We start from the raw sequence: 72,089 nt of genomic DNA, 5'->3' as shown, positions 1-72,089 counted from the left end.
TCAGCAAAATGAAAACAAGTCACAACATAATACCATTACACATGCTCTAGAATCACTGAAACTTTTTTCAGGCTGACAAAATCAAGTACTGGTAATGGTATGGCGTGAATTGAAGTCTCACACATAGGTGAAGGTGTGAGAGGACGCTGTCACTTTGAAAAGCTTTTCCGTAGCTTCTTATGAAAGTGAGCATATACTTGGTATATAACGCACAATTACACTTTTATTTGCTCAAGAAATCTTGAGACTTACATCCATAAAAAAAGACTAATACATAAATATCATTCCTAATAGACCCAAACTGGAAAGGATCTGAATGTCTATCAACAGAATGATCGATAAATGAATTATGTCATAAAACAGTATTCAACAATTAAACAAACCAAAAAGCGCCACAGAAAACAATTGGCACATACAACAGAATGGATGAATGGAAAAAAAAAACAAGATTAAAAACGTCTTGCTCTTAGTTAAGAAATTCAGACAAAAAGAGTCATATGGTATGATTTCATTTTTACTTACGTAAGTAAGAAGAAAGAAATAAAACCTAATTTATGGTTATAAATATCATGACTTTAATTGCTCGGGTGGCACTGTGGATTGATTAGAAGGAGGCTTGAGGAATCTTTTTGGGGGGTGTTAAAAATGTTTGAGATGTTAATTGAAATAATGGTTACACGGGGGACACTCTGACCAAATCTTATACAACATACACTTTAGATCTGTGCATTCCCTATGAGAAGCAAATATAAACAACAAGAAAAATCCAGGGCTTCACTTCAGCAGCCAGAGCCTCACCCTCTGATAAGACTGTTGAAATATAGTACAATCCTGGTAGCCACTCTCATTAGCAAAGGCAGTGACTATTTCCTCCCAAACAAAACCATCTGAGATCTGAAATTTATTTTAATAAATTTGTGTGTATGTGTGTATGTGTTTGGTAACCTAATGTACTAGGTACAAGCTGCTATAATAAACTGAGGATGTTCAATGACTTAATAAAAGTATATTTCTTGCCTTAAATACAATAATCATTTCCACTCAAAGAGAGGTTGACAAGTAATTTCTTTACAAGTCAAAGATTCTGCCAAAATAAGTTTGTCTCTTTTTCTTCTCTACGCATAACTATAGTCTTTCTAAGAACTTAACTAAATAAGAAATCCAGGCAGTGGCTGGTTAACCAATAATAAGAGGTTACCTGAAAATTATTACATTTCCTGATATGTTTCTTTTCAGCGTGAGTCACACATACTGGGAAAATTGACACGAATATATATTGATTGAGAGGGCTATGATTTTTATAAGACTTAACTAACTGTGGTATAGGAGTGAAATAAATATATGGCTAAGATATTAAAACTTCTGGTTATATTTCAATAGGAACATAATCATAGCTAGATAACAAATATACTTCATTTTATCCATGGCTGAATTCAGTTCCTTCTAATATGCCCTCCAGACAGAGGAAATGTGAAAGGCTTTGACTTTTTCTGTTCTCTTATTTTTTTTTTAAGTTTTCAAAAAGCTCTTCTCTGTACTGTTGCTAAGAGGAAAAAGAAACTGTTGCCAAGTAACAAGAAAATAGTGTCCAGCATGTATGTGCATCTCCTCAGTTGCATATCAAATGCAAAACCTGCTGCTGCTCTCAAGGACGTGGTGTGGGTGAGATCATTCAGAGCACTGCCACAGGAGGTCCCACCCCCCTGACCTGATGAACAGAGATATTCAGATAGATGGATATATAATTTTATATAGTCCACTTTGAGGAACAAGTACATTACTAATGCAATTGCACTTTTCATTTTCTTGAAGCTCTTTGCTTAACCATGAGCAAATAATTTGAAGGAAGATTATCTTGCTTGTTTCATTTCTTCTTCCTGATCAAAAATAGATGTCATATCTGACCTGCTTAACAAAACTTCCTCTTTGTTCATGAGCAATAGGTAGATGTATGTGTGCGCTCGGTCACTCAGTTGTGTCTGCCTTTTTGTGGTCCCATGGACTGTAGCCCACCAGGCTCCTCTGTCCATGGAATTTTCCAGGCAAGAATACTGGAGTGGGTTGTCATTTCCTTCTCCAGGGGATCTTCCCTACCCAGGGATCAAACTCACATCTCTTGGGTCTCCTTCACTGGCAAGCAGATTCTTTACCACAAGAGCCATCCAGGAAGCCCCAACAGGTTTAAATAGGTTACATATATAGGTTTATTATGATTCACTTTGACATAATACCAGAGAGCCACTCTGTGATTTGAGAAAGTTACAAATACATGTTCAAGATACTGACTCATCCAAAAAGTATCACATTCCACAAAACATTAAGTGAACATTCATTCTAATAATAGCTATTTACTTGCTATGCCCCTTCCTAAGAAAATTTACAATCCATCTTTTTTTTTTTCCTTTTTTTTTTTGCATTTGTACCATATGTTCACATCATATCCAAAACTAACTGGGTCAATAACATGCCTAATGAGAATCAGTTTGCTAGATGAGTTAAACAAATTAAACATCTTCTCTTGAAAATGCATATTAGAAGACACAGTTGGATGGTGACTTGCACTAGGATCATATAACCTTCGGGCCATGTTAAGTTATATTCAGGGAGAACAAACTCAGTAGCAAGAAGATAAAGGTAAAGAAGAAAAGAAAATGAGTCTGCATCATACCTGTGATCAAAAGAGGCAAAAAATAAGCAACCCATGTGAGAAGTAAGCATTGACTTTAAAAATATTAGATTTTATTAACATTGGCTGGTTTTATTTTGTAGTTATTCCTTTAAAAATGTGCCCTCTTAGATCCCTTTCCTTTGCCTCAGAAAGATGCCTTGGTCACTGTCCATCGCTAAAATTTAATTCAGTCTGGTGTAATATTCCAGTCACACACCTGATTCAAAGAATTTACTCCCCGCACTGCCCACTCCCATTCACTCCTCCTAGTTACTTGCTATTTCAACAGCTTGTGGGTGGAAAGACATGAGAAAAGGTGCCCATACCTAAGTCAGCAAGGTTATCTCTGGTTATAAATATCCCTGGACCTTTTGGTTTAGTCTGATTCTATCTGATTCCAGATGCTCCGGAGGAGATAAATGTGATCTTTAAGAATGAGCATCACCCTGATCCTAGACCCCTGCACTGTGGATCATCCTCTAGGACACAGGCAGCTTTGTCTGTGATCCTGCTTGAAGTCCTGTGACTGGTCCTCTTTTGAAATGTTAGACATCTCATTGTTCTGCTTGGCAGCTGTCTGTCTTCTGCTACTTAATTAATTCTCTTTCTCCTTCACCAAAACACCCAGTAATTGCTGAAATTTGCTCTCTTATCAACCGAGGATCAAAGACAACAAAGATGGAATAGAGGTTACTCTTTCTTCTTCCATATCTGCTTCATCATGCTTTCCCCAAGTCATAGTAGTATGGGATTCTCCAGATGATCCCTAGCCTGCCAAAAGCTGTGGACAATAAATGCACAACACCCCAAATATAAAGGATACAAGTTAAGGTCTTCAAGAGTTTCCTGATTATTCTCTTCTCTCATTATAACAACAAGTGGTCTTCAAGTTCTGCAATTTGACCAACAACACTTCACGGAATGAGAAGCCTGATTCTATTTCTTAGATGTATTCTCAATCTCTTCTAGAGATTCTCTTCAACCATCTCTCATACTTGGCTATTTATCAGTAAATAGCTCTTACTTTCTCTATTCTGTATTTGAGAAGAAGGGGGAGATCCAAGAGGGATACTTAGGAGCCTCTTAGCATTTTCAGTGGCACTCTGCCCACATAGGCCCACTCTGGCTTAATACCCAACATTCAAAAAACTAGATTATGGCATCCGGTCCCATCACTTCATGGCAAACAGAAGAGGGAAAAGTGGAAACAGTGACAGATGTTATTTTCTTGGGCTGCAAAATCACCATGGACAATGACTGCAGTCACGAAATTAAAAGACGCTTGCTCCTTGAAAGGAAAGCTATGACAAACCTAGACAGTGTATTAGAAAGCAGAGACATTATTTTGCTGACAAAGGCCCATACAGTTAAAGCTATGGTTTTTCCAGTAGTCATGTATGGATGTGAGAGTTGGACCATAAAGAAGTCTGAGCCAAAGAACTGATGCATTCAAATTGTAGTGCTGGAGAAGATTCTTGAGTCCCTTGGACAGCAAGGAGATCAAACCAGTCAATCCTAAAGGAAATCAACCCTGAATATTCAATGGAAGGACTGCTGTTGAAGTTGAAACTCCAATACTTTGGCCACCTGATGCAAAGAGCCAACTCACTGGTAAAGACCCTTGCTGGAAAAGATTGAGGGCAGGAGGAGAAGTGGGCGACAGGGGATGAGTTGGTTGGATGGCATCACTGCCTCAATGGACACGAGTTTGAGCAAAAACCAGGAGATGGTGAAGGACGGGGAAGCCTGGCGTGCTGCAGTCCATGGGGTCTCAAAGAGTCAGACAGGGCTTAGCGACTAAGCAACAAACACCTACATGTACCACCAAGACAGTAGGACACTTCCATCTCCCCTCAAGTCTCTCTTTACTCTTCAGGGTGACAGTGGTGGAATAATCATTGGCAAGCTTTGGGGAAAGACATCTGGCCACCATTATGCCATTATGGGTTCCTCACGTAATTCTCTTTAGAATATAAAGCACTAGAAGCCTGTTTTAAGCTTAATTTACAATTAGCTTTAGTTGCAATCTCAGAACATTAGAAAGTGTCTCATTCTATGTAATTTACACTGACTCTACAGTTTAAGCTGTTTTTCTCATGAGAACTGTCTATATTTCCTGTTCTTGCTTTCTATGAGACACAGTATTAAGATAAACCAGCTACTTTACCAATTTTTCAGAACTTTTGTTCTTATGCTCAAACATTACCCAATGGAGACAATGAGCTCCTTCCATAAAAGTCTCTGGCGGAGGGTGATGAGAGGATACATTATCAAGAAACTTAGAATCTGCTTGAAAGACAAAACTTACACACATAAAAATTACAGTAGACCATATTATTTCAGGGAATATCAGAGGAATTGTCAGAGACAATCATCACTCACGGAAGCTGCTGGTTCATGGCTAGCAACCATGCCGTTATCTTACAGAATCGGTAATTGGAAAACACAAGCACATTTTCATTTAGAAAAAAAAAAAGACAGCTTCCCTCTTCAGTTTGAGAGTTTTGAATGAGATTTTTAGACAAGTATCTTTATAAGAAAAAGAAATATACTTTATAAACTTATAAATCATAGTAGGGCCCAGGATAAAATCTTTTAAATGACAGAAGGTAAATTTTAAAACTTTTATAAACACGTATGCATGTGAGTATATGTAGTGTGTGTGTATATATATATATATATATATACACATATACTTACAAACATACATGTATATGTATGTATATATTCACAAGAATACATGTGTGTGTGTATATATATATATCTCAATATGTGTGTGTATATGTATACATTGTATGTACACACATAAATTCTGAAAAAAAGTAAAGTTGGGCTCATAACTATGAAATTCATTTCACTGACCATTACATTTTAATGTGTCAAAAAACATATTTAAAAAAATTTGGAACAAATTCGATAATTATTTTAAAAATAAACTGTAAGGTGTACTTTATAGTCAAACTTATTTTGGAACTTAACTATCTTAAGTTTTAGAGGCTAGACTCCCACACTTATTTGGGAGCTGTCTCAGTCTGCTCAGGTTGCTATAACAGAAATATCACAGGCTGCGTGGTCCAAAGGCCAAACATTTCTCAGTCTAGAGGCTGAGAAGGCCGAGGTCAGGGCACTTGCAAGCGCAGAGCCGACAGCGAGCTTCACTTCCTAAACGGCTGTCTTCTCCCTGCGTCCTCACACGGCGGCCAAGACGAGGGTCTGGGTCTCTTCTGTAAACGGCAGGCGCTGGTAAGTCCAAAACCTAATGAGGCAAATTCCCTCAGGCCCTAGCAGGCCCTCTGGAGTAACGACATTATGCCCGAGACTCGCTTGGGCCCTGCCCCGGGAGGCTCTCTGTAAGCGCTGCGCCGTGGCTCTTGGGGTACGGACCCTGCACCCCGCTTGGCTCCGGGCACCTCCCTTCTCTGAGAGCGAGGTGGGGGCAGCCATGCCCCCGAGCCTGTGCGCCCTGTCATCGGCAGAGACCGCCCCACGCGGATGCTGACAAAGTCGCAGCCTGGGCAGGGGCCGTGGTCCATACCGGGGCCCGCCAGAGCCAAGCCTGGGGCGGCGGCGGAGCAGCCCTGAAGCGCAGGGAGGGGGCATGGGCAGCTGGGGGGTGTCCGAGCGGGACACGCCTGGGTCCCCCGGATGCCCAGAGCCCTCCTGTGAGATCGCTCTGTCCTCTGCGCCCTAGAACTCTAGGCCTGTGACACAGAGGCAACTCTGATGACCTCCAAATCACCTTTAGCGGCGTTCTTCCACTGTCCTGGAGAACAGCTCCTGGCTTCTGTTGAGATAGCTGATCCACACCAATCTTATCAAATGGTTACCTGGCCACACTCATTAGCTTTCTCATGTTTTATAACACGGATTAGCTGAAAGTTTCTAAATCCTCAAGTTCTGCTTCCTTTTTTTGCTTAACAATTCTGTTTTTTTTCTCTCTGATCATGTTTTACTATATGCAGTCAGCTACAGTCAAGGCTCACCTTCAAAAATTTGCTTAGAAACAGCTTTAGCTAAATATCCAATTTCATCAATTGCAAGGTCTAACTTCTAAAAAAAAACCCTAGGAAAGGAACAGAATTCAGTCAAGTTCTTTGCTACTTTGTAACAAGGATAGATTTTCCTTCAGGTTCCAATAACATGTTCCTCATTTCAAACAGAGATATCACCAAAATGACCTTTAACCATCATATTTCTACCAAATCATGTTCTGGATTACTAAAAAGTTCTCTAAGAAAATTGAGGCTTTCTTTCCAACTCTACTCTTTTCTTTCTAAGCTCTCATCAAAATTGCCATTAATGGTTGATTCACAGCAAATGTTTGCTGTTTTCTGTTTTTTTCCTAGCATGTATCTCAAAGCTCTTCCAGTCTTTCCCCAATACCCAGTTCCAGAGCCTCTTCCATGGTATTTGCTACAATAATATCCTTACTTTTTGTCTTAGCTTCTGTCTTAGTTCATTCAGGCTGCTGTAACAAAAAAATAAATATACAAACAGACAAAAAACATAGACAGACTAAGGGGTGGAGTAGGAATACCCTGAATTCAACTTCTCCCACAGGACCACCAAAGTCACAACCACTCACGCAGAAAAAACGGTCTCTGAGTAAAACTTAAAGGCTAGCAGAAAAGTTTATTTTTTCATAACTAAAGATAAAAAGAAGGAGCCACAACAAGATGTTTAAGAGGGGCAGAGGCACAGTACAGTAAGGAGTCACACCCTTGGGCCAGCAACCCACAAATGGGAGGATAGTCCCAATCACAGAGGTCCTCCCAAAAGAAGCAAGGGGTCTGAGTGCCGCATCAGGCCCCCCATCCTGGGGGTGTTACACCAGGGAGATGAGTCACTGGAATTCATCTGGCTTGGAAACTAGTAGGGCTGATGTTTGAGAGAGCCAGCCAGACTATAGAAAACAGAGACTCACTCTGCTCCACATGCAAAATCTCACACGTTCCCAGTCTCAGTGTGGAGGCAGTTAGCTGGAAAGAATCCTGGGTCAGATCCACTGGCTGATCTTGGAAAGACTCGCAGAGAGTTAGGAGGCAACTGGTTATTCTGCCTAGGGACAAGGACATTGGCAGCAGCTGTTTTTAAGAGCCTGTTCATCCATGGGGACACTAGTACTAACAAGCATCATTTGGGATCCAAACTCTAGCCTATTGTTGCTGGGGGCTTAACCACCCACCAGCAGACTGGCACCATCCTAAGGCCTCTGGCCCACAGAGCCAGCCACGAGGACCTGGTCCCACCATTCAAGAGATGGACTCCGGGCCTGTGGCTCTTTGGCACCCCCGCATCTATGCAATCAGGTTCACGGGCACCTAGCCCCAAGATCCAGCAGCCCTGCAGCCGCCGCACAAGCCACAAGCCTCCACTCATCACATCGGGAGAAAGGCTTGCAAGCACCAAAGATCCGGCACAGCCAAAAGTAGATGGATACATAAATACATAAAAATTATTTTAAGAAAGGAATATGCGGCCAGTGGGTTGTTGTTCAGCGACCAAGTTGTGTCCGACCCTTTATGATCCCATGGACTGTAGCACTCCAGGCTTCCCTGTCCTTCACCATCTCCTGGAGTTTGCTCAGATTCATGTCCATTGAGTTGGTGATGCTACCAGGTAAGGCTATAATTCAGACTTGAAGGATAAATACAAAGTTTTACAGACAAGTTAAAGATAAAAGAGTTCAGCACCACTAAATCAGCTCTACAAGAAATGTTAAAGGGAATCTTCCCAGCAGAAAAAAAAAGGCCACAAATAGAAATGTGAAAATTTTGAAGAAAACTTTTCACTGGTAAAGGTGAATATGCAGTGGATCAACCACTTGTAAAGTTAGTAGAAAGGTTAAAAGATACAAAAGTAGTAAAATAATCTATATCCACAATAAGTAGTAATGAGATATACAAAATTTAAAAAAATGTAATATACAATGTCAAAACATTAAACATGGATAGGGAGAGTAAAAATGCAGGGTTGTTGGAATATTTTTGAACTTAAGCTTTATCTATTGATCTACCTATCTCTCTAGTTTCTTATATATGACACTCTTGGCAACCATAAACCAAAAATCTGTAGTAGATACACAAACAAAGAAAGTGAAAGAAATCCAAATGTAGCACTAAAAATAATCAATATATCACAAAGGAAAAGAGCAAAAGAAGAGAGGAACAAAAAGAACTACAAAAGCAATGAGACTCAAAAACACTCAACAGAATGGCAATAAATGTATACCTAGCAATAACTGCTTTAAATGTAAAGGAACCAAATGTTCCCTTCAAAGATAAAAAACATACTGCTTGCAAGAGATACACTTCAAATCTAAAGACACATGTAGACTAAAAGTGAAGGAATGGGAAAAGATATTTCACACAAAAAAAGCCAAAACAATATCATGAGTAGCAATATTTATATTGGATAAAGTGAACTTTAAAACAAAGACTCTTTAAAACAAGCAACGAAGAATGCTATATAAGGTTGATGGGATCAATCTACCATGAAGATATAACAATTGTGCACCCAAAACCTAAGAGTATGAAATTCATAAAGTGAATTTTAACAAAATAAAAGAGAAAAACTGACAGTAATAGGGTAATAATAGGGGACTTTAACACTACACTTACAATGGGCATATTTTCTAGACAGAAAATCAATAAGGAAAACTGGCCTTAAATGATATGTTAATCAAATGCATTCAATCCAAATAAAACAGAATTCACATCTTTCTTCAAGTGCACACAGAATACTCTCCAGGCAAGATCATTAGGTAACCCACAAAGAAAATATCAGTAAATTTAGGAAGACTGAAACCACATCAAGCATCTTTTTTGACTACAATGGTATGAGATTATAAATCAACTACAAGAAACAATTACCAAAAACACATGAGATCTAAACAACATGCTAAGCAATCAATAGGTTACTAAAAAATAAAAAAGGAAATTATAAAATATCTGGACACAAATTAAAATGAATAAATAATCCAAAATCTATAGGATGCATCAAAACAGTTATAAGAGAAGTTTCATGAATCACAAGCCTACCTTATGAACAAGAAAAAATCTCAAGTGAACAATCTAACTTTACACCTAAAGGAACTAGAAAAAGAAGAACAAACAAAACATAACGTTATAATAATAAGTGAAACAAAGAAATGGTTCTTTGAAAAGATAAATACAATTGACAAAACTCTTAACAAGACTTATCAAGAAAAAAACAGGACTCATATTTTAAAAACTCAGATATGTAAAAGAAGTAGTTACAATCCACCCTGTAGAAATGCAGAGGCTTGTAAGAGAGTACTACAATTACATGTTAATAACAAAAAAACAACGTAAAGAAAAGGATAAGTTCCTAGAAGCATGCACTCTCCCAAGACTGAGCCAGGAAGAAATAGAAAATATGAACAGAACAATTACCAGTGATTAAATTGAATCATCGATAAAACTCTGAGCAAACAAAAGTCCAGGACCAGATGACTTCACAGGTGAATTATACTAAACATTTAAAAAGCAAATGTGTATCCTTTTCAATCTATTACAAAAAGCTTACTACATGACACAGTAATGAAACCTGCATGATACTGGAACAAAACAGGAACATAGATGGATGAAACAGAATAAAGAGCGCCCAAATAGACTTACACTTAACTGAACTGGGGGGAAAGGAAGCCAGAATGTACATAGGGAAAGGGCAGTCATTTCAGTAAGTGGTGTTGGGAAAACTGGAGAGCTACATGACAAAGAATGAAACTGGACAATTTTATCAAACCATAAAAAAAACCTCAAAATGAATTAAAAACCTAAATGTAAGACCTGAGAGCATAAAATTAGAAGAAAATATAGGCAGTTTAAGTAATGTTTTTTTGGATCTGTCTCCTCAGGGGAAACAAAAGCAAAAATAAACAAATTGAGCTACATTAAACTAGAAACGTTTTGTGCAGGAAAAAAAAAAAAAGCTATTAACAAAACATAAAGGCCACCTACAGAATGGGAGGAGATAATTACAAACGATGTATCTGATAAAGGGTTAATATCCAAAAAGTAAAAAGAACTCATACAACTCAACATCAAAAAGCAAACAGCCTGGGACTTCCTTGGTGGTCCAGTGGTTAAGCATCCACCTCAAATGCAGGGAACAAGGGTTCAATTCCTGGTCAGGAAACTAAGACCTCACAGGCCACAGAGCACTCACAAGCCACAGCTAGTCCGGCTGGACACTCTGGAGCCACCGCTAGAGAGAAGCTCCTGCATTGCAACAGAGGATCCTGTATACTGCAACTAAGACTCAATGCCATCAAAAATAAATAAGTAAGCAACAGCTTGATTAAAAACTGGGCTGAGAACTTGAATGTACATTGCTCCAGAGAAGACATACAGGTGGCCAACAAGGACATGAAAAGATGCTCAGGAATCGAAAATCAAAACTACGATGAGACATCACTTCTCACCTATCAGAATGGCCATCATCAATAAGACAATAAATAACAAGAATTGGCAAAGATTTGAGAAAAGGAAACCCTCTTGCACTTCGTGGATTTGATTAATTTTTTTATTTTTATTATTTCAGATTTATTTATTTATTTATTTATTTTACTTTATGACATTGTATTGGTTTTTGCCATACATTGACTTGAGTCTGCCACGGGTGTACATGTGTTCCCCATCCTGAACCTCCCTCCCACCTCCCTCCCCATCCCATCCCTCAGGGTCATCCCAGTGCACCCACCCCGAGCACCCTGTATCATGCATCGAACCTGGACTGGCGATTCGTTTCACATATGATAATATACATGGTTCAGTGCCATTCTCCCACATCATCCCACCCTCGCCCTCTCCCAGAGAGTCCAAAAGTCTGTTCTATACATCTGGGTCTCTTTTGCTGTCTTGCATACAGGATTATCATTACCACCTTTCTAAATTCCATATATATGCATATAGAATACATGGTGAAGAATCTGCCTGCAATGCAGAAGACCCAGGTTTGATGCCTGGATTGGGGAGATCTCGTGGAAAAGAGAATGGCTACCCACTCTAGTTTACTGGCCTGGAGAATCTCAAGGACAGAGGAACCTAGCGGGCTGCAGTCCATGGGGTCACAAACAGTTGGACATGACTGAGAAAGTAACACTCACACACACACACATAAGCATGTATGTACAGATAAATAAACACATAAACATATGTGCATACACACACGTGTGTGTGTGCTCACTCACTAAGTCACTCACTAAGCCTGCTAGGAATTTTCCAGGCAAGAGTACTAGAGTAGGTTACCATCTTCTGCCCCAGGAGACCTCCCCAACCCAGGGATTGAACCTGTCCCAGGTTCAGTCTTCTGCATCTCCTCCATTGACAGGCAGATTCTTTACCATTGCACCACCTGGTATGTATATGTGTACATACCATATATATATATATATATATATATATATATATAATGTATATATGTACATGTATAGTAACATACAATGCAATATTACTTAACCATTTACAACAACACTGATGGATCTAGAGATCCATGAAATTGATAAGTGATAAATGGTATTCCAGATGAATAAAAAGCTAGACAGAAAAAGACAAATATATGATCTCAATTGTATGTAGAATCTTAAAAATGAAACAAGCAAACAAACAAAACAAAATGAAAATAGCCTTACAGACACAGAGAACAAATGGGTGGTTGCCAGAGGGAAGGGGATATGAAGGTGGGTGAAGTGAATTAATAGATACAAGCCTCTAGTTACAAAATAAGTAAGCCATGGCGAGGGGGAAGGTGCTTCCCTAGTCACGTGGTGAAGAATCCATCTGCCAGTGCAGAAGGTGCCAGTTCATCCCTAGATTAGGAGGATCCTCTGGAGAATGAAATGGCAACCCATTCCAGTCTTATACCTGGGAAATCCCACGGACAGAGGAGTTTGGAGGGATACAGTCCATGGGGGTGGGGTGGGCAGGGGGCAGCAGAGTCAGACGCAACTTGTGACAGAACAATAGCAAAGCCATGAGAATCTAATATATGGCATAAGGAATACGGCCAAGAGTAATGCGATAACCTTGTATGGGGACAGACGGTTACTAGACTTTTGATAGTGATAATTTTATAATATATGTATGCATTAGTCACTCAGTTGTGTCTGACTCTTTGCGGCCCCATGGACTGTGGCCCGCAATGCTCCTTTATCCATGGAATTCTCTGGGCAAGAATACTGGAGTGGGTTGCCATTCCCTTCTCCACGGGATCTTCCCTACCCAGAGATCAAACCCAAGTCTCCCACATTTCAGGCAGATTCTTTAATGTCTGAACCACCAGGGAAGCCCTATTTGCTCAGTCTTATGATATATGTGCATGTCAGATCATTGTGTATTATATCTGAAACTAACATAATATTGTACTTCAACTACATTCTTATAATTTTTAAAAATACCTTAAACTGGGTGGATGAGGGAACAAAACATTTATTTCTCACAGTCTGGAGCCTGGGAAGACCAAGATCAAAGTGCCAGAAGATTCAGTGTCTGGTGAGCATCCCTTTATTGATTCACCAATGGCCATCTGCCAACTGTAACCATTCATAGTGTAAGGAGTAAGGAAGCTCTGCAATCTCCTCTATAAGGGCACTAATCTCGTTCATGAATTCATGAGGTAACTAGTAACCTCTCAAAGACTTCACCTCCAAATACCATCAGAGTGGGGATTAGGTTTCAACCTATGAATTTTGAGGGAACATGAATGTTCTGTCTATAGCAGTAGGCTTAAGCAAGATAGACTTTCTAATATCAGTTATCTTCTTGCTTATTGATGATAATTTAATACCCAACTCATAGAATAGCTTTAAATATTAAACAATATAATATATTTAGTATGATGCGATATGTATAACATACTTAATACAAAATAATATTGTAATATGTGATATAAAATATATTTATTTCCAAGTAGTAAGTGGCATAAAGTGTTTTTTAACATGGAAATAACTTAGTGATTCATTATGTAATTAGTCATTTTACAAAATATTTTATAATGAACAATTTATTAATTCTTTTCTATGATTATTATTAGCATTTTATCACTGTGGATTTTATGGCTTTCTCTCTACTCTAGGAAACAAGCTTAGAAATCCTTAGTCTAGTTTCCTGGCTTTAAAACATGACTACTGAAGAGGTTTTACTGTACTCAGACTTGACATTGTCAATAATGGCAGTACACAGGCAGCCAGCTATTTCACCTGTCAATCCTTTGTTTCTGCTTTACAAAGAAAAACGTTCTTCTGTGAACCTCTCATACTATCTTGGGTTGGCTGAATCTGAAAGGGATACTTCACTGAAGCTGGCCCAGTTACATGCTGTTGTTGTTCAGTCGCTCAGTCATGTCCGACTCTTTGCAACCCCATGGACCGCAGCACGCCAGGCCTCCCTGTCCATCACCAACTCCTGGAGTTTACTCAAACTCATGTCCGTCGAGTTGGTGATGCCATCCAACCATCTCACCCTCTGTCATCCCCTTCTCCTCCTGCCTTCAATCTTTCCCAGAATCAGGGTCTTTTCTAAGGAGTCAGCTCTTCACATCACTCCTTCTAATGAATATTCATAATTGATTTCCTTTAGGATTGAATGGCTTGATCTCCTTGCAGTCTAAGGGACTCTCACAAGTCTTCTGCAACACCACAGCTCAAAAGCATCAATTCTTTGGCATTCAGCCTTCTTTACATCCAGCTCTCACATCCATACATGACCACTGGAAAAACCATAGCTTTGACTATACGGACCTTTGGTGCCAAAGTAATGTCTCTGCTTTTTAATATGCTGTCTCAGTTCAGTTCAGTTCAGTTGCTCAGTCGTGTCCGACTCTGCGACTCCATGGACTGCAGGACGCCAGGCCTCCCTGGCCATCACCAACTCCTGCAGCTTGCTCAAACTCATGTCCATTGAGTTAGTGATGCCATCCAACCATCTACTCCTCTATCATCCCCTTCTCCTCCAGTCTTCAATCGTTCCCAGCATCAAGGTCTTTTCTGATGAGTCAGTTCTTCACATCAGGTGGCCAAAATATTGGAGTTTCAGCGTCAGCATCAGTCCTTCCAATGAATATTGGGGATTGATTTCCTTTAGGATGGACTGGTTTGATCTCCTTGCAGTTCAAGGGACTCTCAAGAGTCTTCTCCAACACCACGGTTCAAAAGCATCAATTCTTCAGTGCTCAGCTGTCTTTATAGTCCAACTCTCACATCCTTACATGACCACTGGAAAAAGCATAGCTTTGACTAGACGGACCTTTGTCGGCAAAGTAATGCCTCTGCTTTTTAGTACACTGTCTAGGTTGCTCATAACTTTTCTTTCAAAGAGCAAGCATCTTTTAATTTCATGGCTACAGTCACCACTGGCAGTGATTTTGGAGCCCAAGAAAATAAAGTCTCTCACTGTTTCCATTGTTTCTCCATCTATTTGCCATGGAGTGATGGGACCAGATGCCAAATTAGTTTTTTGAATGTTGAGTTGTAAGCTAGCTTCTTCACTCTCCCTTTCATTTTCATCAAGAGGCTTTTCAGTTCCTCTTCACTCTCTGCCATAAGGGTGGTGTCATCTGCGTATCTGAGGTTATTGATATTTCTCCGGCAATCTTGATTCCAGCTTGTGCTTCATCCAGCCCAGGAAGCACAGTATGCTGTCTAGGTTTGTCCAATTACATTGTGTCTCGCATTTGGAATATGTATGACTTAGAGCAACTGAACAAGTCACAGCTGATTGTTTTACGTGAGAATCCCCAGAGAGGTGGATGTAAGGTGATACACCCACACCGAAATAGAAAGAAATGATCTGCAAAATGAGGGGGAGAGAGAAAAAGGGACGGAGGAGAACACTGAAAGAGGGAAAGAGAAGAAAAGACAGGAAAAGAGAGAGGAGCTATGTGGACAAGGAAGCAAACTGGGTTGTGGAGGGGCAGAAGATGTTTCCCTTCTCTTCTAGGCTCTTTGACTGCCCTGATAACTAAACTGACATAAGGCAGATTAACAGGAGAAAACCTAACTTAATATCTTTCACTAAGTTGCTTCAGTCATGTCCAACTTTGCAACCATATGGACTGTAGCCTGCCAGCTTCCTCTGTCCATGGGGTTCACCAGGCAACAATATTGCAGTGGGCTGCCGTGCCCTCCTTCCTCCATGGGATCGTCCTGACCCGAGGATCTTAAGTCTCCTGCGTTGGCAGGTGGGTTCTTTACCACTAGCGCCACCTAGGAAGCCCATCTGATGTACAGGAACCCCATTAAAAATACAAGGTTCAAAGAAGTGACCAAAGCAGGCAACTTTTATGCCTTTTAGACAAGGAAACAATTAATCTGTGAAGCAATGACAGGGCAAAGAGGTTTGGGCTTGAGGTATTTAAATTAGTGGAAGAGTAACACAGTTTGTTTATACAGTTTACTCTGCCCTAAATTCCCTGTCTCTGGTGATAATACCTCCTGCCACCTGGTACAGAGAGGGGACTTTTCACATGGGAGGTTTAGGTCATGCTTTCAGTGTCCATTTTGCACTGGCTTTCTTAAGTAACTTTAATTTGAAATGATCCATATGCTAGTGGTAAGGAACCCACATGCCAATGCAGGACACCTTCAGTCCCTGGTTCAGACATACCCCCTAGAGGACATGGCAACCCACTCCTGTATTCTTGCCTGGAGAATCCCATGGACATAGGAGCCTGGCAGGCTGCAGTCTGTGGGGTCACAAAGAGTCAGACGCAACTGAAGCGACAGCACACACCAGGAAGCATGTTTGGCAGCTGGCACACTCTGCTTTCCCCCCGTTGATTCCTGCCTCTTTAGTCCCCGGAATTCACGTCACTCCACTCCATCCACTCCACTTTTACAAAAGACCTACACTAGTACCTGCTTTTGCTAACTGAAAGAAATATGAAGAGGATTTTTGCTTTTTAAAAGAAGCTGGTAAGCAAAACTAGCACTCGGCATTTGCTCTGCAGTGAGCAATTAGAGGCAGCGCACGCCCTGAGCAGCAAGGGTGGCCCCGCCAAGCGCCTTTCCCATGAACGACACTCGCGGCAGGGTCGCCTCAGCTTTGAACTGTGTCTGGGAGCACCTATGCGTTATCTCTTTCTTCTGTGCATCATTAACAAGATGTGCTCCTTGCATTATGCCATTTCAGTTTATGAAATATTTCATAGGAACACTCTACTTTGGGGTAGCTGGGGGAAATCATTATAGTCTCATAGGGGATTTTGTGGATGTTGGATTTAATTATGAATAATGTGAGGCTTGAGGTGAGCTGGGTTTGCTACTTTGTGGCTCAAAAAAACACTCCTTCCCCAATCCTCCTTTACCTTAAGAAAGCACTGAGATGACTGACAGATGATCTCAAAATTATGGTTCCTCTGGAAGCTAAAATCCATTGTCACTGAAATTTTCTAGGAACATTTTTACAACGTCACATGAAATAGAGGAGGAGATGTATTAGTTGGATGGAATGTGCCTTCTTGAATGATGCTATAGGTGTCAGCTTGACTCCATCAACATATCAGCTCAAGACAATTTCAATAAGATCTCAGAAAAACTGGTGATCCTCATATGAATGTACAGAAGGCTTATTGGGATGGCGACTGGAGGTTATATAAGCTGCTTCCTTTATTTATCTACATCATTAACAATAAACATCCAAATAACATAAAATAACAATATCTTGACTTTAAATAATAGGTTCCTTCCAATCAGTTTAGTTGCAATTCTTTGGCTTAGGGCTTTTGAACAGGACATTTTCTTGCCTTTAAGATGACTTACACTCTGTTTATTTTTACTGGAAATATGCAGCAAACACTGGATTCTCTATGGTGAAGTGATTTGACATGGATTTCTAGTTCTTCCTTGCCAAAGATATGCCTCAGTTCTATTTTTTATCATCTTTTTTTTTTCCCCCTATATTCCACACTTTCTCAGCCTGGGCTCTCTGCCTTAGGATGAGCTATTATTTGAGTTGGGGGCTTTTGTTCAAATTTTCTGCCATTCCACGAGTTCACTTTCAGACTAACTTTATTGCTTGACTTACACGGAGAACTGTTTTCTGCAAAAAGACTGTAAAACAGCTACGGTAATTAGTAACTTTGGATGATCTTTCTCACTGGTTTCATTTGCTCTGTTGTATGTCTAGGTTATGTACATTGTGATACTGAGAGGACAGCAATGTTGGAGTTAAAACCTTTTCCAACAGGATGGTCACTTCCTGATAAGGGTTTCAGTTGCATGCGGATTCCCTTTGGGAAGAAACATTTCTGAAGCGGCATCTGCTTCACCTGTAGCAGCACAAGAATCCTTAGCATTCAATGACTTCATAACCAGCATCAGGGGCCTCCACGCGGCTCAGCGGTGAAGAATCTGCCAGCCAGTGCAGGAGATGCAGGTTCCATCCCACGGTCAGGAAGATTCGCTGGAGAAAGAGATGGCAACCCACTCCAGTGTTCTTAACTAGGAAACCCCATGCACAGAGAAGCCTGGAAGGCTGCAGTCCATCACATCACAAAAGAATCAAACACGGCTTTGTACCTAAACAACAACAACCAATATCATGGGGTCCATTTAAGAAACTGGAAGAGAAATAAATTTTTCTTCTTTAAATTTATGCATTATGGAATTTTCTTATCTTTACCTGTTTCAGACATATAGTAAAAACTCAATAAATCCTTATGCTTTTCAATTGAATTGTTTAGTTATAAAACACATTTATCCTATGTACCTTTTCAGTTTCTTTATTCCTGTATGCAAAGAAAGAGTTGACTAAGAATAATATTCCAAGATTTGACAAAGTTTCTGGTGTGTGGCTCAAAGGCTTTTGTAACAAATAGGGTAACATGAGGTAGTATATTATTTTTGTAGTGGGAACATGTCAACATTAAGATTAAAGTACTAAAAAATGGCAAAAATTTCAAATGCTAAATAATCTTAGTATGTAAGGCTACAGTGACAGAAAGTCAAGAAAGGCAATTGTGATGGCTTCTGATGAGTATTTTGTTGAAAAGCACGGTTTATTGGCCAACAAAACTCTAAAACTAAGTTATTCAAATCTGAAGATACTACAGTACTGAAATCTATTTTCAGATGCATAATATACATTAATAAATCACAGTGATACCAGGAGCTTCCAAGAAGGTGCAGTGGTTAAAATATCTACCTGCCAATGCAGGAGACACAAGAGATGTGAGTTCGATCCCTGAATTGGGAACATCCCCTGGAGACGGAAATAGAAGCCCACCCCAGTATTCTTGCCTGGAAAATTCCATGGACAAAGGAGAATGGCAGGACATAGTCCTTGGGGGTCACAAAGAGTCAGACATGACAGAGTGATTGAGCATGCATGTACACAATGATATTATTTATGAATTTGTAATCTGTAAAGCCAATATCATTGCCTTTAAGAAGATTGTACCTTTCACTTAAATGGACATTTCCTCCTTTGCATCTGTTCTTTTCACCTATTATTATTAATTGACCATAGTGTGTTGCAATTATGCTTAACATGTTTTCTAGGCTTTTGAAACTATGATCTTTTTGAAAGCAACACCCACGACTCATTTTTTATTCTTAATACTTAACACAGTATGTTCTCAAGTCATATTTTTAAAGATAAAGTGATTTTCCCTTATTAGAATAAAAAAATTTTATAATGTGATTCAAAATATGTATCATCTTGGTATAAATAAGCTCACACAAAATTTTGCCCACTTAATAACAAAAGTATGTTCAGAATATATTGTGACTTATGAAGGGGATGGCAACCCACTCCAGAATTCTTGCCTGGGAAACCGCATGGCCAGAGAAGCCTGGCAGACTAGTCACTGGGGTCACAAAGAGCGTGACGAGACTGAGCGACCAACACCATGCTACTGTGCTATGCGTATGAAAGCTTGGAATGCCTTCATTTAGCATTTTTCTCAAAATGGCTTTCACACTTCACAGCTCCTGAGTGAGGAAATATCCTTTCTGGGTACCACTAAAGGCTTATTTCTGAGAAGAGCTAAAAAATATTTTTCTTTGTATAGGTTTTGTGCTATCTGAGTGCATGTTATGTATGTGAGTATGTTCACAGTGAGACAGCATAGATTTTAAGCAATGATGATCTCAGTCTCATAGATTTCATTTTTCTTATCTCTAAATTGCTATTTCTTATAACTTCACTTTCTTATTTTTTCTACTTTCAGGAGAATATTCTACTAGGCAGGACAATGATCAGAATACTAAAGATTACTCTAAAAGGTACTTAAACCTAGGAGTAAATTTAACCAAGGAGGTGAAAGAACTGTACACTGAAAACTATAAGATACTGTTGAAGGAAATTGGAGAAGTCACAAATAAGTGTAAATATATTCTATGCTCACATATTGGAAGACTTAATATTGTCAAAGTGCCCATATTATCTAAAGCAATCTACAGATTCAATACAATCACCACCAAAATTTCAAGGATATTTTTTACAGATATAGAAAAGAATTCAAAAATTTATATGGAACTGAAAGAGACTTCAAATAGCCAAAGCAATCCTGAGGAAAAAATATAACGAAACTGGAGGCATCACACTCCCTGATTTCAAACTATATTACAAAGCTGTTGTAGTTACGACAGTCTGGTATTGGCAGAAAAACAGATACACGGATCAGTGCAACAGAACTGAGGTCCCAGAAAAAAATCCATGCATATGCGGACAATTAACTTATGACAAGGTATCAAACAGCATACAATGGAGAAAGGACAGTCTCCTCAGTAAATGGTACTGGGAAAACTGGATAGTCATATGCAAAAAGAATAAAACTAGATTACTATCTTACACCATACACCACGTTTAATTCTAAGTGTCCTGAAGATTTGAATGTAAGATCTGAAGCCATAAAACTCTTAGAAGAAAACATAGGCAGTAAGCTCTTTGACAATTGTCTCAGCATTAACCTTTTAGATATGTCTCCTTGGGCAAAGTAAACAAAATAAAAAATAAACAAATGGCATTACATTTGTAATGTAGAAGCTTCTGCACAGCAAAGGAAAGCGTAAATAAAAAGACAATCTACCAAATGGGATAAGATATTTGCAAATAATATATATAATAAGATACAATTTATGTCAAATATGTAAAAATAACTCATACAACTCAACAAAAGTTATCTGATTAAAAAATGGACAGAGAACCTAATGGACAATTTTCCAAAGAAGATATACAGACAGCAAACAGACATATGGAAAGATGTTCAACATCAGTAATTATCAGGGAAATGCAAGTCAAAACCACGTGAGGTATCATCTCACACCTGTCATAATGGCTAATATCAAAAAACCAAAAAACAATTATTGGTGAAGATTTGAAGAAAATGAACCTTAGTATACTGCTGATGGAAATGTAAATTGGTATAGTCACTATGGAAGATATCATGGAGATTCCTCAAAAAATTAAGACTAAAACTACCATATGATCCAGCTATCCCACTTCCAGGTATTTATCAAATGCAAAAACACTGATTTGAAAGAATATATGCAACCTCATGTTCAGTGTACCATTGTCTCCAATAGCCAAAATATGGAAAAAACCTAAATGCCCATCAAGAAAAGAATGGATAAAGAAGATATGGTATACACACGCACACACACACACACACAATAGAACACTACTCAGCCATAAAATAAGGTAAAATCTTGCCATTTGTGACATTCATGAAACTTTAGAGTAACATGGTAAGTGAAATAAATCAGAAAGAAATAGACAAATATCATGATTTCATTTGCATGTGGAACATGAAAAACTAATAAACAGAAACCAAAATAAATTCAGAAAACAAACCAAGCAAAATCAAACATGTAGGTTCAGAGGACAGACTAGCAGTTATCGAGAGAGAGGGGTTGGGGGAGGGGGGCGAAATGGTAAAGTGGATCTACTGTCTGATGACAGGTGGAAGCTACCTATTTAGTGTGAGCCTGCTGTAGGGTATACAGACGCAGAAATATAATGTTGTATACATGAAACTTAAATAATGTTATATAAATCAATGTACTTTAGATAAAAAAATTTTTAAAGAAGAAAAACAAATAAAAGATACTAAAAATTTATAATGTGTATTAATAAAATGATGCTATGGTTTCCAGAAGAAATAAAATAATTTAGTAGAATGTACATATATGAATTTAGCATATAGTAAAAGAGCTATCTAAAACCAATAAAACAATGATTGTTCAATGAATTTTAAATTATTTACTTATGAAGAAATCAACTTAGATTCTCATCTCATATCATTTATATAATATATTTCAGAATTTCTTTAAAAAGAAAACTTTAAGACTTGCAGAAAACATTTATTTTTGAAACAGAGGAGTTACTTTGCAATCTTTGAAGCAAAGAAAGGAATCATTAAATTGATAATCTGAACACATACATACTGGTAATTTCTTCACATTAAAATCATTATGAATAAAATGGAAAAGTAAAGAACAAACTTTGCAAATTGTCTGCAAAAAAATATCCACTACTAAAAAAATTATTGAACAGTATAATATACAAACAGAATATACTAGCTATGCATCTTTGATAAATCCCCTCACCTCACTTCTCTTCAGTTTGCTAACACATTAAATGGAAATGATGATGATCATGAAAGTCACTCAGTCATGTCAGACTCTTGGCAACCCCATGGACTCTATAGTCCATGGAATTCTCCAGGCCAGGATACTGGAGTGGGTATCCTTTCCCTTCACCAGGGGATCTTCCCAACCCAGGGATTGAACCCAGGTGTCCCACATTGCAGGCGGATTCTTTACCAGCTGAGCCACAAAGGAAGCCCAAGAATACTAGAGTGGGTAGCCTATTCCTTCTTCAGGGGATCTTCCTGACCCAGGAATTGAACCAGGGTCTCCTGCATTGCAGGCAGATTCTTTACCCACTGAGCTATGAGGGAAGCCCTAAATGGAGATACTGACTGTTTATTTACAGGACTGCTGTTAGGAGCATGTTAGGTAACTCATTTAAAACTTTTTTTTTTTTAATCTTTTTTTTTTTTTAATTTTTTTATTAGTTGGAGGCTAATTACTTCACAACATTTCAGTGGGTTTTGTCATACATTGATATGAATCAGCCATAGATTTACACTTATTCCCCATCCCGATCCCCCCTCCCACCTCCCTCTCCACCCGACTCCTCTGGGTCTTCCCAGTGCACCAGGCCCGAGCACTTGTCTCATGCATCCCACCTGGGCTGGTGATCTGTTTCACCATAGATAGTATACATGCTGTTCTTTTGAAACATCCCACCCTCACCTTCTCCCACAGAGTTCAAAAGTCTGTTCTGTATTTCTGTGTCTCTTTTTCTGTTTTGCATATAGGGTTATCGTTACCATCTTTCTAAATTCCATATATATGTGTTAGTATGCTATAATGTTCTTTATCTTTCTGGCTTACTTCACTCTGTGTAAGGGGCTCCAGTTTCATCCATCTCATTAGGACTGATTCAAATGAATTCTTTTTGACGGCTGAGTAATATTCCATGGTGTATATGTACCACAGCTTCCTTATCCATTCATCTGCTGATGGGCATCTAGGTTGCTTCCATGTCCTGGCTATTATAAACAGTGCTGCGATGAACATTGGGGTGCATGTGTCTCTTTCAGATCTGGTTTCCTCAGTGTGTATGCCCAGAAGTGGGATTGCTGGGTCATATGGCAGTTCTATTTCCAGTTTTTTAAGAAATCTCCACACTGTTTTCCATAGTGGCTGTACTAGTTTGCATTCCCACCAACAGTGTAAGAGGGTTCCCTTTTCTCCACACCCTCTCCAGCATTTATTGCTTGTAGACTTTTGGATAGCAGCCATCCTGACTGGCGTGTAATGGTACCTCATTGTGGTTTTGATTTGCATTTCTCTAATAATGAGTGATGTTGAGCACCTTTTCATGTGTTTGTTAGCCATCTGTATGTCTTCTTTGGAGAAATGTCTGTTTAGTTCTCTGGCCCATTTTTTGATTGGGTCATTTATTTTTCTGGAATTGAGCTTCAGGAGTTGCTTGTATATTTTTGAGATTAATCCTTTGTCTGTTTCTTCATTTGCTATTATTTTCTCCCAATCTGACGGCTGTCTTTTCACCTTACTTATAGTTTCCTTTGTAGTGCAAAAGCTTTTAAGTTTCATTAGATCCCATTTGTTTAGTTTTGCTTTTATTTCCAATATTCTGGGAGGTGGGTCATAGAGGATCTTGCTGTGATTTATGTTGGAGAGTGTTTTGTCTATGTTCTCCTCTAGGAGTTTTATAGTTTCTGGTCTTACATTTAGATCTTACATTTAAAACTTTTAAATGATGTCTGGCATATAGCAAGTGCTTCATAGCATGTAAACTATCACTGCTGTTATTTATTATTAGATGAAAATTCTGGAGAAAAACAGAGACTATAAACATACTATTGGAGAAAATATACAAAATGGTATAAAAATTATAATATCAAAATATCACTATTATGTTAGTAAAGATAAATGGCACGGTTCAATGAGGGGATGCAATAAGGAAATTCACTTCACATACTGCTGGTTATAAGGTTGCATGTCTTGGGCCTCCCTGGCGGCTCAGCGGTGGAGTCCGCCTGCCAGTGCAAAGGACAAGAGTCTTGGTCCCTGGTCTGGGACAGTCCAAGACGCCACGGAGCAGCTGGGCCCGTCCACCCCGGCTATGGAGCCTGGGCTCTAGAGCCACGGAACTGCAGCGTCTGAACCCACCTGCCCCGACTACGGAAGCCTTGCACCCGGAGCCAGTGCTCTGCAACCGGAGGGGCCGCGGTGGCCAGGGCGCACGCGCAGCGGCTGGAGGGGATCCCGAAAGTGGTGAAGACCCAGTGAAGCCGATAAATAAACAGACAAAAATATTCCTAACATTATATCTTTCTAGAAAGGAACGGAAACCATGTACTTAGAATCTTTAAATCATTTGCTTTCTTAATAAAATAACCGTTTTAGGATTGTATCTTGAAGAGATAGATATTTGGACATATACAGGTGTATATGTGTGTGTACACATACACACGTGTGTGTATGTTTATCACAATATTTAGTGTTTAAAACGCCATTGAGGTTGTCAGTGCTGCTTATAACAGCAAATATGTTAGAAACAATTAATGAGTCCAAAATAAGTGAATGGTTTAATAAAGCTAATGAAATATCAGGCATTGAAGGTAAAATTTTAATAGATATTATAATGATACGGGGTTGCTAGAAATAGCTTTTTAAAAATAGAACATATTCCTGTATGTATACATCAAATATAAAGGTTACACATACCACATAAAAATACTCAAAGAAATGTAAGAGTAATTGAGTTATTAAGAGTAGCAACCTGCATAATGGGCACATATTTTCATCTTTTATTTTACCTTCCTTTTGCTTCCAATCTCATTCTGTAACTGTAACTGCTAACTTAAAACACTGAGGCTATAATATATTATTAATACAATAGTTTTAAGAATGAGGAAGTGACTTTTGCAGGCCTGACTGTGAATCTTGGCACTATCACTTATACTCTGCATGACTTTGGTCATATTAACAAATCTATAAAGCCTCTGTTTTTCTCATTTCAAAGATAGTAATACCACAGTTGCCCCTTTATGGATTGCACCTTGCCATAGTGAATGGGCTTGCATAACTCAATGAAGTTACGAGCCATACCTTGCAGGGCCACCCAAGACAGATGGGTCACAGTGGAGAGTTCTGAAAAAATGTGGTCCACAGGAGGAAGGAATAGCAGACTACTCCAGTATTCTTGGCTTGAAATTCCCATGAATAACATGAAAAGACAAAAAAGATATGACACCAGAAGATAAACCCCCAGGTTAGAAGGTGTCCAATATGCTACTGAGGAAGAGCAGAGAGACAGCTCCAGAGAGAGAGCTGGGCCAAAGCAGAAATGATGCTCAGTTGTGGATGTGTCTGGCGGTGAAAGTAAAGTTCAGTGCTGTAAAAAACAGTATCTCATAGGAACCAGGAATGCTAGGACAATGAATCAAGGTAAATTCAATACGGTCAAGGAGCAGATGGCAAGAGTGAACACTGACATCTTAGGAATCAGTCAACTAAAACGGAAAGGAATGGGTGAATTTAATTCAGATGATGGTGACTGCAGCCATGAAACTAAAAGATGCTTACTCCTTGGAAAGAGAGTTATGACCAACCTAGACAGCATATTAAAAAGCAGAGACATTACTTTGCTTACAAAGGTCCCTCTAGTCAAAGCTATGGTTTTTCCAGTGGTCATGTATGGATGTGAGAGTTGGACTATAAAGAAAGCTGAGTACCGAAGAATTGAGGCTTTTGAACTGTGGTGTTGGAGAAGACTCTTGGGAGTCCCTTGGACTGCAAGGAGATCCAACCAGTCCATCCTAAAGGAGATCAGTCCTGGGTGTTCATTGGAAGGACTGATGCTGAAGCTGAAAATCCAGTACTTTGGCCACCTGATGCGAAGAGTTGACTCATTTGAAAACATCCTGATGCTGGGAAAGATTGAAGCCAGGAGGAGAAGGGGATGACAGAGGATGAAATAGTTGGATGGCATCACAGACTCAATGAAGATGAGTTTGAGTAGACTCTGGGAGTTTATGATGGACAGGGAGGCCTGCCATGCTGTGGTCTGGTATTTCCATTTGACTGTGTGGATCACAATAAACTGTGGAAAATTCTGAAAGAGATGGGAATACCAGACCACCTGACCTGCCTCTTGAGAAACCTGTATGCAGATCAGGAAGCAACAGTTAGAATTGGACTTGGAACAACAGACTGGTTCCAAATAGGAAAAGGAGTATGTCAAGGCTGTATATTGTCACCCTGCTTATTTAACTTATATGCAGAGTACGTCATGAGAAACACTGGGCTGGAGGAAGCACAAGATGGAATCACGATTGCCAGGAGAAATATCAATAACCTCAGATATGCAGATGACACCACCCTTATGGAAGAAAGTGAAGAGGAACTAAAGAGCCTCTTAATGAAAGTGAAAGAGGATAGTGAAAAAGTTGGCTTAAAGCTCAACATTCAGAAAACGAAGATCACGGCATCCAGTCCCATCACTTCATGGCAAATAGATGGGGAAACAGTGGAAACAGTGTCTGACTTTATCTTTGGGATCTCCAAAATCTCTGCAGATTGTGATTGCAGCCATGAAATTTAAGATGCTTACTCCTTGGAAGGAAAATTATGGCCAACCTAGACAGTTTACTTAAAAGCAGAGACATTACTTTGTTAACAAAGGTCCATCTAGTCAAGGCTATGGTTTTCCAGTGGTCATGTATGGATGTGAGAGTTGGACCATAAAGAAAGATGAGGGCTGTAAAATTGATGCTTTGTAGTGTTGGAGAAAAATTGATGCTCTGTGTTGTTGGAGAAGACTCTTGAGCATCCCTTGGACTGCAAGGAGATCCAACCAGTCCATCCTAGAGGAGATCAGTCCTGGGTGTTCATCGGAAGGACTGATGTTGAAGCTGAGACTCCAATACTTTGGCCACCTGATGCGAAGACCTGACTCATTTGAAAAGACCCTGATGCTGGGAAAGATTGAGGGCAGGAGGAGAAGGGGACGACAGAGGATGAGATGGCTGGATGGCCAATAGGCCACCTGATGCGAAGACCTGACTCATTTGAAAAGACCCTGATGCTGGGAAAGATTGAGGGCAGGAGGAGAAGGGGACGACAGAGGATGAGATGGCTGGATGGCATCACCAACTTGATGGACATGAGTTTGAGTAAACTCCAGGAGTTGGTGATGGACAGGGAGGCCTGGCGTGCTGCGATTCATGGGGTCGCAAAGAGTCCGGCAAGACTGAGCGACTGAACTGAACTAAATCCTATTTTTTGGTAAAGAGGCTTTCACTGGTGTTAGTATAGTTAGTAACTACAATAGTTGCCACACATCGTATATCAGTAAATCCATGAGTTAGTAAAATATTACATTGAAAGTTCTAATTGTTTACCATTGAAAAATGCTAGGGAAAATGTACTTTATTTTGCAAACTTCTAAAGGAAAAATTTAACTTCATCCTGCTTTCCTATACATATTCTGTCACTGGAGAGGAGAAAAGTTGCTCTTTATAGAACTATCTCAGCTGGTAAGGTAAGAATTAATGTTACACTTAGAACATGACCATTTTACAATTCCTATTAAATTAATGAATCTAGTCATTGAGCATGAACAGCTGTTAACATTACAAAAATAGAGACAACCAGACATTATGTGTCTCCAGATGGAAGAACATTACATTACATATAAAGTATTCTTGTCAAAAAATTGAACTCAAATCAGATCAAGGCTGTGGATCCAATTTAACAGGAAATAGAGACGTCAGAGCAATAAGTTAAACTACATTGTGTGAAACTACACAGCACAAATGACCCAGTTTCTATTTTCTTTAAAAAGCTACAGTCTTATTAAAATATAACAAATATGGAAAATGTTTGTTTTATTTATATGCTTTAAAAATGTATGTTATGTTTTAAATATATGCTTTTATATCTATAAATAATAAAGAACTGGATATTTGATAATAGTGAGATATCATTAATAATTAAAGGACAATTAAATTATTGATGATTTTAAGAAATACAAAAATAATTTTGGATAAAATAATTTCCAGTGCAGAATTGTTCAAAATATTATGTGTGCTGGCATACAAACTAAACAATATTGCTGTGATCGGATGATGAGCATACAGATATTCATCTATATTTTGCTTATTTTTAAGGTTTCAAACATATGGCACTCTGTGTTTTAAAATGTTTAAATAGTTTTTTCATATAGATCCAGCACATTTATTTTAATTTTGTTCCTAGATATTTTAGGGCTTCCCAGGTGGCATAGTAGTAAAGAATCCACCTGTCAAGGCAGGAGATTCAAGCAATGTGGGTTCGATCCCTGGGTCAAGAAGACCCCCGTGGAGAAGGGAATGGTAACCCACTCAGGTATTCTTGCCTGGGAAAATCCCATGGTCAGAGGAGACTGGCCGGCTACAGTCCACGGCGTCACAGAGTCAGACAAGGTTGAGCACACGTGTTGATGTCTAGGTATTTTAATTATATAATGCTATCATAAAACCTTTTCTTCCATTATATTTTCAAACTGTCTATTTTGTTTATAAAGATGAAGAATAGTGTTTTTAATAATAATCTTATAATACCAACACATTTTAATTTCTAAATACTTATAATTATGCTCTAATTAACTCCATGGGTTTTTCTAGGTCAACAAACACTTCATGGACAAATCATATTTTGTCTTATTTTCAACTGTATGCTTCTTATTTCTTTCTTCTACCTAATTGTGTCATTTGGATTCATTTGAGAAATGGTAAAAAAACAGTGTGACAAAGGTGATTCCCATCTTATTTTTACCTTTGTTGAGAAAGCATCTATTTACTCACTCACTTCTGCCCCATCATTTTTTTAAATAGTTGATAGTTTTATTTTTGGCTGTGCCGTTTGGCTGTGGGATCTGCTTCCCACTGAGATCTGGTTTCCCACTAGGCCCTGGTGTCAAACCCCAGGCCCTGGCAGTGACGGCGCCTAGTCCTCACCAATGGGCCTCTAGGGGATCCCCAAGTCCCACCAGTAAGTGTGATGTCTGGTGTGTATGTGTGTGTGTGAGTTACACACACACGTGCACACTGGATTCCTATTATTGTGAGCTTTAATTAAGAATAGATATCAAATTTTAATAAACAGCTTTCAAAAATATATGGAAATAATAAAACCAGTCATTAAATGAATAACCAACAAGCTCATACGGCTTGCACCTTTTCACGGAATAATATTCTTCCATTTCTTTCTTCAACTTCATAAACTTTACCCTGATCTAGGTCACATATTATAATACAACAAAATCCTTTTCTTCCTCCTTATCCTCCACTTTTTCCTCTTTCCTCTAATTTTTAAATCAGTATTTCAGTTTGCTGTATTGAAAAGTTTAGGTTTTAAAGTCTAGCTACAATTGCCCCAACAATAACTCATGGATCCAGCTTCTCTCTGCAGGTTATTCTACGGGGTTTGGCCCTCATTCTTTCTGCTTTGGTGCCTTCAATGTTCTACCAGCTGGTACTCCTCCCCTTGTACTGCTTGCTCCTCCCATCCCCTCTCCACACTGCTACCACATCCCAAAGTGTGTAAAAAACACTGTGGATTGCTATCGCCCTGCTTCAGAACCAATGCTAGTTTCTTAAGAATTGCAGATAAAATATAAAGTCTCTCACAACTTGTTCACAATCAACCCTCTCAGGGTTCTTGGTCTTATTCCACTCCCCTCATTCTCTATGGATTTATGCTTCAGTCACCCCAAACACCCCACCATCTTTTTGACAGTTCAAGTCTTTTACATTCTTTACCTTAGCACATGCTTCTTTCTGCCCAGACCTTTTTTCCTTTGTTTTCATAAAGTTTCCTTCCTACCAAAGCAGACTCAGTTAATCTTTGTTCTAAATTCCTAAAACATAATTTTTAAATCTGTGTAGTAGCAATTGCCATATTGTATTTTACTTTGTTCATATTCATACGTCTTTCACACCAGAGGAGGAATTATTTAAAAATTGAATATGATTCTTAGGCTTCATTTTATCCCCCAAACATTGCAAAGTCAGTCAAATAGCAAACAGTAAAAATATCATGATTAGTTAACTGTTACATAAGAGACACTCAATAAATACTTGTTGATTTAATGCACAAATGTCACCTAAAGGTTTATGCACCTTAAATATTTCTTGTAATAGCAGAAGATCCATTAGCTTGATTACCTGTTATAAGCCCAGAGTGTAGTAGCACAGTGGTTAGTATGTAAGTATACCTTCAGTGAATGAACCAATAAATCGTTGATGATGGTTTTACAGCTCTTAGATTTATGACTATACTTTAATGTCTCCCTAGCATACAATTTAGATCTTTTGTTCTGAAACTTTTGCGTACTCCTTGAGTCCCTCATCCTGTGTATTCTCTCTATAGCTTTTAACTGCCATGCTTGTTGAGACCATCCAGGTTTTCTGGGTCAAACTCTGATCTTCCTTGTTTAGACTTTATCACTGACAAAGGTTTCTTTCGTTTTGTTTTTCTTTTCTTCTTCCTTGAAAGAAGGTCTGTTTGTCAGTGTAATGAAAATACATCTTTTACCTTATGATTTAAACTTATTTTTATTCTCTGCCCAAATTTCCACCATCAAATAACATTCTCCTCCCTCATCTAATCTCTTACATGGCTCTAACTTATGCTCTGGGCCTGCTCAGTCACTAAGTCGTGTATGACTCTTTGTGGCCCCATAGGCTGCAGCTCTCTGGATTCTTCTGTTCAAGGGATTTCCCAGGCGAGAATACTGGAGTGGCTGCCATTTCTTTCTCCAGGGCATCTTTCTGGCCCACGGATCAAACCTACATCTCCTGCATTGGCTGGCAAGTTCTTTAGCACTCAGTCGCCAGGGAAGCCCACTGACTTATACTATTGTGCTCTAAAGTAGTGTTAGTCACTCAACTGTGCCTGACTCTTTGCGATCCCATGGACTGCAGCTTGCCAGAAGTCCACAGAATTCTCCCAGCAAGAATACTGGAGTGGGTAGCTACTCCCTTCTCCAGGGGATCTTCCTGACCCAGGAACCAAACCCGGGTCTCCTCTTAAATATTGTTAATCCTCTGCCTCCATAAAAGTCAAATAGTTTCTTCCCTCAAGTCAAGGACTTCACAAAGTAGAAATGGCCCCTGAGACTTTGGAAAGAGGTATCTGAGTGAATGTGTCTCATATTCTTAAACCCCACATTAGCTAGAACCTTGTAGATAAAGAGAAGCATCTTTTTCTCCCTTGCTAGAGTTGTCCAACCTTCTGAAAGACAGACAGAATGTCAGGTACCTGCCTTACAATGTGATGCTCATCTCCCCCAAGATCCCCCCCTGCCTTTCCTATTTACCTCAAGTCCAGTAGCTATGACCACTGTTTAGCATTTCTTGAGAGGGAAAATTTGGTCTCTGCTTTACCTACCGAAAGAACCATACAACCTTTCCAAAATGTACTAGCAGAACACATGGGAAAATGTAGTTGACTATGCTGGACCAGGATGGGGTGTGGGCAGGATAGGGGAGAATTTCCTGACATGCAAACAACTCTGTTATGACTCAGAACTTAGCACCCTAGCCCAGACACTTGGAACTTGCTGTGATCCACTCCTGAGATGGATTTGCTAAAATTTGGAAATGACAATGACCCTAATAAATAAGGTGACGATTCTGGACTGCTTTGCAAAGTATTTAAAAGGTGCCAAAAGATTCAGGGATTAAGCATGGTCAAATAAAATTACACAATATGGAGAAATACTACTTGATTCTGTTTCTTGAGAGGGCCAGAGGAAACTCCCTTCATTAAGGCCTTGAGGAATTCCTTGGTGAAGTAGGTCACTGGCAACCCTGAAAATCTTTGTAAAAATCATCTAAAGGTCAAGTTTGACAGTAACAAATGCCACCATGGAACTGAGTATGTAAGGCTGAAAAGCAGAACCAAAGAGGATGTCATTACCATACCAGGCACCAGGTAACCAGGATGTATTAGCCATAAGGGTCAGTAGACAATGGCAAATAAGCCATGATGTTATTAGGGCAAGAAAAATGGACAGCAACTTGTGTATACTTCAGCTTACATAACTAGGAAAATAAATGCAAGGTGTGGGAAGCAAAATGCTGTTGTCAGCTGCTTGTGAAAAGCAGTTCGTTTCTGAAACTTCACTTAAAAAAAAAAAAGATTGATTCTTTAGTTATAGCCCTATCTATGAACACGTTATTGTTATAGCCAGTTAAACCCCATTCCAATGGATCAATGACAGCTTTGCCTCAATACTTATGCCTCTGAATTCAGTCAATCAGTAGCAGTCTACAGTTCTTAAAGCCAGACAATCAACAAAGGCTGTTCCAGGAGCTGTGCTTCCTTGACTGAAAAATAACCACTCCCTGAATGTTTCCTTGATGGAATGCCAGCTGATTCTTGAACTCTATGCTTCTCAAAATCCTACACAGAATCATTGTTTGGAGACAATGCTTTACAAAACCAGCTATCTCTTGGTTAGTAAATGATAAATTCAGCTTTTATGCTTGTTTCAAATTATTTGGGGGTGGGGGTTGAGGAAGGAATTTGCTTTTACATACTTCAATGGAGAAGTTGTATCCCTCACCCTGTTTCCTGATCTGAGATGGTGGTCACACAAAGAACTCACCAGTTTAGGAGATGCCAAGTCTGCTTGAGGTAGGATAGGACCTTGTAATGCCATTGTATCTTTATATGATGAATATTCTTCAATACTTCCCCCAATGAAACCTGCAGCCATTTATCAGAGTAGGTATAGACTATAAAAAGGAAGATCTGAGAGACCACGAAGGTTCCCAGTAAGAGCAGGGTTTATGAAAATCATTGTAAATGAAATCTTGGTCCAGGTTTCTTTCAAAGGAGGCCAAATAAGTTCAGGGATTCAATATGTACCCATTTCCTCAAAAAAAGTTTTCTCTGACTTTTGGAATAAGAATCATTAATGTAGGAGGGCTGTGTATAACACTGTCCCTGTCTAAATAGTAAATTACAGCCAATATTTCATCATAGGTAAATTCCATAGGTTAGCACCTCCTCAAATAATTGAGGTATGCAAGGGTTGAGCCTCCCAACATCTGCCATGTTTCTCTGTGTGACAAATTAAAAAACCATAACAGATAGATCATAGAAGATAATGGCAGAAAAAAATCCATAAGTGGTAGCCCCAATAACCCTGAATATTCATTGGAAGGACAGATGCTGAAGCTAAAACTCCAATACTTTGGCCACCTGATGCAAAGAACCGACTCACTGGAAAAGCCCTGATACTGGGAAAGATTGTAGGCAGGAGGAGAAGAGGGTGTCAGAGGATGAGATGGTAGGATGGCATCACTGACTCAGTGGACATGATTTTGAGCAAACTCCAGGAGATAGTGAAGGACAGGGAAGCCTGGCTTGCTTTAGGTCATGGCATCACAAAGAGTCAGATATGACTTGGTGACTGAGCAACAATAACAGCCTCAATAACAGCTGCTAAGAAGACGTGAGATCTTTACTGGAGCAGATCAACATAGCTCAGGAGCCCTATATGTGTAGCTACTACGGCAAATGCATTCTTTCCTGTCTTTGTATGTAAAAAGGAGTAAAGGAGTTTGTTTTTACAAGGAGGTTACAGTTCACTGTCATGTTCCAGGGACATCATAACTTTCTTGCTCTCTGTGACATACAATCTTCAAGGGCTTCAATGTCTTAAAAGTCTGTAGGACATCACATCTGTCCACTCTACCAATGATTTCTTGTTCATTAGACCTGGGGAGTGATGAGCAGCAAGTACTCTGGGTACCCTAGAAAGACACCCTGCATGTCAGATAATGAGAAACAGACTTTACAAATATTCAGAGCCTCCCCTATCAGTGACATTTCAAATGGTCTAGAGATATCATCTCCATGAAAAGGATATGCTATTTATTACACCTTGTGTCTACTATGGTGAAAACAGCCGGGTGATACGCCCTGGGTTTTTAGAGATAGCACGTACCCCACTTGGGGCTAGTCCTCTGACACCTTCACGATGTGACTTGGAAGTGCGTGAGGCAGTGAAAGGGTGAGACTCCGCAGGACAGGGCGAGCATCAGGTTGCAGAGCACGCTGTTCTACCACTCGGGCCACATAGCCCAGTAGATCCAGCTGACCTGGAGGTTCTCACTGCAGAAGATGCTTCTCTGGCAAAAACACCAACAGATTTGCAACATAGACTCTTACAAAGTGTCGGTGTACTTTTGTTTCCTTTACTGAAGCTTGGAAAGCAGCTCTTGGTGCACTCCTGGGGCGGAGCAGACCCTAAGCGCAGGACCGAGACACCAACGTCTGTGACTGAAAGCGGCCCGCAGGGCGCTGGTGCCCTCAGATCTTCCAGCGCACGCTGTTGAGCAGGAGCAGCCGCAACCTGCTGTCTGCTAGAAATAGTACATTTGGCACAGAGTCTATGCAGTCCAGAAGCCAAGAGCAAATTACATAGTTGGCCCAAACAAACCAATTGTCCACTGGTATTGCATATACTGTCTCTTTCAGCGTATACCTATGGCTTCATGGAAAGTAAATGGTGAAGGTGGTAGGGAGGTATCCTCAAACAATGAATGGAGAAGAATAAAACTCTTGTCTGGTTCACAAGTGAGTCATCTCCATATGATGGTGTGAATAAAAGTATACTGCTGCTTCATTCAGCTTCACTTGTAGGTAGATAGATATACACTCAAAGGACAACAGTTGAGAACAGTTCTCTCATTAAGTAGAAAAGCATACTTGTTCATTATTTTTATGTAAATGGAGAAGCAGAAGCAAAACTGTCTTCAGTATATACTGAAGATATACATGTATCTCCATATATGTAATGAAAATATATATTTTATAATATATTAATATTAATTACTATTAATAACTAATTATAATTAATATTAAATATTAATATATGAATGCTTCTGTTACAAAATTGAGGACTAGAAGAATATCTCTGGAAATCAGTGGATTCACTAATGTAATTGTCCTATTTTCAGTGATAAAAGTAAATAGGTAATTGTGTCAACACACATTCCTACTATCCACCTGATTTCAGCACAACACACAGCCAGCACTGCACATGAAATTGGTAACACAATCTCTCTTTTTTAAATTTCAGTCTCACATCATTCTCTAGCTATTCAAGTGGATCAAATCCTTATCTAGAAGTCCAGGGGAGTTAACACTCACGAGACAATCCTCGACAGTGCTATTATTTATGTATTTTCCAAATAGGATTTTCTGTGACTTACAGCCTCAAGGAAGTGAGCTATTATTATCAAAATTTCTTACTTTTCTCTTCTTAAACTTTTCCTGTATTCTATAGAGCAACATAGTAATACTTGAATTCTAAGCCACTCAAATAGTAAAATGCCATGGTTTTCCTCTATAAGAAAGAATATATAAAAAATCTAAGGCCTTATATATGTAATTCTTATAAAAGAAGTATGAGTGGAATATATAATTAGGAAATATAATATGGAAAAAAGTGTGATATAACCAAAACTTACTTTATACAGCCAAATGATCAAGGGACTTTTTATTTCAGAATATAGTTGACTTTCACAATGTGATTCTTTTCACTTTAGACAACCTAGTATGTTTTCCTGGGTATGGTTCTTACATATGCAAGGTTTCTCATTGAAATGGAAAACAAAGATTTAGGATATTTAGAAGCCAAAGACTATTACCCAAAGTAAGGCTTCTTTTTTGTTTCGTTGGGCCTTTTCATGGTCACATTCAATGTCCTTTGTGTTAAAGCATCCAGACTAATGGCAGTGTTGCAAGCGGTGGAATCATCCAGATGTGTCACTAACAGCAAGTCCCTAAGTGTCCCCAAGTTTTATCTCTTATAAAATGTGAGTATCAATACTTTGCAGTGTTGAGCCTAGTTTTCTAAACCTTAGATTTAGTCTTTACAAAGAAGCAATAACCAGACATTGTCATATTATAATAAGTATGTGAAAAACACCAGAGTAGCATAACATATTGTCTGTAACATAAACATTTATAAATACTAGATAACTTCTCTCACTATGCCTGACATAGGCTACAGATGAACCACTGTGCGTGGCTAGGTGGGTTGCTCAACTGAATTACTTCAGGAAGTAATTGTTTAATCGTTAACTAACAAACACTTTAGATATATTTGTAATGATATGCTAGGAGACCCAGAACTAACAAATTTATTTGCTACTTTAAGGGCTTCCCAGGTGGCACAGTGGTAAAGAATCTGCCTGCCAATGCAGGAGACACAAGAGACTTGGGTTTGACCCCTGGGTTGGGAAGATCTCTGAAGGAGGGCGTGGCAATCCACTCCAGTATCCTTGCTTGGAAAATTCCACAGACAGAGGAGGCTGGTGGGATATTGTCCATAGGGTCTCAAAGAGTCAGACATGGCTGTCACACATGAACAAAGAAAGGTGTTGGCATAAATATCCCAAAAGAAACAAGAAATAAATAATTTTAATTTGTTATTTTACATATGGTGTCCAATTTTTAACTTCTGAATAATGTCTGCTAGGAGTAAGTACTGAAGAATTAAAAAAAATAATTCTCATAATGTTAAAATATATATTTGAAAATTATTTTCTGCCAAATAATAAGTGAGACACTCACTAATTTCTATGAAAGTGACCATTTACCAGGTAAGCAATTATAATAACTGTAAGATAGTTTTAGTAATTAAAAAATTCTTATAATCTTTATAAGATTCCAAATCAGTGTAATTAAACTCTGATATTATAATGCAGTCTGTAAATAACCATTGTTATTTACAAACATTTATTGGTATGAAATGAGATTTCAGAAATTTCATGTAGTCAAAATGTAGAAATGATTATATGTCAAGGCTTAAAGTCTTTAAGTGGCAGCGTGAGAGGATTAAACCAGTGCCACTCAGCCACTGATCCACAGGCCACACTTTGAACAGAACAGGCTTTAAAAGGTAGTTGAAAGTACTTAGATAAAGTTAAAACTTAAGTTTGTTTATGATAGACCTGGACATGTTTTTATTTAATAATTACAATGTGTAAAAGACCTAAAGAAAATAGTGACAAGTCTACAGCCACTATTGAGAATAGTGTGGAGATTCCTTAAAAAACTGGAAACAGAACTGCCGTATGACCCAGCACTCCCACTACTGGGTATACACACCGAGGAAACTAGAATTGAAAGAGACACGTGCACCCCAGTGTTCATCACAGCACTGTTTACAATAACTAGGGCATGGAAGCAACCTAGATGCCCATCGGCAAATAAATAGATAAGGCCATTGTGGTACACATACACAGTGGTATATCACTCAGCTATAAAAAAGAACACATTTGAGTCAGTTCTAATGAGGTGGATGAAACTGGAGCCCATTATACAGGGTGAAGTAAGTCAGAGAGAGAAACACCAATATAATAATGCATATATATGGAATTTAGAAAGATGGCAATGATGACCCTATACGCAAGACAGCAAAAGAGACACAGATGTAAAGAACAGACTTTTTGACTCTGTGGGAGAAGTCAAGGGTGGGATGATTTGAGAGAATACTACTGAAACACGTATATGACCATATATGAAATAGATGACCAGTGCAAGTTCGATCCATGAAACGGAGCACTCAAAGCCAGTGCGGGACAACCCAGAGGGATGGGGCGGGGAGAGAGGTGGGAGGGGGGTTCAGGATGTGGGGACACATGTACACCCGTGGCTGATTCATGTCGATGTATGACAAAAACCACTGCAGTATTGTAAAGTAATTAGCCTTCAATTAAAATAAATAAATTAATTTAAAAATTAAATGCTACTGATAAAAAAGCAGTGACAAGTTGGTGAATCTTTCATAAAGCAAAACTGAATTATATATATATAGATATATATAGACATATATACACACTTATATAATTATGATGCATAACATTACCAGTAACATAGTCCAGAGAAAGGAAAGGAGAGAAATCCTGAAGGACCATCTTCCAGACAAAGAAACTCAAACACTGGAAGACCTCAGTGGATACATTCCTGTTGTGATGGTTAACTTTATGTCAATTTGGCAGCACCACATTGTCCAGATATTTGGGCAAACATTATTTTGTTTCTGTGAGAATGTTTTTGGATGAGATTAACATTAAAATCAGTTGACCTTGACTAAAGTAGATTGCTCTCCATAATGTGGGTGAGTCTCATACAATTAGCTGAAGGTCTGAATACAATCAAACACAAACCTAGCGAGAAAAAATGCTCCAGTAGATTGTCTTTGGACTTGGAATTGCATTTTCTTGGGTGTCCAGACTACCATCCCACTCTGCATACTTTGCATCTCCATAATTACATGGGACAATTCCTTAAATCAATCTAGATAAATAGATAGTCATCTGCTTATTTAACTAATATGCAGAGTACATCAGGTAAAATGCTAAGCTGGATGAATCACAAACTGGAATCAAGACTGCTGAGAAAATGTCAACAACCTCACTATGTCGATGATACCACTCTAATGGCACAAATTGAAGGGGAACTGACAAGTGTATTGATGAGGGTGAAAGAGGAGAGAGAAAAAGCTGGCTTAAAACCCAACATTCGAAAAACTAAGATCATGGCATCCAGTCCCATCACTTCAAGGCAAATATGTGGGTGAAAAGTGGAGACAGTGATAGATGTTGTTTTTTTTCAGCTCCAAAATCACTGCAGATGGTGACTAAAGCCATGAAATTAAAAGATGCTGGCTCCTTGGAAGAAAAACTATTGCAAACCTAGACAGTGTATTAAAAAGCAGAGACATCACTTTGCCAACAAAGGTTCATGTAGTCAAAGTTACCATTTTTCCAGTAGTCATGTATGGATTTGAGAGTTGAACCATAAAAAAGCTTGACCACCAAAAAATTGATGCTTTCTAACTGTGGTGTTGGAGAAGACTCTTGAGAGTCCCTTGGACTGCAAGGAGATCCAACCAGTCCATTCTAAAGGAAATCAGTCCGGGTGTTCATTGAAAGGACTGATGTTGAAGCTGAGACTCCAATACTTTGGCCACCTAATGTGAAGAACTGACTCATTTGAAAAAAACCCTGATGCTGGGAAAGATTGAGGGCAGGAGGAGAAGGGGATGACAGAGGATGAAATGGTTGGATGGCATCACCGACTCAATGGACATGGGTTTGGGTTGACTCCGGGAGTTGGTGATGGACAGAGAGGCCTGGCGTGCTGCAGTTCATGGGTTGCAAAGAGTCGGATACAACTGAGCGACTGAACTGAACTGAACTGAACTGTGGAAAAGACTTTTGAGAGTCCCTTGGACTGCAAATATATATATATATATATATCTTCTGTTCTCTGGAGAACCTTGACTAATATACCTATAATTAAAATTTTCTTCTCTATTTATAATATATAGCTCAATTAAATATGATCTAAAAAGTCATTAAAGTGCCCTCGTTGTACATACTCAAAGACATATGGCAAAAATGAGGCTTATGGGAAATCAGTATTCATGAGAGGAAAGGAATGATTTTAAGACTAAAATAAAACAGCACCCATCCTCCATGGTGTGCTAGATGCTATTTCCTTAGGATACTGAGAGTGAGTGGTTTTTATTCAAGAAGATGATCGAATTGGTGGTGGATCATGAGGCAGAATAATTTATCATCCCTTTGGACATCACTGCTTCCCTTTACGGACTTTCTAATCTATCATATTGCTGACAAATTATAAAGAATGATGAAGATTGTCAGTGAAAAATGTCACAGAGAAAGAAGGACCAACGTGAAACCATTTAATGACCAGATCAGATTCATAGAAACTTGAGGGCTTAGTCCTTAAAATATTCTAATGATAGAATCTTTAAGGAGCGTTAAAGGTATTCTGGTCTAATATTAATTTCATTTGGTACTTGAGTTCTACCTGTAACATTTCTTCTAAGACTCTGCTTGTCATGCTTAAGATAACCACCCTATGAGAAATCTGGTTAATATAGTAAACTTCATCTCCTTTTTCCCACTGATTCTACTGTATCTCTTTTGAGATACATACATGTATTATCTTTAAATGTTTAAATATTTAAAGACAATCTGAGGAAGGTTCAAAAGAGATAATGCAGCCAAATATTTCCAGTTTTCCATTTACGAAAAATGTTCTTCTCAGGGTGGTCTTATGGATTGTGGATTTCTGTCACACATTTAGCTTTTATAAGACAGCAGTCCTATGAATGTTTTTCTGGTACATCTTAGGGATGTGAACGAAATTTCTTTTTAATATTGAATGAGATTATGTATACAAAAATTTTGGCACTATAGATGCATTCTAGTTAATATTACCTGACAGAAACTAATGGCAGATACAAGACAAAGTGTGGGATAAAGGTAGATCCTATAGAGAAATGAAATTACTTCAGCTGAAACTCAAAAGGGCATTTTTGACAGTTCTTAATTCTTTAGAATAATTTTTTTCTAGTCTCAAAGGAGCTATTAAATAACAATGTATGTGTTTTTGCACAAGAAAGATAACACCTCTAATGGGATTTAATAGTAAATAAATGTTCCCAACGTTCTAAAGCTTAACTCAGAATAAAATCACGCCTCCCACTGAATGAGCACTGCCCCTTTCTGATATAGCTAAGAGGGTCTTGTACATTTCTCTTATTGGTAGATTTCAACCCACAAGTTCAAGTTAGCTGTACAACAGGAGAGTAGCACAATTAAAAGTTTAACTAGACCGTGTCTGATGTTACTTTTTTGAACAGGATGGGATCTTATTTCCTTTTTATTTAATACTCATGTGTTCATATTTCATGATACAAATGTAACCAGACAAATCACAGCTTCAGCAGTCAAACATCAATATAACATTTATAAAAGAATACTGTGATTGAGTTACATGTACATTTACAAAGAGATAGCCAACCAGATTCAAGGCTGAAGAATCACAGCAACAGCCTGGAAAACCCTTGGGAACATCTGAACATTCAGCAGAACATCTTCTCGCCTGTAACTGCTAGACAGTCACTCAATTTAGTGCGTGTGCAAAACGTATGGGAAAGCTGCACTCGGCCAAAATGCGACAGATTGCAACAAAACGGAAATTACCTAAAGAAAATGAAATATGATCTTAAAATGTTAGTGAGTTTAAAAAAAAAGGAGACATTTATTTTATTTCCAAAGCTAATCTCTCTTAATATAACTACTGCATTACAGGACTCTCATGAAAAACTAACAGCTATATACATTTAAGGCACGAGGAGAAAAATGTTTAATATGATCATTTTTGATACCAAAGCCCTCTCAAATTTTAAAGGCAAAGACTACAGGGGACAAAAAAGAGATTTTGTCAGGGTTAAGGTATTTCTTCTTTCATTCAATGGGACATTTTGATTCCACAAATGCTATTTTCAACTTATTTTCCTTTCAGGCTTGACTGCCTATTTTATGGCTGAAAAAACTCGTAAAACAGTAAATCCCATGAAAGAAAGCAATACAGATAAAGCATAATCACAAAGGTAATGAAATTTGTAACTATGTAAGGAGAGAATATTGTGATTGGATAGGGGTAATAAAATATACCTTTCACCCTTCCCTTCACCAGGTAACAAGTGTGCTTATTAGTATTATTCCCATCCTCATATTTCTGTTTTAAAAAATTAAAGAATAAATACATCAGATTTCCTCATCCATTTCTAGTGTAATGTTGTGACAACGTGAAAAAAAAAAAAAAAACAGTGAGATATTTGTAAAGAAGAGTAAGGCCTGTACAATGAAGGTGATGCATCTGGAAGGAACAGAGTGAGGATGTGACAGAAGTTTCACCCAGATCTGCAGGGTCTGTTCTGTTTCGCATCTGTGCTGGATACTGCTGATGGGGCTTGATAACAGATGAGACCAGGGAGAAAGAACCATGTTCCACAAAGACCTACAGTCTAAATATAATTACAACAGACCCTCAGCTGTTTGTACAGACATGCTATCTCTTCTGTAGAAGCATAATTGTAAATCATATTATACCTTCATCAGAGCTTCTATTATATTTTTAAGTCTGAAGAGACACAGATATAGTAAGGTTAAGATTTTTGTGGAGAAATGTTTCATGGAGAAGTTAAATATGAGCTGAAGTTTAAAGTAGGGAATGGATATGAGTGTGAAGGACATTCTGGAAAGAAGAACAGCAAAATTGAAGGCATAGAGACTGCTGATTGAAATGATTATTTGGAAAGTTAAGGCAAGTGAAAGAAAAATGAAATTAATATTTTCCGAGTGCTTACAATGTTCCAAAAATTGCAATAAGTGCTTTCATATGTCATATCATTTAATACTCCCCAAAACGTTCAAGTATCATTATCTCCCACAGTAGTGAAGACAGTTGTACACCAGTCAGTTACTTAATATTTGCATTTTGTAGATAAGAATCCTGACTATTTAGAAAATAGCCTTGTGTGACATGCATGCATGCTAAGTTGCTTCAGTCATGTCCAACTCTTTGCGAGCCCATGGACTGTAGCCCGCCAGGCTCCTTTGTCCAAGGGATTCTCCAGGCAGGAATACTGGAGTGGGTTGCCATGCCCTCGTCCAGAGGGTCTTCTAGACCCAGGGATTGAACCTGCATCTCTTAGTCGCGTGCATTGGCAAGTAGGCTCTTTACCACTAATGCCATCTTGTGTGGCAGGTATTAGCAATACACACATGAACATGAAAAGCAGCTGAAAAAGTGACTAAATTATAGAAGTCCTTGCTTTTTGTATTAGTTTTCCATGGATGTGTAATAAATCACTACAGCACTAGTGCTTAAAACAGTACACATTGACTATCACAAAATCCCTGTGGTTCAGGAATCTGGGCACTGCTAACTGAGCTCTCTGTTCATGGCTTCACAGGCTGCAATCCAGGTGTTGGTCAGCTGTGTTCCCATCTGGAGGCTCAACTGGAGAAGAGACCACTTTGCTGCTCAACGAGCTGTTGGTGTAATTTAGTTTCTTGCAGCTGTAGAGCTGCATCTAAGTTGCTTTTCCCAGTTGTTAAGAAGCAGTTCTTACCTCCTTGCCGCTGTGCAGTTTCTAGAGGCCCACCACAGTTTCCTGCCATGTGATCCCATTGATTAGCAGCAAGCTGCAGATTCTTCCCACGTTCAAGTGCAGAAGATAATACAAGGCATAAATAGAGCCACTCTAGAGCCTATCTGTGATTCCCAGGCGGTTCAGTGCTAAAGAATGTGATTGCCAATGCGGTAGTCAAGGGAGACATGGGTCCCATCCCTGGGTTGGGAAGATCCCCTGGAGGAGGAAATGGCAACCCACTCCAGTGTTCTTGCCTGGAGAATCCCATGGATGGAGGAGTCTGGCGGGCTACAGCCTGTGGAGTCGCAAAAGAGTCAGACTGAGCACACAGACATTCCTACACCATGATCATTATGTTGTAGAAAATTTAAATTCCATCTGATATGACTAGGATTTCATTAAAGACTTTTCAGTAGGGGAGGGAAATAATCAAAGGTGTGCTGAAAGGAGGAGAAAACTCAGCTTTACCTCCAAAATATGGGAACATTAAGGAAATAGAACTTGCAGGCTTTTCCTTGATTGCCTGTTGTTAGGCCACAGTTCAAGAAGTGCTCCAGAAACCACTCTCCTCTGGTCATTTACAAGTTGAGAGGCCCAGGAGTTGCCTATGAGAAGCCCACTCCATGTGAAGAATGAATACTATCCCCTCCCTGTGTGTGTCCTCATGACCATGAATAATAAGATTAAGAAAAGCAATAAAGAAAACTAGCTCCCTTGAGACTCCTAGTTGCTAAGATGCATGATGCCTTGGGAAGCTGAGCATTGATTGAGTCTTGCACGGCGGTACTCTTTGCAAATGGGTCTACAGGGTCAAACAGGACCCAGGAGAACGAACTTGCAGCAAAGATGACCTGTGAGATCTAACCAGGAAACAACCAAAAATAAAGTCGACGTCCAGGTCCTCCAAAAAAGAGAATAAAGTGTTCAAGTGTTCCAGAAGAATATACAGAGGGAAACCAGCTAAGGAACTGATTAACCTAATCATAAACCAAGCATGTGGCAACTGCACTGATAACTGCACCCTGGTGACTCACTTATAATGCCACAGTGCACATTAGCCACCCTGCTGCCCTACTTGCCCAGAATATACTGCAGACCGCTAGTGAACAGCTGTTTTCTGCTTTGTGGAGGTTATAAATGTTGCGGCAACAAAGGAGAACAAAGTACATACCTTCTTGCATTCTGCTAGCTTTACTGCTAAGTACAGCTCAATATTTTCTATCTAATAAATAAATATACATACCATGGAAAGACCATTAATTTTACAGATGTTCAAGATGTAAAAAAAAAAAAAAAAAAAAAATGTTTCCCAAGCACTAATTAGAATATTTAGTTTCTGTCTTCCAGGGTGACCTTTCAGTGAGAGGAATTATAGTGAGACTAATGAGAAATCACTATGTAATGGGGGTGATGATGGCCATTTAAAACACCCTGTCTTGGGAGAGATTTCTTGCTGAAACTGCTGGTGTGAAAATAAGACAAGGATCTAGAATCCTCAGAAATATGATATAAGAGCCTAGATGATTCTGCAAGAGGTGTGAAATAACTGTAAGATGGAACCTCTATCTGAGAAATAACTGAGTTTTGCAAATAAAAGTCTTTTCATTCAACATTATTTCTTATGGGATAAACTTTTATACACTATATTAAACCTGGGAGTTTCAAATGAATGAAACAGTATCTTTGCTCTCAGGGATTCATAATTTAGTGGCAATGATAAACATAAAAATAAATAATTAAAATAAACTGTTTTTCATGAAGTATGAACCCTGATACACCAAAATAAAGTGTTTCTGCTACAGATAGGAAGATTTCAGAAAAGAGGTGATATAGGAGCTGGATTTGAAGGAGAAGAATGGGTTTGATAGACAAGAGAGGAAGGAGGAAGGAAGGTACAGTTTATCATGCACTCATGTCATGGGACTCCAGCCAGGATACTTATTACACGTTCTGTGCTAAGTCACTCGGTTGTGTCCAGTGCTTTGCTATCCTATAGACTGTAACCTGCTTCTGTGTTTATGGGATTCTCCAGGCAAGAACACTGGAGTGGGTTGCCATGCCCTCCTTCTGGGGATCTTCCCAACCCAGGGACCTAATCCACATTTCCTATTTCTTGCACTGACAGGCGAATTCTTTACCACCAGCCCCACATGGCAAGTCCATGTTTATATAATCTCACTTAATTCTGTCAGACTGTCAGAATCGATTTTTAGTCCTTTCTTGGCTAACTTTCAACTGTCAATTTTTGCACTGCTATGTCTGAGACCTTTATGCCACAACTGGGAAGGACAGTTCTTTCTCCTCATTTGAAGGAAATGAAAAAGAGGAGAAGACCTCAATTGAAAATACCTGGGAAATGGTGCCTATAGCTCAGCTCACTGTACTTTTAGGTGGTATACCCATGAGGTATTTTTTTTTAACAAAATCTGTGCCAGTTCCTCATTCTACTGTAACAAATTGAATCAAATGTATTAGAGCTTCAAGAAACACAGGCTTATTATCTTAGACATCTGAAGTTAAAAAATCCACAACTCAGTTCAGTTCAATTCAGTCTGTCAGTCATGTCCCTCACTTTGCGACCCCATGGACTGCAGCATGTCAGGCCTCCCTGTCCATCACCAACTCCTGGAGTTTACTCAAACTCATGTCCATTGAGTCGAGGATGCCATCCAACATCTCATCCTCTGCTGTCCCCTTCTCCTCCCATATTCAATATTTCCCAGCATCAGGGTATTTTCCAGTGAGTCAGCTCTTTGCATCAGGTGGCCAAAGTATTGGAGTTTCAGCTTCAGCCTCAGTCCTTCCAATGAATATTCAGGACTGATTTCCTTTAGGATGAACTGGTTGGATTTCCTTGCTGTCCAAGGGGGTCTCAAGAGTCTTCTACAACATCACAGTTTAAAGGCATCAATTCTTTGGCAGTCAGCTTTCTTTATGGTCCAACTCTCATATCCATACATGACTGGAAAAACCATCCCATTGACTACACAGACCTTTGTTGGCAAAGAAATGTCTCTGCTTTCTAATATGCTGTCTAGGTTGGTCATAGTTTGTCTTCCAAGGAGCAAGTGTCTTTTAATTTCATGGCTACAGTCATCACCTGCAGCGATTCTGGAGCCCAGAAAAATAAAGTCAGCCACTGTTTCCACTGTTTCCCCATCTATTTGCCATAAAGGTATGGGACTGGATGCATGCTATTATCTTAGCTTTCTTAATGTTGAGTTTTAAGCCAACCTTTTCACTCTCCTCTTTGACTTTCATCAAGAGGCTCTTTAGTTCTTCTTCACTTTCTGCAATAAGGGTGGTGCCATCTGTGTATCTGAGGTTATTGATATTTCTCCCAGCAATATTGATTCCAGCTTGTGTTTCACCCAGCTCAGCATTTCTCATGATATACTCTGCATATAAGTTAAATAAGCAGGGTGACAATAGACAGCTTAGATTTACTCCTTTCCCAATTTGGAATCAGCCCATTGTTCCATGTACAGTTCTAATTCTTGCTTCTTGACCCTCATACAGATTTCTCAGGAGGCAAGTAAGGTGGTCTGGTATTCCCATTTCTTTCAGAATTGTCCACAGTTTATTGTTATCCACACAGTCAAAGGCTTTGGCATACTCAACAAAGCAGAAGTATATGTTTTTCTGGAACTCTTTTGCTTTTTTGGTGATCCAACAATGTTGGCAATTTGATCTCTGGTTCCTCTGCCTTTTCTAATTTCAGCCTGAGCATCTGGAAGTTCTCAGTTCACGTACTGTTGAAGCCTCACTTGGAGAGCTTTTTCATTACTTTGCTAGCATGTGAGATGAGTGCAGTTGTGTGATAGTTTGAGCATTCTTTGCCATTGCCTTTCCTTGGGATTGGAATGAAAACTGACTTTTTCCAGTCCTGTGGCCACTGCTGAGCTTTCCAAATTTGCTGGCATATTGAGTGCAGCACTTTCACAGCATCATCTTTCAGGATTTGAAATAGCTCAACTGGCATTCCATCACCTCCACTAGCTTTGTTCATAGCGATGCTTCCTAAGGCCCACTTGACTTGGCACTCCAGGATATCTGGCTCTAGATGAGTGATCACACCATCGTGGTTATCTGGGTCATGAAGATCTTTTTTGCATAGTTCTGTATATTCTTGCCACCACTTCTTAATATCTTCTGCTTCTGTTAGGTCCATATCATTTCTGTCCTTTATTGTGCCCATCTTTGCATGAAATGTTCCCTAGGTATCTCTAATTTTCTTGAAGAGATCTCTAGTCTTTCCCATTCTATTGTTTTCCTCTATTTCTTTGCACTGATTGCTGAGGAAAGCTTTCTTATCTCTCCTGGCTATTCTCTGGAACTCTGCATTCAAATGGGAATATCTTTCCTTTTCTCCTTTGCCTTTAGCTTCTCTTCTTTTCTCAGCTATTTGTAAGGCCTCCTTATGTATATACACCCATTTTGCCTTTTTGCATTTCTTTTTCTTTTGGAAACTTCACAATAGGTCTTGCTGAACTAAACTTGAGGTGTCAAACGGGGACCCACTGCTCTGGAAGCTGCTGGGGAAACTCCTGTCGCGTCTCTTCCAGCTTCCAGAGGCTGTCTGCCTTTTTTTTTTTTCTGGTTTGTGGTTACACCGCTTCTGCTTCCATCACCACATTGACAAGCAGTCCCCTGCAGGATTGAGTTCTGGTTGCCCGCTGTGACAGCTGACTTAATACTGGAATCCCTATTCACAGCTTTCCACTCTAGTGTTCCTTACATTTTTCTCATATTAACTCCTTGCACTGGTCAACTCTTACTTCTGGATAAACCCAAACAAAGACAAAAACCTATATCTGCAGAGCATTACAAATGTCTTTATAGTGATCTAGGGGGAAAATGTAGAATGATTAAATAGTTTCTTCAATTCTTGATAGCTGGAAGCTGTGAAGCTTATTTCAAGCATTTATTCTATTATCATATCATTCTGCTTATTATTAATACAATTGTAATTACAGCAGTGACTTCAGTAGTAATAATAATGATATTATTTGTAATTACAACTTCTATTAATATAATATTAATTAATATAAAATAACAGCAAACACAATAATTACAATATTTTTTTTAATCTAGCACCTTAAAATAGAATAGGTCTTCAGAATCTACAAGTTCCTTTCATATATACTGTCTCATTTGGGATTTTGCAAGAAGTGTAATGATACCATCAGATGCCTTTTTCAGGGAAGGAAATAGCACATATTCTGACGGTTTAAATTATGTGGCTTCAAAGACACAGAAGCATGAAAGAGTACTTTGTCTTTTTCTGTTTTGTATTATCTTAAGAAACCTAGCCAAAATGCAGAATATGCAGTTACTTGTGGCAAATAATTAGGCTGAAAACACACAAAACCAATAGACCAGTGTAATGGAAGGCCCTGGGCATGCAATTAGTCCACACTGCAGAATATATGGGGCACAGAAAACTTCCCCAAACCTCTACCTCAGAACCTCTTGAATATTTGATATCTCTCCATGAGCCAACTACTAATTTGGGGGATTAAAATTAATAAGGAAAATCAAGTTCTACTCCAATCACATCAGTCCAGTTTATTCTCAATGTAAGAAATTTCATTTTTTAAAAAATAGAATATGTGTCTTTCAGTTTGTTAGAACAGTTTGTCTTGGAGCTTCCGTGGACCTCAGTTTAAATCCAGAATTAGAGCACACGATTCCTGAGATACTTCTCTTATTCTAACATTGCAAAGTAGAGACGTGTTTAGTATATTCAATTTGGCTCCTTATTTCCAGCCCCAGGGAATGACTGAAATGATCAGAAATCACATCTTGCAGAGGCTCTGAGATGCTATTTCTCAAACTTTATTGTATGTACACTGGGATCAATTGGGTACCTGTTAAGATGCAGATTCTTACCAGTGAGACGCTGATGGGCACTCAGTTCTGTCCTGGTGATAACAGTTGCTGCAGATCAAGGGTGACGCTTTGCATAGCAAGATTCTGGAATGCTGGCAGACATACGCTCACCCAGAGCCCTCACGTGGTGCTTAACTTTGCTCCTAGTCTGTGTTCTCAATTCAGAACCAGCTTCAGCTTATCCAAGCAGGGAACTAAGGAGAAAAACATGTCGTAGCTGGAGGCTAGAAAGAGTGCCTGCAGAGCAATCACCCTGGGCAGGACGGAGCCTTTTGATCTGTGCTCATCCCAAGTCATGACCGAGGCAGAAAGCACCTGGGAGATGTCTGGGGCCCCCAGCATCAGAAACCCCTAAGCCCAGCACAGGGTGACCCAGCGCAATCACAGAATCCCTCCAACAACGTGAATGTTGGACCTATGTCCTGCTCCTCTAGGATCTAGACGTGCTGTCAGCCTAAGAACTCTGCACCCACTATGGGATACCTAGTCCCTGCTCGCTGACTTACATGTTTATCAAGTATGCCTGCTAGTAGCTCTGCCATGTCTGCGCTGATGCAGTTCACAGTTAAATCCTCAATGTCTGGGGGGGGCGGGGGGGAGGGGGGGCGCGGTGTGCAAATTCACTGCCCTCCTGTACAAAGGCTAACATGCCACTAAGGGTGAAATTAAAAGTTAATTCACTGTGTAAAAAACTAACTGCTTCCTCATAACCGCCTCTGATGTATGCCCAAGTAGTGACATCTTAGCGATCAAGAAGCAATAATATGTTATCACTGATATTGTTCAGTAAATAAGAATATCTGAGTGACCTCTACAAAACTATTATTATTTAAAATGGGAAAATCTGTGCTCAGTGTATATCATCCCCCCCCCCCCCACAAATTATCCTCTCTGTAAAAAAGACTCCTCACCACTGTACTAGCAAATCCTGCTTTCCATGGTGCCATAAAGATACTTAGTAGGAAAGCTACATTTTTTATGACCATGCAGATGCGTTATCATAGGCAATTTTTTTCTCAGGGGGCTATCAGTGGTACATACTCCAAAGCAGAAATAAATGAACCTTTGATCCAGGTAAGTCTGGTTATAGTATTAAATAAAAGAGCCTGAAAACAGCTCCATATCTTCTTGTGTATAATTAGAACTGGCTCTCTGGAATACTAAGGTTGACTCCTTTATGAATGTTACTCTTGGTCTTCAGATCTCTGAGCTTCTCTGGATCCCCAAAACTTGATTCCCTTCAACTTCAAATATCTAAAGATCTTCTCTCTCCATTAGTTTTGCTGTCTCTACACTGATTCCTCACTTAGACAACAAATCAGATTTACATTCAGTCAATGGTAAGAAAAACAGTCATTTTAAAACTGAACAATAAAGTGCTGGAGAGGGTGTGGAGAAAAGGGAACCCTCTTGCCCTGCTGGTGGGAATGTAAATTGATACAGCCACTATGGAAGGCAGTATGGAGATTCCTTAAAAAACTGGGAATGAAACCACCATATGACCCAGCAATCCGACTCCTAGGCACATCTCCTAAGGAAACCAAAATTGAAAGAGACACATGTATCCCATTGTTCACTGCAGCACTATTTACAATGGCTAGGACAAGGAAACAACCTAGATATCTATTGACAGGTAAATGGATAAATAAGCTGAGGTACGTATACACAATGGAATACCACTCAGCCATAAAAAGGAACACATTTGAGTCAGTTCTAATGAGGTGGATGAACCTAGAGCCTATTATACAGTGAAGTAAGTCAGACAGAAAAAAAATAGTCATATATTAATGCATATATATGGAATCTAGAAAGATGATACCAATGAATGTATCACAGGGCAGCCATGGATACACAGACATAGAGGACAGGCTTACGGACAAGGGTTGGAGAGAGGAAGGAGATGGTGAGATGGCTGGAGAGAGTGGCCTGGAAGCATGTACATTAATATATGTAAATAGATACCGATGGGAATTTGCTATATCACTCAGGGAGCTCAAACCGGGGTCTGTAACAACCTAGAGGGTAAGAAAGGGGGGAGGCGGGAGGGAGGCGGAGGGAGGGGACATATGTACACCTACGGCGAACTCACGTTGGTGTATGGCAGAAATCAAACCGATACTGCAGAGCAATCATTAAGTCAAAAATAAACAAATATAGTTACTAAAAAAGCAGAACAATAAGCCTGGTAAGGATACATTTATTCATCCACTCATCCTAATGTTCATTCAAGTTGCACTACATTTAAAACACTGGTAAGTTCTGTGGGGAATGAAAATATGCAGAAGGGTTGTTCCATGTCATCTATACCTATTGCCTATCAGACAGTCAAAAGGAAATATTGTTGGAGTGCAGTGGTGCAATATTTGGGAGCTTCCTTGTTTTGAATGTTTAATTTTACCTGTTGTGATGCAAAAAATAAATTATTAACATGAAAAGAAAATGGCAAGAAGGACCTAGCAATGGCAATTTTCCCAGATAATAGTATTAGCCATATCAGTAACACTAGTCAAGCCTTATGGTAGTCATTTGTCTTTGCAATGACTTCTCATTCCTCATTCATTATGTGTTTATTTTATAACATGACCTTTGGAGAACAAGTCTTTTTCTAAAGTCTATCCCACTTTTCTTACTTGACAAACACTTCCTGAGATATTGTAACAGTGGGTGACATTTACTGAGTTCTTTTCAAGTGTCAGTCATTGTTCTATGAACTCATTCATTAATGTATTACAGGTATCATCTCAACTACCGCTTACATGTAAATGATGACCAACTCAGACTTCAGTTCTACAACCACACTTAACCTTTTCTCTCCTCATTGGACATCTCTACAAGATACTCCACAGGCCTCTCAATCATATGGCACTTAAAAGAGATTTATCATCTCTGAAAAATTTTCCCTCTTCCTGTAGTACTATCTTGGGGAAGGATTTTGTCATTATTTGCCTTACCTATGACTCACTTAGGCTTTTTTCTCCCTTCATAAGTTTCCATCCAATTATCAACCAGCAATTTCTATAGATTATAGTTATTAAAAGGCCCCTGAATTTGCCAACAAAGGTCTGTCTAGGCAAAGCTATGGTTTTCACAGTGGTCATGTATGGACATGAGAGTTGGACCATAAAGAAAGATGAGCACCAAAGAACTGATGTTCTTGAACTGTGTTGTTGGAGAGGACTCTTGGGAGTCCCTTGGACTGCAAGGAGATCCAACCAGTCCATCCTAAAGGAGATCAGTCCTGGGTGCTCATTGGAAGGACTGATGCTGAAGCTGAAACTCCAATATTTTGGCCACCTGATGCAAAGAACTGGCTCACTGAAAAGATTGAAGGCAGAAGGAGAAGGGGAAGACAGAGGATGAGATGGTTGGATGGCATCACCGACTTGATGGACATGAGTTTGAGCAAGCTCCAGGAGTTGGTGATGGACAGGGAGGCCTGGTGTGCTGCTGTCCATGGGGTCACAAAGAGTTGGACATAACTGAGTGACTGAACTGAATTGAAAGAAGCTAAGATAGTAAAAAGAGAGATTATAAAATTTATTTCATATCTCTTTCCAAGTTGAAAAGTACATTCACTGTGGTTTCATGTAAAAAGATAACTTTCTATTGAGATGTTTTAAAAAATGAGGAATTATTTTCTCATAGTGAATGATAATGACTTGTTTATGATAACCCACAAGTTTTTTATGTTATTATATTTTTATATAAGATCTTCTTATAATGCACAAGAAGGAATTGCATCCCCTTAAGATTTAATGCAACCTGTGCATCTCTTGAATTTCTATCCTTTTCTCTTTAATAACACAGGCTGCTAAACTGTGTCTCATTAGGATGTGTGTCCCATTCCTTGACTCACAAATCTGAATTCCAATCAAGTTCTCTCCACTTTATTTTAAAAGCATTCCAATGAAGGTTCCGTTGGGAGACGCTTGCTTCCTAATTTCTCTAATGCCCATAAAAACTCATATCTTCCTCTGACTTTGAGAATAGATTGTTCATGTTCCCTTTACCCACAGTCCTCCCACTGCCAATATTTGACTGCCCAGTGTCAAATACAGAAAGTTGAACATAAAATTGTTGTCATTGTTGTTTAAACACTCAGTTGTGTCTGACTCTTTTGTGACTTCATGGACTGTACCCTACTAGGCTCCTCTGTCCATGGAATTTCCCAAGTGAGAATATTGGGAGTGGGTTGCCTTTTCCTTTCTTTAGGGGATCTTCCAGACTCAGGGATCAAACCCATGTCTCCTGCATTGCAGGTGGATTCTTTAATGCTGAGCCACCAGCGAAGTCCCCCAAATAACTTTGAGATTAGGCTCAAAGAACGGAAAAATTAGGACTGGAAGTCAAAGCAAATACTGTTATTATAGCTGGTGTGGGGAGAGGGGGCTGTGTGTATATGTATCTATCTAATCTCTCTCAGATGTCTATCCATACATCTATCTATGCTTCCCTGGTAGCTCACTGGTAAAGAACCTGCCTGCAATGAAGGAGATCCCAGTTCAATTTCGGGAATGGTAAGATCTCCTGGAGAAGTAATAGGCTACTCACTCCAGTATTCTTGGGCTTCCCCTGATGGTTCAGACAGTAAAGAATCCACCTGCAATGTGGGAGATCTGGGTCCAATTCCAGGTCCAATCCCTGGTTGGAAAAATCCCCTGGAGGAGGGCATGGCAACCCACTTACAGTATTCTTTCCTGGAGAATCCCCAAGGACTGAGGAGGCTAGCCCATGGTGTCCCAAAGAGTCAGACGTGACTGGGTGGCTAAGCGCACACACACATCTATTGAGAGGGACAATAGAAGAGGAAGAAAGAGAAGAGAGAGAGAGAGACGGATTAAGATATTTATTATTAAGATACACACACACACACACACACACATATATATATATCTACTATTAATAAATTATGGGCAAAATAATCCCAAAAAACATTTAAAGATTCATCTATGATGTGCAGAGAGTGAGCTATGGGGTGGAGGGAGGAAAAACAATATGTCTCTTTATTTTGGAATATGTCTATCTATGGAAAGGTAGCTCCTTCTGATAACTGGAGAATCTTGCCATGTTGAAGTGAGGCCGAAGTACTCTTCTACATTGGTTTCTCTCTCTCTCTCTGTCTCTCTCTCTCCCTCTCTTTGTATTCAGATGCTCAGTCCTGTCTGATACTTTGCAACCCCATGGACTATAGCTGCAAGGCTCCCCTGTACATGGGATTTCTCAGGCAAGAATACTGGAGTGGGTTTGCCATTTCCTTCTCCAGAGGATCTTCCCAACTCAGAGAGAAAACCAACATCTCTTTTGTCTCCTGAATTGCCAGGTAGATTCTTTACCACTAGCACCACCTGGGAAGCCCACAGTGGTTACTGTGTAGGCTTCTATTAGGTTCAGTTCAGTCATGCAGTCGTGTCCAACTCTTTGTAACCCCGTGGGCTGAAGCACGCCAGGTCTCCCTGTCCAACTTCAATGCCACGAGTTTACTCAAACTTATATACACTGAGTTGGTGATGCCATGCAACCATCTCATTCTCTGTTGTCCCCTTCTGCTCCTGCCTTCAATCTTTCCCAGCATCAGGGTCTTTTCAAATGAGTCAGATCTTCGCATCAGGTGGCCAAAGTATTGGAGTTTCAGCTTCAGCATCAGCCCTTCCAATGAATATGCAGGACTGATTTCCTTTAGGATGGACTGGTTGGATCTCCTTGTTGGCCAAAGACTCTCAAGAGTCTTCTCCAACACCACAGTTCAAAAGCATCAATTATTTGACACTCAGCTTTCTTTATAGTCCAACTCTCACATCCATACATGACCACTGAAAAAACCATACACTTGACTAGACGGACCTTGTTGGCAAAGTAATGTCTATGCTTTTTAATATGCTGTTGTGGTTGGTCATAGCTTTTCTTTCAAGGAGTAAGAATCTTTTGATTTCATGGCTGCAGTCACCATCTGCAATGATTTTGGAGCCCAGAAAAATAAACTCTGTCACTGTTTCCATTGTTTCCCCAATTATTTGCCATGAAGTGATGGGACCAGATACCATGATCTTAAGTTTCTTAATGTTGAGTTTTAAGCCAAGTTTTTCACTCTCCTCTTTGACTTTCATCAAAAGGCTCTTTAGTTCTGCTTCACTTTCTGCCATAAGGATGGTGTCATCTGCATATCTGAGGTTATTGATATTTCTCCTGGCAATCTTGATTCCAGCTTGTGCTTCATCCAGCCCAGCATTTCTCATGATGTACTCTGCATATAAGTTAAATAAGCAGGGTGACAATATACAGCCTTGATGTACTCTTTTCCCTATTTGGAACAAGTCTGTTGTTCCATGTCCAGTTCTAACTATTGCTTCCTGACCTGCATAGAGATTTCTCAAGAGGCAGGTCAGGTGGTCTGATATTCCCATCTCTTTCAGAATTTTCCACAGTTTATTGTGATTCACATAGTCAAAGGCTTTGGCATAGTCAATAAAGCAGAAGTAGATGTTTTTCTGGAGCTCTCTTGCTTTTTCAATGATCCAACGGATGTTGGCAATTTGATCTCTGGTTCCTCTGCCTTCTCTAAATTCAGCTTAAACGTCTGGAAGTACATAGTTCACATACTGTTGAAGCCTGGCTTGGAGAATTTTGAGCATTACTTTGCTAACGTGTGAGATGAGTGCAATTGTGTGGTAGTTTGAGCATTCTTCGGCATTACCTTTCTTAGGGATTGGAATGAAAACTGCCCTTTTCCAGTCCTGAGGCCACTGCTGAGTTTTCTAGATTTGCTGGCATATTGAGTGCAGCACTTTCACAGCATCATCTTTCAGGATTTGAAATAGCTCAACTGGAATTACATTACCTCCACTAGCTTTGTTCATAGTGATGCTTCCTATGGCCCACTTGACTTTGCATTCCAAGATGTCTGGCTCTAGGTGAGTGATCATACCATTGTGATTATCTCGGTCATGAAGGTCTTTTTTGTACAGTTCTTCTGTGTATTCTTGCCATCGCTTCTTAATATCTGCTGCTTGTGTTAGGTCCATATCATTTCTGTCCTTTACTGTGCCCATCTTTGCATGAAATATTCCCTTTGTATCTCTAATTTTCTTGAAGAGATCTCTATTCTTTCCCATTCTATTGGTTTCCTATGTAGATCTCTAGTCTTCCCCATTCCTTTGTTTCCTATGTAGATCTCCAGTCTTTACCATTCTATTGTTTTCCTATGTATGTATAAACTATGTAGGTTTTTAAGGTTTGTATTCCCCAAGAATGATGCTCACTTCCTTTTGTAAAAGCCACTGGGATACTGGGTGTGGATGATCTGGGGAGCAGCATGGAACTTATGGTTGTAACTCCATATGTTGGAAGTTTGGTTGAAGAAGGAACAAGAAAAAGAACCAGACTCAATCTGGCTTGCCCATTTAAATGTTAAAAGAATTAGAATTTCAATGTGAAAAAATGTCCTCTGTGTGGGAAAATGGTTTATGTTAACAAAGCAAGCATAATCTTTTCATTGTTTCTAGGAGATTTTATATTATCTTTAGTGTTCCTTAACTACTGTATTTCTTTTAATTTTTACCTATCTTGGTTATGTCTGTAAAAATGATTTCTGTGTGTTTTTATATACAAGGTTTAATTTTAATGAAGTAAATCTACAATGAAAACCTTTGTGCCATGTTTTCACCTGATTTGAATTGAATGTGATTTCAATTGATTTGTGACTTTCACTATTTCCGCTACCACAATCACTTGAGAAACAATGGTTTTAAATGTTTTGATTCTATTAAGACATGTATAAATAGTGTTTCATAGTTTACAGGGGCCTTCCAGATAGCTCAGCGGTAACGAAGCCACCTGCCAATGCAAGGACATGCAGAAGATATGGGTTTGATCCCTGGGTTGGGAAGATCCCATGGAGGAGGGTGTGGCAACCCACCCCAGTGCTCTTGCCTGGAGAATCCCATGGACGGGGGAGCCTGGGGCTGCAGTTTACGTGTTGGTGAAGAGTCGGGCTTGACCGAGTGAGCACGCACAGACACATGATTTCAAAGCTGTTTTTATAGATCACTTCATCCTCGTCTGAGTTCATTGAGGTGGGTAAGGTTTATCATTTCCCTTTTATAGAAAATAGAAAATATACCAAAGATATATAAAGATTAAGCAGCTTGGATAATGGAGAAGGCAATGGCACCTCACTCCAGTACTCTTGCCTGGAAAATCCCATGGACAGAGGAGCCTGGTAGGCTGCAGTCCATGGGGTCACTAAGAGTCAGGCACGACTGAACGACTTCACTTTCAATTTTCACTTTCATGCATTGGAGAAGGAAATGGTAACCCACTTGTGTTCTTGCCTGGAGAATCCCAGGGACAGGGGAGCCTGGTGGGCTGACGTCTACGGGGTTGCACAGAATCAGACACGACTGAAGCGACTTAGTAGCAGCAGCATCTTGAATAAATTTTTCAGGGTCAGAGTGAAGCTGTGATGTTGGGAAAGACCAAAGGCAGAAGGAGAAGGGGATGGCAGTGGACAAGATGGTTGGATGGCATCATCGACTCAATGCATTTGAGTTTAAGCAAGTTCTGGGAGATGGGGAAAGACAGAGAAGCCTGGCGTGCTGCAGTCCATGGGGTCGCAAAGAGTCAGACACGACTGAGTGGCTGACCAACAACAATAGAAGAGTGAAGCTTTAATAATAGGATTAGTGATAATTAGACAATGGAAATGTGACTTTTGTGGAAAGAGTCTGAGAAACTTAGATTCAGAGCCATGTTTTGAAAATTACTGTGTGATCTTGGTCAAGTAATTAAACCCAGTGAACCCAAGTTTTACTAACTATCAAATAGAGATAATAATAATTACCTCACTTAAATATCATGAAATACATGCTATATGTAGAAATAACATACTTAAAGCAAATAGTAAGAAAATGATGCTTATTATATGGTCCGTGAACTGCAGTTCATTTTACTGTTACCTCCCTTCCTATTGAACATATATTAATGTGTCTTTTCTTCACATTCAAAAAGCATACACGTCAGGCTTCTCTTGAATGTCTCTCTCTCCCAGTGCATGCTGTCACTTCAGTCCTGTCCACCTCTTTGGGGCCCTATGGACTGTAGCCTGCCAGTCTCCTCTATCCGCGGAATTTTCCAGGCAAAAATACTAGAGTCCATTTCCATGCTCTCTTACGTGGGATCTTCCCAGCCCAGGGGTCAAATCCACGTCTCCTGCATCTCCTTCATTACAGGCAGATTCTTTATCGCTGAACCACTGGGGAAGCCCCTCCCAGTGAAGTGAAGTGAAGTGAAGTGAAATCGCTCAGTCGTGTCCAACTCTTTGCAACCCCGTGGACTGTAGCCCACCAGGCTCCTCCGTCCATGGGATTCTCCAGGCAAGAATTCTGGAGTGGGTTGCCATTTCCTTCCCCAGGGGATCTTCCCAACCCAGGGATCGAACCCAGTTCTCCCACATTGCAGGCAGATGCTTTAACCTCTGAGCCACCAGGGAAGTGGGTTTAATCAAATAAACCTAGAGGAAAATCTTGGCTTTGACAATTTCATAGCAGAAGAACAACTTTTCTGAAAACTTTCAGCTGAAAACTCTGTAACTAAATGGGCAGGGGTAAATTCTCGTGGGTTTTTGTTGTTGAAGTTGTTGTTGTTTTTTAATACCAAAAAGAGAAGTAGAGTAAAAAGGCAATCTTAGTCTTAGATGGGTTAAAAGCCTCACACATCCTGAACTTGCTTGGTTCCAAAGCTGCTCATAGATGCATCTTGTGGAGGAACAGGGTTCTCAGACCCTGCTGGACAATGGCAAACCAATGGCGAAGTCCTATAAACTTAATGGAGAGAGGATCACAGGCCTGTGAGTTTCAGAGAAGCCATCATGAAAACCTGTGGCCTGACAAGAGCAGAACCTCTGCCCACAGCTGTAGTGTCGCTGGGAAAAAACGAAAGGTACCGTCTTTCCTTTTAATAAACAGTCCTTGGTAGGCATTGTACACAACGTGTTTGAAAAGAGAACTCTTGTCTTTCTCCCTGGCTATCTGGAAGAAGGAACCCTGCATACTTCTGAAACATAGAAAAGCTGATAAGGATACTTCATGACAAAACTGTTCATTATTTTTAATTAATCAATTAATGTTGAAAAGCCAACCAGCAGGAGAGAGCTGAAATAAATAGAAGTTGAATATCCAGTGAAAGAGAAATCCTCCTTTAACTACAGTGAATCGCACCACATAAACACAGTAAAAAATTCAAACATTGACAGCCCCGGATACTCAACAAAAACAACAGAAGAAAAACCTAAAAATAGCATTGTTTTGATATTCTGAAGAGGTTTCTCAGGTAGAGCTGGCAACTTTAGACTGAAAAGACCTTCAGTTAACTGTCTCAGATCTTAGCTTATATTCATTTATCTTAGAAAAATAATTGAAAAAAAGTAAACTTTTACTCTTCTGTAACATCTTATTTCCTTATATACTCCCTGCTCTAGATTCTGCTTTAGATACTGTCATCCTACAGATCATTTGTACGCTAAGTCTCCTTAATATCTTCACTAGCATATTACATCATGCCATTATTTAATTAAAGAATAATAATAAGACACAGACATAATAAATCACTCAGATGAATGAGCAATTCACTTTCAAGTGAAAAGCTTCTGAACTCAGCTGTGCGATGGAAAGTAATCTCTTTCAATAACACCACAGACTTGGGGAATGATAGTTATCTAAAGAAACATTATAAACACATTTGACTTTGAAAGGTTAGAAACACCCAGAATATCTTTCTCATTTGCAGGGGAAAAGAAATACCTAATTATAAACATAATTTATATGTGCCCTGTTGACTTAAATATGAATGTTCAAGATCTTTTATATCCTTTAAAATGACGAAGCAGGGAATATAGAAACAGAAAATAAAATTACAGAGCAAAAAGTGCTCTGTTGCAAGAAGGTTAGCAGACACCTCATATACACTGGCAATTAGGGATTTAGAGTTTTATACACACACACACACACACACACAAACTAAGCCTCACTGTATATGTGAGTTGAAAATTTTTGTGTCATAAGCAGAGATTCCAACACAGTGGAGAGAGTATATGGCAGTGTACTGAAGGAAATTATACATGTTCATCAGATTTTAAGTACTAGAGTGTTAAGAAATCTATATTGTGCCTTTAGAACTGAAGGAAGGATTACAGTTTGAAGAATACAACTGGCAAGAATATTTCAGGATTCAAAAATTAACCACATTCTTTGGTGTTAGTTCAGGGTTGGGTCCTAATTAATTAAATTAATATCAAAGATGGCTATTTAATGGTTTCTAAGTAGTTTCACTTTTAAAATAAAATGCATGTTATATTTCAATATGTTCATGAATGTGGTCACAGTTCCATTCCTTATAATGTAATTGTGAATTTCTGTTTTAAGATAAGAATAAAATAATCTCCATTTTCTTCACCATTGGAGAGTGAATGAACCCAGAGGATAACACCATAGTCTATAAACAAGATTCAACTAAAGTAACGATGCTGTAGCTATCTAACTGTTAGAGTATAAGCTATAATACAAGCTTCTGTCATTTCTAAAGAGCCTTCTCTAAGTTTTACTGTTTGCCATTCTGCTTTGGATCAACACTAAAAATCAAGTGTAAATATCTTTAAAAACCAATTCCAGCTTGATGGAGGTCAGACAGTTCTTAAGTCATAAATCAACCAGCAGAAGAGTCACAGAGGGAAATAACTACATAATCTTTGTCCATTTAGGAACAAATTCCTTCTGTCTAAATTTCAGCTTACTATTAGTGTATCTAATGTTACTGAATGACTGACAGTTTAGAATAGCGGGATAGTGGGCTCTACGTTGTAGTCTGACAGCCTAACACAAGTCCTGGACCTTTTTTCACGGCCACTGCTCCTCCCCCGTCCAGACTCCCTCTCTTCTATCTACCAAGCAATTTTGGCAAGTAGGACTCAGGACAACAGTGAGCCAGAGAGAAGGGCAAGAAACACATGGGGCAAAGACAAAGATAATAATATCTAAAATGTATACCTTAATTAATCACACATGCTACAATAAAGGCAAAAGAGAAAAGGAAAGATACAGCCATTTAAATGCAGAGTTCCAAAGAAAAGCAATGGAAGATAAGAAAGCCTTCCTCAGTGATCAGTGCAAAGAAATAGAGGAAAACAATAAAACGGAAAAAACTAGAGCTCTCTTCAAAAAAATTAGAGCTACCAAAGGAATATTTCACGAAAAGATAGGCACAATAACGGACAGAAACGGAATGGACCTAACAGAAGCAGAAGATATTAAGAAGAGATGACAAGAATACACAGAAGAACTATACAAAAAAGATCTTCATGACCCAATAAACACGATGGTGTGATCACTCACCTAGAGCCAGACATCCTGGAGTGCAGAATCAAGTGGGCCTTAGGAAGCATCACTATGAACAAAGCTAGTGGAGGTAATGGATTCCAGTTGAGCTATTTCAAATCCTGAAAGATGATGCCGTGAAAATGCTTCACTCAATATGCCAGCAAATTTGGAAAACTCAGCAGTGGCCACAAGACTGGAAAAGGTCAGTTTTCATTCCAATCCCAAAGCAAGGAAATGCCAAAGAAGGTTCAGACTACCACACAATTGCAGTCATCTCATACGCTAGCAGAGTAATGAACAAAACTCTCCAAGCGAGGCTTTAACAATACATGAACTGAGAACTCCCAGATGCTCAAACTGGATACAGAAAAGGCAGAGGAACCAGAGATCATATTACCAACATCTGCTGGATCATCAAAAAAGCAAGAGAGTTCCAGAAAACATCTATTTCTGCTTTATTGAGTACGCCAAAGCCTTGACTCTGGGGATCATAACAAACTGTGGAAAATTCTTCAAGAGATGGGAATACCAGGCCACCTGACCTGCCTCTTGAGAAATCTGTATGCAGGTCAAGAAGCAACGGTTAGAACTGGAAATGGAACAACGGACCGGTTTCAAATAGGAAAAGGAGTACATCAGGGCTGTATATTGTCACCTTGCTTATTTAACTTATATGCATTATGCGAAATGCTGGACTGGATGAAGCACAAGCTGGAATCAAGATTGCCAGGAGAAATATCAATAACTTCAGATACACAGGCAGCACCACCCTTATGGCAGAAAGCAAAGAGGAACTAAAAAACCTCTTAATGAAAGTGAATGAGGAGAGTGAAAAAACTAACTTAAAACTCAACATTCAAAAAACAAAGATCATGGCATCTGGTCCCATCACTTCATGCCAAATAGATGAGGAAACAAGGGAAACAGTGACAGACTTTTACTTACTTGGGCTCCCAAATCACTGCAGATGGTGACTGCAGCCATGAAATTAAAAGACACTTGCTCCCTGAAAGAAAAGCTATGACCAACCTAACCAGCATATTAAAAAGCAGCAATATTACTTTGCTGACAAAGTTCCATCTAGTGAAGGCTATGGTTTTTCCAGTAGTTATGTATGGATGTGAGAGTTGGACCATAAAGAAAGCTGAGTGCCAAAGAATTGATGCTTTTGAACTGTGGTGTTGGAGAAGACTCCTGAGAGTCCCTTGGACCACAAGGAGATCCAACTGGTCCATTCTATAAGGAAGTCAGTCCTGAATATTCATTGGAAGGACTGATGCTGAAGCTGAAGCTCCAATACTTTGGCCACCGGGCGGAAAGAGCTGATTCATTGGAAAAGACCCTGATACTGGGAAAGATCGAAGGCAGGAGGAGAAGGGGATGACAGGATGAGATGGTTGGATGGCATCACTGACTCAATGTACATGAATTTGAGCATGCTCTGGGAGTTGGTGATGGACAAGAAGCCTGGCATGCTGCAGTCCGTGAGGTTGCAAAGACTCAGACCCAAGTGAGCGACTGAACTGAACTGAAGTACTGGATACAAACTTTTTATTATATTATTATTTGGAAACTTAAATATTATAATGTAAATGGTTTATTATTTAATATCCCCATTTAACAGAAGAAAATACTGAACATAGATGCACTGAATGATCTGACCAAGATCCCGCATTTACGAAGTTCATGAGCTCAGATCAAACCCTGAAATATGACTCTAAAACTCCAACTCACCACTCTGCTAACTTGAAAATATCACAGTCAATTTTTAAAACAGCCTGAAATAAGAGAGCATTTGGTTAATGAAGTGATTTACCAAAGCCGGCATGGCAATCCTCTCTGGCATTCTTGCCTGGAGAATCCCATGGACACAGGAGCCTGGTGGGGTACAGTCTCCACAGGGTCACAAAGAGTTGGACACAACAGAAGTGACTTCACACACACACACACACACACACACACACACAGGTTTTGGTCCTTTCAGTTATATGGTATACTTTAGATCTGAAAGACACCTAAAATGTTTCTTTCTGAAAATTGAAAAAAGAATAGTTGAGTAGCTTCCACTCAGTACAATAAAAATATGTTTATTTATTCAACAAACATAATTTTTACATCTATCCCATGCCACACACCATTCTAGGTACTTGAGATAGAGTAGTGGATAAACAGGCAAAAGCCCCTGTCTTTGTAAAGTGACATTATGCTGGAGAAAGACAGATACTATGGTATGTTAAGAGGTAGTAAATTGTGTATAGAGAAGAAAAATATCAGGAAAAGAGTGATGAAGAATTGTATTCTAAGTAGTACAGTCTGTAATATCCTTATAAAACTTGGCATTTAAGCAAAAAGTTGGAAATGATGGAGCCAGCTTTAGAAGTACTGGGAGGGAGGGTATGTAAAGCAGAGGAAGCATGAAGACAAAAGCACTGATGGGGAAGGATGCCTGGCCTGTACAAGGTGCTGGGAGACTAGCATGACGGAGGAGGAATGGCCAGGGGAATGGCTGGGATAGATAGAGCCAGCAAGGTATGGGGAGACAGACATTACAGAGTGTATAGAGCATGAAAAATACTTTAATTTTTATTGTAAATGAGATGAAGAGACATCAGAGGGTTTTGAACAAGAAAGAGACATAATCATTTATTTTTAACATTATCACTCTGGCTTCTCTGTTGAGCATAGGCTACAAGACAGAAATTGAGGAGAAAGTAGGAGATCAATGGCAGTGATTTTGTTGAGAAATAAAGAAGATAATCCATGGATATGGCAGTGAGGGTGGTGACAAGTGGTACAATTTAAGATATACTTTAAAAATAGAGCTGAAAGAATTTTTCAGTGGGTTCAGTGTGAGCCATGAGAGCTTCTTTTTGGACAGGTCAAGTTTGAAATGTCTATTACATATCCAATAGAGATGAGAAGAAGGCAGATGAACATACAGATTTGGCGTTCAGGAGAAGGTCAGGCTGGAGGTGGAATTTTAGGGATCATGAGCACATGCTGCTGCTAAGTCGCTTCAGTCATGTCCGACTCTGTGTGACCCCATAGACGGCAGCCCACCAGGCTCCTCCGTCCCTGGGATTCTCTGGGCAGGAATACTGAAGTGGGTTGCCATTTCCTTCTCCAAATGCATGAAAGTGAAAAGTGAAAGTGAAGTCGTTCAGCCGTGCCCGACTCTTAGCGACCCCATGGACTGCAGCCCACCAGGCTCCTCCATCCATGGGATTTTTCCAGGCAAGAGAACTGAAGTGCCATTGCCTTCTCCCATCAGTACATGAACATTATTTAAAATCACAGCTGGATAAGTAAGTGTAGACTGAGAAGTGAAAAGGTCAAAGGACTAAATCTTGGGCTATTCTAAAGAAGTTTAGAGATCAGGAAAAAGAAAAAGAAACACTAAAAAAAATGTAAAGGAGGGACTAGCTGGTCATGGAAAGATGGGAATATGCACCAAGAAAAAAAGGATCACTTACTAAAAGTGTAAGTATGATACTAACTGAGCATGAACAACTGAATTCAGTAACATGGTCATCTTCGATTATGTACATTAGTTTCAGTGGGGTGATGGGAATGGAATATTTATTGTAGTGAACTTAAGAGAGTTTGGAAAGAAAGGAATTGGTGGTAGTGAGTAGTATTACTTTCTGAGCATTTTTCTATAAGGATAAATGGTGAAATGGGATGTTAAGTACAATGCGCTTGGGATCAAAACAAATTTTTTAAGATATAAATATTGATGGTAAGTGGTCGATGGTCTCAATCCAGGAAGAGAGAATTTTGCTAATATAGGAGGGATAAGTTTGCTCACGCAAGATCCTTGAGAGAGAGGAATGGAATCTCACAGTGGAGAGTTTAGCCATAAAGAGTAACAGAGAAAATTGAAAGCAACAAGAGGGAAATGAGAGTATGTAGGCTTGGGTGTTGGTAGGAGAGTAAATGTGGTGATGGGCACTCAGTGACTTGAGTTTTCCAGCAAGGTAGAAAGCAAGGACACCCTGAAAGGAAAAGAATTATTTGACCTTAACACATAAGGCAACCTTTTTTATTTTCTTTTTATCCCCATAGAGTTTAGCACTGACTGCATTGTTACACCTGTTGGTTTTTTTTCCCCATCCACTTCAGTTTTAAATCCTGTTAACATCTTTCTAAAGGACTGGAATGCATTAGGTCTGTTGGTAGTAATTCATCATGGAGAACTGGAGCAACAGAGAAATCTACAGCAATACTGGAATTCAGCCATAAGCACCTGGAAACCCTCTTAAATCTCTGACTCTGCATTCTTTTCAACAGTAGCAACTTCCAACAGAGGGTGAACACAGGGCGCCTGGCAATAGCTGCTTAACTGGGTCATAACAAAGAAGTCAGGAAAGTAAAGTCAGGGGTGGAACTGCTGCTCAACAGGAGGTGCCTCTTCAAAAAAGTTCCCCTTTTTCAGCAGTGTTGGTCAAGTTGGCAGAAATACCAAAATAGCATTATAACCTAAGATCAATGCTGTGCTGTTTTATTTATTCACATGATTAACAGTGTAGGGTTAACTCTTCTGACCTCAGAAGTAAATTCAACTGCCAATGGAAATGATCAAGCTTTCAGTTCAGTTCAGTTCACTTGCTCAGTCACGTCCCACTCTTTGTGACCCCATGAACTGCAGCACGTTAGGCCTCCCTGTCCATCACCAACTCCTGGAGTCCACCCAAAACCATGTCCATTGAGTCGGTGATGCCATCCAGCCACCTCATCCTCTGTCATCCCCTTCTCCTCCTGACCTCAATCTTTCCCAGGATCAGGGTCTTTTCAAATGAGTCAGCTCTTCACATCAGGTGGCCAAAGTATTGGAATTTCAGCTTCAACATCAGTCCTTCCAATGAACACCCAGGACTGATCTCCTTTAGGATGGACTGGTTGGATAGCATTGCTCAAGAAGTGAAGATATAGACAAAACTCATTATTTTAAATATTTGAAATAAATTTCAGAAGTAAATATAGTGACTATTTCCTATGAAATAACCTACAGAAAATAAATCTTCCCCTGTTTCTGTAAAGCTTCAAAGTGACAGGACAGTTTGAAATAATGGTGGGCATTTTTGCTCTCAGTTTAAGAAAAATAAATATCTTTTCTGTATGTACACAATAGCCATTTTTCTAAGTATAAAGCTGAAAGATGATCTATACAATTTTTTAAAGTTTCCTTTAGGCTTTTTTGGGGATTATTATCTTTGGCCTGAGACAACCCTTACTACAGCCCACAATTATGTTCCATGTTAGAATAATTTGCTGTAAGAAGAGAAATTATATGCATCCTCACCACTGACAGCTATAGAGAAATGAAAAGTACCTGTTAAATTCCCTCCTATTACTCCCTTACATTTGCATATTCTTAAATAACTGGCCTAATAGCAGGAGCATGGAAAATACTCTAATTCCATCTTTATTCATTTTAGCTTTAGTTTTTTAGCTTAATCACTGCAGATATATGGATGACCTCATATGACATATAATTAAGCATTCAATCTATAGTTATTAATGACAGAGAAAGTACAACTTGACTTACACTGGCCCATTACTTACCTTTAGCTTTATATTACTGGTATTTTTTTAAAAAGTTCAAATAAGTAATATTCAAAAAAAAAAACACTGAAGTTCAAAAAAAGATTTAAAGAAATTTTACACCACAGTTGAGTTGAGGCAAAAGGAGGAAAAACAGTTTTACATTTACATAAAACACCTATGAGTTATTAGTGACCTTTCAAAAATTGTGTTTCAAATATCTACTCTGAGACTCTTGGCTAAGCCATGATAAAAGAGCAGTAAACTATCTGAATGTACCAAACTATAAATTGAAGAATTTTAATAATTCCATTTAGATGCTAATCTGCCATTCAAATAAATTCATCATATGTCATATAAACAAAGACTAAAAACTCATTCTCTGACCAACAAACATGAGATGCTCAACATCACTACTTGTTCAGTTCAGTTCAGTTCAGTTCAGTCACTCAGTCGTGTCCGACTCTTTGCGACCCCATGAACTGCAGCACGTGCTGCCAGGCCTCCCTGTCCATCACCAACTCCCAGAGTTTACTCAAACTCATGCCCATCGAGCTGGTGATGCCATCCAACCATCTCATCCGCTATCGTCCCCTTCTCCTCTCGCCTTCAATCTTTCCCAGCATCACAGTCTTTTCAAATGAGTCAGCTCTTCGCATGAGGTGGCCAAAGTATTAGAGTTTCAGCTTCAGCATCAGTCCTTCCAATGAACACCCAGGACTGATCTCCTTTAGGATGGACTGGTTGGATCTCCTTTCAGTCCAAGGGACTCTCAAGAGTCTTCTCCAACACCACAGTTCAAAAGCATCAATTTTTCGGCGTTCAGCTTTCCTCACAGTCCAACTCTCACATCCATACATGACTACTGGAAAAACCATAGCCTTGACTAGATGGACCTTTGTTGGCAAAGTAACGTCTCTGCTTTTTAATATGCTATCTAGGTTGGTCATAACTTTCCTTCCAAGGAGCAAGTGTCTTTTAATTTCATGGCTGCAGTCACCATCTGCATTGATTTTGGAGCCAAAAAAAATAAAGTCTGACACTGTTTCCACTGTTTCCCCATCTATTTCCCATGAAGTGATGGGACCAGATGCCATGATCTTAGTTTTCTGAATGTTGAGCTTTAAGCCAACTTTTTCACTCTCCTCTTTGACTTTCATCAAAAGGCTTTTTAGTTCTTCTTCACTTTCTGCCATAAGGGTGGTGTCATCTGCATATCTGAGGTTATTGCTATTTCTCCTGGCAATCTTGATTCCAGCTTGTGCTTCATCCAGCCCAGCATTTCTCATGATGTACTCTGCATATAAGTTAAATAAGCAGGGTGACACTATACAGCCTTGATGTACTCCTTTTCCTATTTGGAACCAGTTTGTTGTTCCATGTCCAGTTCTAACTGTTGCTTCCTGACCTGCATACTACTTGTTAGAGAAATACAAATGAAAGCTTCAATGAAGTATCACCTCATATCATCAGAATGGCCATCATCAAAAAAGTCTATGAACAATAAATGCTAGAAATGAGGTGGAGAAAACTGTTAGTGGGAATGTAATTTGGTACAGCTACTATGAAGAACAATATGGAGGTTCGCTAAAAAACTAAAAATAGAACTACCAAATGAAACAGCAATTCCACCCCTGAGCGTATTCATGGAGAAAACCGTAACTGAGAAAGATATGTCAATCCCTATGTTCACTGCAGCCGGAACATGGAAGCAACCTAAATGTTCATCAACAGAGGAATGGATGAGAAAATGTGGTGCATATATACAACGGAATAGTACTCAGCCATAAAAGTAACAAAATTGTGCCCTTTGCACAGATGTGGATAGACATAGAGATTTTTGTCCAGAGTGAAGTAAGTCAGAAAGAGAAAAACAAATATCATAACATATCACTTATATATAGAATCTAGAAAAATGGTATAGATAAACTAATCTGTAGAGCAGAAATAGAGACTCAAATGTAGAGAACAAACTTGGTGGTGACAAGTGGGGAGGGAGTGTGGGAGGAACTGGGAGGTTGGGGTTGACGTATATATGCTATTCTATATAAAACAGATAATTAATGAGAACGACTGAAGAGCACAGAGAAGTCTACTCAATGTTCTGTGGTGACCGAAACAGGAAGGAACTAAAAAAGAGAGGGTGCATGTATACATGTAACAGATGCACTTTGCTGTGCCGCAGACATGAACACAACACTCTAAGACAACTCTACTCCAATAAAAACTAAAAAAAAAAAAAAAATCAGTTTCAAAAATATAACGTAGCCAACCTATATATTTATTAAGTGGATAAAATAGAATTCAATCTCAGGTCATGCACTGTCAGTTTGCTCATCGCACTTTGCCATTCTCTACCACTATTCCTGGGAAGCATTTAATCATAACCCACTTGTCATGAGTATTTCTCTTCCCAACAGCATCTGCCTGCCTATTGAGTACCACTAGTGTCTCTTTTTCTAGACATTGCTACTGCTGGGCAGGACATCCAAAGAGTATTGCTAAGCCCTAATATTGTTAGAATTTTTTAGTGGAACTTTTCTTTAGTATATAAGACTAAAACAAAAGCCCATATAGATTTGGGCCTGGCAACAAATCTGAATTCCCATGATTCCATGTTGGAAACGAAGACTTTGCAGGAGTCTTATTTGTTCACTTCTCTCTTATGGTGTGTCTGCTTCTAAAAGACACATAAAAATTATTTATACTAAAAACTATTAATAACACATATGAAATTAAGTGACAGCTGCAGTTATAAATCATAAAGTAGGGAAATATAGTTTCTAGATATGATAAATCTCTTGTATATCCAGAAAAGCCTACAGAACTTAAATACATCTAAGATCCACAAATCAAAACCAATCTAGGCCCATTCTGTGTGAGAAATATATGAATAATCTCTCTTCTCTCAGAGCTGGAAATCAGTAGGCACCTTATTATTCTGTTATTTTCAAGGTGAATAAAACCCACTTTAGGAAATCACAAAGATATAGCAATCAGCAAAATTTTAAAAGAAACCGAGTAATGCCATATGTATGACACATAAATAGCTGGTAGCATTTTTTTTTAAATTAAGTCATTGATTCCAAGCTCTGACAACTTCACAGCTGATTTCCCTGTGTAACAATCAAAGAGCAATTAAGTCATCCTGTGTAAGAAATGATACATCTTATGGTTGTCCACATGGCTTAAGAATTATCAGCATAATTGACAAAAAAATTATAAATATCAGATACGCAAAATTGATGGAACATTGACTAGGGCTAAGAAATCACAGGGATCAAAGACAGTCAAATACAACTATACTTGGAGAAATGCACCATGATCAAAGAATTTCACTGGTGTCTTGTAAAGCCACAATTCACGTACCTTCCTATGACTTTTTCACACTTTTCCTACAATTTTCTGCAAGAAAGCGCTAAGCCTTTGTGTTCTGTGTGCAAACTGCTGGGTACGGGCACTTAGCTTCTCCTTTCATCTGAGGCTGATGTATGTCGGTGAATACGGAGCACACGGCAGAAGTGATGGTGGAGACGCAAAGACTGCGGCGCCATACATGCTAAAGGAATCCAAATGCGCTGCCACTTCATTAAATTTGTGAGACATTCTTCACACATTTTAAAACAACTTTTCAGGTATTATCTTGTGAGATAGTATCTTAAAGAATGTCCCATCAAACCTATGGTTGGAACTGTCAGAACTCGTTGTGTCTACTAGAATGAGTGCAAGGTTATGGGAAATACTAAATGAAGAGAGAAGATGAGATCTTTGCCAACCTTTCAGAGGATGCCCCAGATTACAAGGGATGAGGAAAGAGAGGTGATAGATATCGATGGAGGAAAGAGTCAAGGTGTGTTAGAGCCATCCTTGTAGAATTCATGAAGAATAATATTGAATGGGACACGGTGATGATACCAGGGTATCACTTAAATAGCTTCATATCCAAATATGGGAAACATTCATGAGTTCATTAACTCCTTCATTAATAATAGCATTCATTTATTTATTCACTCACTCATTTTTCTCATGAACTCACTGTCTCAGTAGATCACAAAGCAAAGCGCATCTTTGCCCAATCTAAAAACTAGGTGCCATTCTAGATTCTTTTCTCTCCCTTAAATTCAATTTTCTAGTTTCTACCGCTATTCACTTCAAACACTCCACCTCCTCAAGGGAGTGTCAATCATCACCCTGACCTAGAATAGCCTCTCACTCTTTTTATTTCCATCACATCTATTTGTTTATATATTTCCTTCTAATTTTTATCACCATCTGTCATATCATATTTATTCTTGTTCATGTCCTTATTCCCCAAAGTGACCTAAATACAACCTTAAGTATTATGGCTAATGTATACATATTTATTGATTAAATATTTTTGCTAAATGTTTTAAATTCTCAAGTTCTTTAAGAAAGGGCTGAAATGTTCATTTGGGAGACTAGTAAACATGAGTAAAACTCTTGAGGGGAAAGCCCTCTGCCTCCTCAGTGACACAGTACTTGGATCAACCTACAGAGAGATGATACCTCATTAGGTCCCAGTAGCTATGTTGTGTTTATTTTTGAATGATAGTAGCAAAGTCAGTGGCAACTGCATATTGAAATGCAGCCTTATGAATTTAGAGTGTTATATATGACTAAAGAAGTGAAAGGTGATGGCAATCAAGGGATAATTATGAAAATCATGGACAGTCAAGAACCTCTTGGGGAAAAAAGGGTCCACAAGGTCATAATGATTTCCCTCGAGGGGGATGTAGAAGAAAACACATTGCATCACTTTGTGACCTGCACAAGTAAGAGCCATGCTTGAGAATATTTATTCAATAGACTCTTAAAGAATGTGGATATTATTTATTTTATGTCTAATATTTAGGAGATATCATGAGGAAGTATTTAGATGATACCCTATCCTGTCCAGAAGGAATGTATAACTCTGCTTACCATCTGCACTTTTTTGCTCAGTTTTTGGATAACTATAATGGCTGGCAAAAGGAAAGGGTGTTGCAAAAAGGA

The sequence above is a fragment of the Cervus elaphus genome, chromosome 31, assembly GCF_910594005.1.
Source record: "Cervus elaphus chromosome 31, mCerEla1.1, whole genome shotgun sequence".
NCBI lineage: Eukaryota > Metazoa > Chordata > Mammalia > Artiodactyla > Cervidae > Cervus > Cervus elaphus.
The sequence above is the reverse complement of the archived record's forward strand: the minus strand, read 5'-3'. Positions refer to the sequence as shown.